Raw genomic sequence first — 72,089 nt, 5'->3', positions numbered from 1 at the left:
CCAGGAGCAGTTGGGTTCGACTGGATAAAGTGGGAACAGAGAGAGATGGGTTTGGGACACAGGATTTTGAGGCAAACAAAGAGTTGAGGCATTCGGCTTTGTCACGTGCAGTGTCAACTGTGTAACCATTTGAGGTGAGGGAGGGGATGGAGGGGGAACAAACACCAGAAACGGATTTGACCAGACGCCACCAGGATTTGGAGGAAGAAGACAGGTTTGAGAGTTCATTCTTGAGTGTGGAGAGATAATTCTTTCTGGCACTCCTGAGGGTAGACACACACTTGTTCCGAGCTTGGTGGAAGGAACTGAGATTACCTTCAGTTGGATTTGCCTTCCAAGAGGCAAAGGCAAGTTGTTTCAGGGCAACTGCCTCACCACAAGATTCAGTGTACCATGGATGGGAGGAAGGGTAAGACAACTGAAGACGAGATGGGATAAATCTGTGCATGAGAGAGAGCAGTTTGCTTTGGAAGCATTCCCAGGAAATATTGATGTCAGAGGCAGTCGAGATGGGAGACCAGTCCAGATGATTAATGGCTGCTTGCAGCCCGTGCCAGTCGGCCTGAGTGAAATGCCAGACTCATCGACGCTGAGGAGGCTCTCTGAGAATGGCCAGAGAAACGTCCACTTCAACAAGCACATGATCAGAAGAACCGATTGGAGCAGAATAATAATAATAATAATAATAATTCATTTATTTTGTATAGCGCTTTTCCAGAAGCCCAAAGGCGCTTTGGCAGAGTGGAAAACATCATGCATAACAATACATGAAAACAACAATTGCAAAAAGACAAGAATCAATAGGGAAATATTTAAAGCAAAAGGAGGGAGAAGGAGAAGAGATAGTCAGGGGTTAAAGGCTGTGGGTTGAATGTTGAATGCAGTGTTGAACAGGTGGGTCTTTAGTGATGTTTTGAATGTGGTGAGTGAGGAGGAGTCTCTGATGGTGTGAGGTAGTGAGTTCCAGAGGGTGGGAGCAGCGATGGAGAAGGCCCTGTCCCCCCAGGATCTGAATTTGGTCCGGATGGAGGGGGTCAGGAGGTTGGTACCAGCAGAGCGGAGGTTGCGGAGGTTGTGGAGGTTGCGTCCCGCCACGGTTAAGCAGAAGAAGAGCAGCAGACATTTGCAGGGAAGTTTGTCATAACCAAGTCTAGAAGAGAAGATACTCCACTGACTGAGATCCGGGTCGGTAAATTGACCAATTGTGTCAGTCCCAATGAGTCACAGAAGAACATTGCTGAGGTGCCATGGCTGGTGAGAGAGGAACCCACACCCAGCCAGCTGGCATGATGACAGTTGAAGTCACCACATATGAGGAAGAGAGAGTTGGGATGAGTTGATAGAAGTTGGTCCATGTTGTCTGACAGCGAAATGTAAATGGAGTCATCACTGTTTGGAGGACGGTACAGAACACATATGAACAAAAGGTGGGAGTGGAGAGGAAGCCATATCCAGAGGTACTCCTGGGGGTGGGGTGGAGAGAGGGCAGTGCAAGGAGAGTGAGGAAGAGAGTCTTTGATAAAGATAGCAACCCCACCACCAGGACGAGGCTCAGGTCTATCATGCCGGAGGAGGGAGTAACCAGGAAGAGATATTAAGGAATCATAGACATATTGAAGGAGGAAAGTTTCTGTTAAGCAGATCAAGTCTGGATTGTCAGAAGCAACCTGAATGGAAAGATCAATCAGGTTTGCGTGAAGGCCCCGGATGTTTGAGGTCCATATCGTTAATGAGGAGAGAGGGGGAGCATCGGGTGCAGCAGAGGGGAGGGGTGGGCTTGGGGCAGATGAAGGATGGGTGGGGGAGGTAGGAAGAGCAGTTAATGGTATGTCAGAGATTACAGAAGAGTTACAAGAAAGCGAAGGATGAGGACGAAAGGTTTGATGGTGATGGGATGAGGCACAGTGAGGGGTTCTTTGAGGGGTGGCAGAGGAAAGTAGAAGGTTGGGGGAGGTGGAGGTAAGAGATAGAAGGGAGATGAAGTCGGGAGGAGGCAGCTTTGAGAAGGGGGCTGGAGGGGGGAGAATTGGAGAGGGATGGTTGGGGGGGGGGGGGAGATTTGAAGGGGAGGGGTTGGGGGGAAGTTTTGAAGGGGAGGGGTTAGGGGAGAGTTTAGGAGGGGAGGGGCAAGGGGGGAGTTTAGGTGGGGAGGGGCCTGCAGGAAGATTTGGAGGGCAGAGGCAAGGGGGGAGTTTAGGAGGGGAGGGGGTAAGGGGGGAGATTTGGAGGGGAGGGGCAAGGGGGGAGTTCAGAAAGTGGATGATTAATGAAAGACGAACATTTATAACAATTTGAGTTTATTGTGATTTTCAAGTTAGCGATCCGTTTAAGAACGATGGAGGGGTGGAATGAATATGAATTTGGAGCACGTAGTGATTTAGAATAATAAGAGATTTAATTTTTTTTTGAAGTGGAATGAGTTGGAGAGTAAATTGAAAAGAGCCTTTTAAATAGGAAGAAAAACAGTGTGTTGTAATATACCACTGAATAAAACACTGCAGGGGAAAGTTTAAGCATATTTAAACAGAACCGTGAAGAACAATCTGATATTCACAAAAATACCAACGGGGAGAGGGAGCCGAGAGGGACAACCACGAGTCACATGAAAATGGCAAAAGATGTCAGCAAAAATAACAGGGCAAAACAGATCTGGGGAATGGCATGAAAATGGGGGTGGAACACCTGGTCGAAGAACAAACTAACGAAAAGAACAAAGGAGGATATGTTGTTGTTGTTTTGGGGGGGGGGGGGGGGGGGGGGTTTGAGTTAGGATTTTAAACAAGGAAGTATGGGGTGAAAAGACTGGGAAAAAACTGAAAGAACGAGAGTAGATGGACCCCAATCGACCGCTGAGAGAAATCAAAGCCTCCAGGTAGGAAGCTTAAAGAACAACAGCAAGGCCGCAATATATCGCGGCACTAATACTCGACCACTCTGTACAGGTATGAAAGATTAACACCGATAATTTTCCAAGGGACGCACTGTAGGTACACACACGTAAGATAAATACAGTTTCGACAAAAATACAATTGTGAACAATTACTTAACTTTGAGCGTGCGTAAAGGTCGGGACAGCTTCGGAAAACCGTGACTTCCCCCGCAAGATCTCGCGAGATCTCCCAACTGCAATGGAAACTCTGTAATGGACTCTGTAATGTCAACTCTGTAATGGAAATGATCCTGGTATAAAGTTATTTTGATAATGAAATCAGAGTTCATGGTTATTTTCTCTTCATTTATTGCAAACTTGATGTGTGGAGTATCGTTGAGAGAGAGGAAGACAAATGATGAATTGCGAAAGATGATGGGAATAGAGCCTGTGATGGATGCTGTGAAGAGAAACAGGTTGAGATGGTTTGGTCATGTGTTGAGGAAGGATGAAAGTGACTGGTTGAAAAGAGTGATGGAAATGAATGTAGAAGGAAGTAGAGGACGGGGAAGACCGAGAAAGACTTGGCTAAAGATGGTCGAAGAAAAAATGCGGGCAAGGGGGTTAACAAGGGGAGATGCAGAAAATAGGGCAAAATGGAGTACATTGTCATAGGGACTGCAAGGCTAACCCCCGCTCTTGCAGGGAAAATGGCCTTAAAATGCCTGTTGTTGTTGTTGTATTGCAAACTTAACCATAAGCCTTGACAAAATAAACGACAAATAATCCAAACAAAACCACAAACAAGTCTTCTCGTCTGCATTCGCAGGTTGTACTTGTACTCTCTCTTCCCAACGGTGGGTCTGCATCGTATCATTCTGTTAAGTTACAGTCTTGCTGTTCGGCTTCTGGTATTGAGCCATGGTATGAGTTCCCATCCTGTTACACAACTTCTCTTTTAGTTATTGTGAATTGGTTGTCATTATCTTCTGCTTCTCAAGAAGAACAATATCTCAGTTTCTCTTGTCGTGCTGCACTCACCTCTTGTCTCTCCATCTAATCTGCTGTGCAGTTCCATTGGTCTGTTGAGTGCGCCTACTCTTCGAAAGTTTGGACTGTGGGATTTTCATCCCAAGTATATGTCATATTCATCCGTTGTGGCTTTGAAGGAAGTTCTCCATTTGTTGGTCACCATTCACTTCTTATTCCATCTTCGACTTGTCCTTGCTGCAACCTCTTTATGTTTTCATAAGAGTTTAATTTTGCTCCACCAAAGTGATATTTTAAAGACAATGTTTTTGGAATAGCCACTCCCAAGTGTTTGCATTTGCATTATGCCCTTTCCTTCTCAACTGTGTGAATTTCTCCATGTCTGATGAGGAATTTGCCAAATCTCTTGTGCATAACTTATAGAACATTTATTTGTGAGGCCCCTCTCACCTCTCCAGGGTGTACTTTTTGATGTTTGTATAAACTTGATGAACAAGCATATGCGTTGCCACACACAGAACACTTGTACGGCTTCTCACCTGTGTGAATTCTATTATGGGTTTTTATTGCTGAGGAATTTTGAAAATCCTTACTGCAAACGGAGCACTTGTACGGTCTTCTTCCACTGTGTACTTTTTTATGTTCATACAAATATGAAGAATGACCAAAATTCTTGTTGCAAACCAAACACTTGTACGGCTTTTCTCCTGTGTGTATTCTTTGATGATTCTTCAAAACTTCCGAGAAAGTAAAGGCCTTAGGACACACAGAACATTTGAACGGCTTTTCCCCTGTGTGTATTTTTTGATGCCGATGTAAATATGATGAATTAGCAAAGTTCTTATTACAAACTGAACATTTGTTGGGGTTTTCACCTGTGTGTAATTTTTGATGCTGATGTAAATATGATGAATCAGTAAAGTCCTTTCTGCACACTGAACATTTGTAGGGTTTTTCACCTGTATGTGTTCTTTGATGCCGAGGCAAATGCTTTGAATCAGTAAATTCCTTGCTGCACACAGGACACTTGTACGGCTTCTCACCTGTGTGAATTCTTTCATGGCTTTTCATTGATGAGGAAGTTGTAAAATCCTTGCTGCACACAGAACACTTGTACGGCTTCTCACCTGTGTGTATTCCTTCATGTCTTTTCATTTTTGAGGCAGATATAAAATCCTTGTTGCAAACAGAGCACCTGTGCGGTCTTCTTCCACTGTGTATTTTTTTATGTTCACATAACTTTGAGTTTTGACCAAAAGCCTTGCCACAAAAAAAACACATGTACGGCTTCTCACCTGTGTGAATTCTCTCATGTATTTTCAATGATGAGGGAATTCTAAAATCCTTGCTGCACACAGAACACTTGTACGGCTTCTCACCTGTGTGTATTCTTTCATGTATTTTCAATGACGAAACATTTGGAAAATCCTTACTGCAAACAGAGCACTTGTGGAGTTTCTCACTTTGGTCATTTTCTCCACTTGGTGGTTTTAGGATATGGGAGGAAGTTCTCCCAGAACTCAAAATCTCCACCTCATTTTTTGGTGAAGGATCATTATTCAGGGGATTTTCACCTGTGTGAATTATTTCATGTATTTTCATTGATGAGGAAGTCATAAAATCCTTGTTGCACACAGAACACCTGTGCGGTCTTCTTTCATTGTGTATTTTGTTATGTTCATACAAATGTGATGATTGACTGAAGTCCATGTCGCACACAGAAGACTTGTACGGCTTCTCACCTGTGTGTATTCTTTCATGTATTTTCAATGACGAAGAATTTGGAAAATCCTTACTGCAGACAGAGCACTTTTGGAATTTCTCAAATTGGTCATTTTCTCCACTTGGTGGTTTTAGGATATGGGAGGAAGTTCTCCCAGAACTCAAAATCTCCACATCATTTTTCGGTGAAACATCATTATTTAGGGGACTTTCACCTGTGTGTATTTTTTGATGGAGATTTAAAGATGACAAAAGAGTAAATGATTCGTCGCACACAGAACACTTGTATGATCTTCCACTTCCTTGGATATTGTTGAACGTCTCTGCACAACTTTTGCAACTGTGATTGAAAGACACGATGCCAAACTTGTCATTTTCATCACAAATGGACCGAGTCATGTGTGGATTGAAAACTTCTGGGTTAAACAACTTGGAACAGTTGGGAGAAGAAACCAGCTTCATTTGTTTCTCTGAAAAGACAAATCACAAAAAGGATAAAAATTCAAACCTTCTTTGAAAAGTATTGGATTATTGAGAAATATTTCACACAAATTACATTTGAGGAAACACAAACGACCTTATCAGACGTTGTTCTGGAAAATGTATTCAATCAAAAGTGTGGCTCCATCCAACGAAGGGTTAACACTGGAAACGTCAGCTCGTTGCTTTTCATGACAGCTATCAAACTTCAATAAACAATCTGTGGAATTCAGAATGCTTCGTTCGACTTGTCCGCAAACAAGGAATGATTGTTAAAGCTCCAGCTTCTCCAATTTCCAGAGAAGAGGGGTGAAACAACTTAAGGGTACCAACTCTTGAGGGAGAATACGAATTCAGTGTTCTGAAAAGGATTTGTTGACGGCAAAGCTGTCGAGAACAGTGTTTGACAGTCCATATGTATGTACAGTTACGTGAAAAAGTAAGTACACACCATGTAAAGTTTTGACTTTTGCAACATATTTCAACATACAGCTATTTGATCTTCATTTAAACAATATTGATTGATAAAGGTGTAATAACATAACAAATATCATGAAACATTTACATTTTGTAGTCCATTGTATAATTTACATAAACATCAATGCAAATTTCACATGTGGAAAAAGTAAGTACACCCCGACATTTATCACTACTTCAAATACCTAAAATTAGAATCAGGTGCACCAGCTCAGGTGCAAATGATTATAACATCGTCAGAGAGGATCTTGGAGGAACCTGTCTTATTTAAACCTCAGACATTTCGTTTGGTTTGCTCTTTGTTGTAGAAGTGTGCGGCGTCACCATGCCTCGATCAAAAGAGCTCTCTGATGCCTTCAGAAAGAAGGTTATAGATGCCTACGAGTCTGGGAAGGGATTTAAAAAGATCTCCAAACAATTTGAAATCAATCACTTGACTGTCCGGAAGATCATCTACAAGTGGAGAAGATTCCAAACAACTGCCAACTTGTTCAGGCCAGGCCGCCCCAGCAAGTTCAGCCCGAGAGCAGACCGCAAGATGCTGAAAGAAGTCTCGAAGAACCCCAGAATGTCATCACGGCTCCCGGCTCTGCTCCTGGCTTCACCTACCTGGCTGCTTCATTTCCTCGGGCCCGCTCCCGTGGGTTGGGACCATTGTTTCACCTCCTCAACCTTGGCCTCGTCTCGTCTCTCCGCTCCTGCCTGACATGGCTCTGCGGTACTCCGCCGCAAGGCTCCTTCTGCTCAATACCCGCTCCACCCCATCATGCATCTCTGCCATCAAATCAAATGGACTCCTCCGACGACCCAGGTACATTCACCGTGGCTCCGGTCGTAAGTTTGTATATTTGCAATCAGGTCATTCCATCCCCGTCCTCTGGTCGGCTCAGCGCACTCTCACTCTTCGTCCCAGCGCACCTAGTCACAGCAATGCACACGATCGCACCTCCTGCCTACGAACCCTGGCTAAATCACCTGAATTCATCCCTGCTGTTCAAAACAACATCAAGCTCACCCTGTTCAACACCCGGTCCCTCAACAACAAATGCCTCATCCTGAACGAATACATCCTGGATAACAAACTGGACTTCCTCTGTCTCACCGAAACCTGGCAACAACCTCTGGACTACTACACACTCAACCTCACCACACCCAATGGATATTCCTATGTCAATAAACCACGCTCGGGGGGCCAAGGTGGTGGAATTGCCGTTATCCACCGTCAAGACATCAGGACCAGCCTCATCCCCATCGCCTCATCCTCATCATTTGAACACCTGGCTTTTAAACTCTCTAGTCGCACGCAGTCAGTCATGGCTGTCGTCTACCGCCCTCCCAAACCACACCCATCATTCCTGTCTGACTTCTCCTACTTTCTGACCCAGCTATGTTCCCTCTCCCCCTCAATCCTCCTCCTTGGTGATTTCAATATCCACATGGACTCCACTGACTCCACAATAACTACTGACTTCACTGATTTACTCACCTGCTTTAACCTCACTCAACATGTCGACTTTCCTACCCATATCCGTGGTCACATTTTGGACCTTGTCTGCTCCACTGGATTAAATTTGCACCATCTCTCTGGCTCCGACCTCACCCTCTCTGACCACTTAGCTATCACTACGACCATCAACATCCCCACCCCAACACCAAGACATTATCGCACTATCAACTTCCGTAAGCTAAACGCTCTTTCACCTACCTCATTCTCATCCACCCTCTCTGAAAAAATGTCCACTTCTCCCTTCGTTGACCTCCACACCCCTTCCGACCTCACTGACTACTACAACCACACTCTCTCCTCCTGCCGTGACCAGCTTGCACCTGTAAAAACCAAAACAGTTTCTTTCACCCATTCTGCTCCCAGGTTTACCCCTGAACTCCGCCTGATGAAAACTCGTGCTCGCCAACTTGAAAGACTCCGCAATAAAACAGGTCTCACAGTTCACTCCCAAGCCTACAAGGACCACCTACAACACTACAAAGATGCCCTCTCCCGCGCCCGCTCCACCTACTACTCTCAAATTATCCACTCTGGCTCCGGAAACCCAAAAGCACTCTTCTCGACAATAAACAAACTCCTCCGCCCCCTGAACACCACCACCCAGTCATTCACAGTAGACAACTGCATCTCCTTCCTCTCTTTCTTCCAACGCAAAATTGACAACATCTACAACAGCTTGACCACCGCTGCACCCGCTCCCCCTCCAACCACCTGCCCCCCCTTGTCCTGCCATCCCCTGTCTCGGTTCTCCCCAATCTCCCCTACTGACCTCTCTGAACTCCTCATAGGAATGAAAACTGCCACCTGCACTCTTGACCCCATCCCCTCCAGCTTTGTCAAGGCCTCCCTTCCTGCTCTCTCTCCACTTATCATTGCAACAATAAACTCCTCCCTGTCTACAGGCATCGTCCCACCTTCCCTCAAAATTGCTGCTTTTACCCCCATTCTAAAAAAACCTGGTCTAAACCCTGACACCCTAAACAACTTCAAACCCATCTCCAACCTACCCTTCCTGTCAAAAGTTTTGGAACGCGCTGTAGCCACTCAACTCAAACATCACCTCTCTGCCAATAACCTGTATGAAACATTCCAATCCGGATTCCGCTCCAACCACAGTACTGAAACTGCTCTCCTCAAAATCACCAACGACCTTCTCCTCTCCTCTGACGCTGGCAACCTCAACATTCTCGTCCTCCTCGACCTCAGCGCTGCCTTTGACACCATCGATCACACCATCCTCCTCAGCCGACTTGAATCCACCCTTAACGTTACCGGCACTGCCCTCTCTTGGATTAAATCATACCTCTCTGACAGACGCCAGTTCATCTCCATCAATAACTGCAAATCCCCCATTGCTCCCCTCCCCCAAGGTGTCCCCCAAGGTTCAGTTCTTGGCCCCCTCCTCTTCATCCTTTACCTGTCCCCCCTCGGTCACTTAATCCGCCGTCATGGTCTCCAATTCCACTGCTTCGCCGATGACATCCAGCTTTTCATCTCTACCAAGTCCGTCTCCACCGACACCCACTCTATCCTGACAAACTGCATCACTGAAATAAAATCCTGGCTTCAAATCAACTTCCTCAAGCTTAACTGTGATAAATCTGAAATAATCATCATTGGCCCAAAAACGCTCACAAAATCCACCCAAAACTTTGCCCTCAACATCGACGGTATCCCAGTATCCACCTCCCCTCTCATCCGGAATCTTGGCGTCATCTTTGACCAAACCCTCTCCTTCGACAAATACACTAAACAGATCACAAAGTCAGCCTTCTTTCACCTGAAAAACATTGCCCGTCTCCACAAACACAAACACAAACAAAAACATTGCTCATCCCTCTCCTCCACGGCTGCAGAAACCCTCATCCACGCCTTCATCACCTCCCATCTGGACTACTGCAATAGCCTCCTCTATGGTTCACCCTCAAAAATCACCAATAAACTCCAATACATTCAGAACTCCGCTGCCCGTCTACTCACCCATTCCCGGACCCGTGACCACATCACCCCCGTCCTTTACAAGCTTCACTGGCTCCCCATCCCCCAGAGAATCCAATACAAAATCCTCCTCTTGACATACAAAGCCCTCCATAACCTGGCCCCATCCTACCTGGTTGACCTCCTCTCCAGACACACTCCCACCCGCAACCTCCGCTCTGCTGGTACCAACCTCCTGACCCCCCCCCTCCCCCCCCATCCACACCAAATTCAGATCCTGGGGGGACAGGGCCTTCTCCATCGCTGCTCCCACCCTCTGGAACTCACTACCTCACAGCATCAGAGACTCCTCCTCACTCACCACATTCAAAACATCACTAAAGACCCACCTGTTCAACACTGCATTCAACATTCAACCCACAGCATTTAACCCCTGACTATCTCTTCTCCTTCTCCCTCCTTTTGCTTTAAATATTTCCCTATTGATTCTTGTCTTTTTGCAATTGTTGTTTTCATGTATTGTTATGCATTATGTTTTCCACTCTGTCAAAGCGCCTTTTGGGCTTCTTGAAAAGCGCTATACAAAATAAATGAATTATTATTATTATTATTATTATCACGGGACCTGCAGGTAGCTCTTGCCACTGTTGATGTCAAAGTGCACGAGTCTACCATTTGAAAGAGGCTGCACAAATTTGATCTACATGGGAGGTGTGCCAGGTGGAAACCTTTGCTGTCCAGAAAGAACATCAGGGCAAGACTAAAGTTTGCCAATGAACACCTCGGCAAAGACCAGCACTTCTGGAACAATGTGCTCTGGACAGATGAGTCAACGGTAGAGCTGTTTGGCCACAGTACCAGATGACATGTTTGGCGAAAACCAAAGACAGCATTTGACCACAAGAACCTGATACCAACTGTAAAGCATGGTGGTGGAAATATTATGGTTTGGGGCAGCTTTGCTGCATCAGGGCCGAGGCAGCTCACCATCATAGAATCCACTATGAATTCTTCCTTGTCCCAGAGGGTGGTTGAGGATAATGTGAGGCCAGCTGTCGGAAGTTGAAGCTCAACCAAAGGTGAACCTTGCAACATGACAATGACCCTAAACATACCAGTAAATCCACCAAGGAATGGCTGAAAAGAAAGAAATGGAGGGTTCTGGAATGGCCAAGTCAAAGCCCGGATATAAATCCCATCGAGATGTTGTGGGGGGATTTGAAACGAGCTGTGCATGCAAGAAACCCCTCAAACATCGCACAGCTGAAAGAATTCTGCATGGAGGAGTGGGCAAAAATTTCTCCCAGTTGATGTCAGAGACTGGTAGACAGTTATAAGAAACGCCGACTTGAGGTTGTTTCTGCCAAAGGGGGCAATACCACCTATTAGAGCCAAGGGTGTACTTACTTTTTCCACATGCAAAATTTGCATTTATGTTTATTTAAATTATATAATGGACTACAAAATGTACATGTTTCATGATATTTGTTGTATTATATCACCTTTAGCTGTCAATATTGTTGAAATGAAGATCAAATAGCTGTATGTCGAAATATGTTGAAAAAGTCAAAACTTTACATGGGGTGTACTTACTTTTTCACATGACTGTGTATGTCCCCTCAAACGTATACCAATCAGAGCTGAGGATCTGGTCACATGACAGGGTGATGTGATTATGTCCGATATCATTGCGGCGGTAGGGCGACTGATTCCACACACCGCCTTTTGATTCAAATTTTGTTCAGGCCGAACATATAGTCGAATCTGTCAAACACCTTGTCGTGTTTCATTCCGTGTGAAACACAAACAAACCGATTGTTAAAATGACCATCAAATATCGATAGTATCGGCGTTTTGGGTCTTCCAACGACCCAGTACTTATCGCCGTTGAGCTTCATGCCTTCATGGCTTACCTTCAGGCTGCTTCGGACAAATTAGCCCAGGTTTCTTACTACAGTAGTATTGCTTTTGTCATAATAATAAAAGCATTAATACCAATAATATAGTAAATATAATCTTAACAAGTCAGGAGACGACGATGGTTCACGAGCGAGCGGTATTCAATGACAAAGGATGGACGATAACCGAAACAGGCCCGGACTGGGGGGTCGGGGGCCCACGTGACAGGTGTCGGCCCCCGACATGCGGTGTACATGCCGATTTACAAAGGGCCCCAATGCGCTGCGTGCGCAGGCCTTTAAGAGCCAGCTGTATGTAATTGTGTGTGGTGCTGGCCTGGAAATGTCAAAAGGAAGGTTACTGACCTTGAAATGAGATAGAAAATAATGTATTGTTACCGATTTGGGAACCCCCCCACCCCACTTCACTTGTAAATATCCCCCTTTGTAATATAATCCCCTTTTATTAATCATTAAATATCGCACCCTAGGCCATCGCAACACACAGCCAATCTTAGAATCATCTTGCTAATTATTTCCTATTCTATGTTTAATTAAGGCTCTGTATCCACTAGATTGACACCACATTGCATTAACAAATAAGGATAGCTCCCCTTCAATAACGCCATACCCCAGCAAACTCTCTCTCTCTGCAAGCAGCTCAACAAGCGTGGGGTGCGCGCCCTCTCAACAGGCATTGGTGCTCTGTATTGGACAAGAAGGCGGGGTCGCCGAGAAGAGGCGTGACCATGGCTCGCCACAAGGGCAGAGCTGTTCAGCTCAGTTACCAAACAAGGCTGCAAACAGAGCACGTGGGCGGGACCCAAACGGCCGAGGGCGTGTCACGACCCGACTTCATATATGCGCTCGAGGATCGCGCAAAAGGAGATGGGAGGAGAGAAGGTTTGAGACCAGCAGAAGTGACGAGTGCACAGCACAAGAGGGTTGCCTGACGCGAGAGATCGTGCCTTGCCTGAGAGGGGAAATCCCATCATTACTGACAGAGAGAGGGTCGTGGAGTCGACGCGGCAATATCTGTTCCAGCGGTTGTCGGGTTCGCTCCAAACCAACGACGCGAGATCGGAACGGAACCTCGACGGCTGAACGAGCCCAACCGGCCGCCTTTGCCAGCTGAACGGACCTTCTCTGGCCATTCCTGTCATCATGCCCGTGTGAGTCTGTCTTTGTTTGTTCTGTCCTGGGTATAAGTAAGACTATAGATAAGGCTGCCCTGTGTCCTTTTTACATCCTTCTATCTTTGTACAGCTTTGATCTTTATTTTCCTCTGGTGTTTGTTATAATAAATGTGTGCTCTTTCTCCAAGCTTTGGTTTCGTCTTCCTCCAGTTGCTTTAGTCTTTTCTTTCCATTGGTCTACGTGGCACGATTAAAACCGCTATAATCGGGTTAGTAATTGTTAACAGCCTGGGTCGTGACCCGCTTCGCTCAACGTGCCCATTACCGTCGCGACTCGGGCGGGGCTGTCTCCTCGCTGGTTGGGAGGTCACGGTAAGCAGGTATTTGGGGGGTCTTTTTTTTGGGTCTGTGGCCCGATTACCCTGGTCGTGGCTGACCACCAGTGACATCACAGACCCCCAGGATCGGCGACGGCCAGTATAACGGACAAGGGGTTAACCCCCCTTGCTAACGGGAGAGCCGTCGTCCCAGATCTGTAACAAATGGTGTCAGGAGTGGGATTTGAGGTCCGAACCAAATTTTTTATAACATCAAAAAATTTGGTCAAAATTAAGAGCGCCCGAAATTTTAGAATATCCCAAATTTGAGTCGTGCCATGGAGAACCAAGTCAACTGGATGCCGGTGGGGTTAGAAGATAAGGTAGAGTTAATTACCCAGGACCCCAGGGAGGAGGTTGGAGAAGGTGTAACGCTAACAGTGGGGGTTGCAGGTGCACAAAATGGCGACGCTGCGCACGAGGTTGGAGGCGCACAAAATGGCGCCTCGCACATGGTGGCGACGAGGGTCGAGCCCGCGGTCCCAACGGAATGGGACCGTTTAATGGGACAGTTGTTGACATTTTTGACCCAGTGGGATGAAGAAAACAAAATGTATGCCCAGGGGCTCATATCCACCAGGGAAATTAACAACATGGGTGTTCAAATAACTAAGGAACTAAAAGAAATGAATACAGGGTCAAAAAGGGAGGAATCCAGGTGTGATATGGAAAAGATGGGGACGAATTTGGCAGTAGGGGAGAACCTTGGGAGCAAATCGGGCGAGCAGGTCCCAAGGGTGCACGACAAGGTAACGCGGATTGAGAAGCGCCGGTTGAGCGAGTTTGAGAAAAGCACAGGTAACTGGACCGGGGTAGACATCGCGACCCGGGGTATGGAAAAGCCGGCGTCCGCCGAGGTAGAAAAGGAAATTTTATTCGGACCAGCGGTCGCCGAGGGAAAGAAAATAGAAATTAAGTCCGAATCATTCGGAGCAGTAGTGGAAATTGAAATTGGAGCGACCGGGGACTTAGAAAAGCACTCGCGGGAGGAAAAGATGGAATATGTGCAAAGTCCGTGCTCACACCACGATGCTGTGCTTAACCCAAATGAAAGTTTGCAGGTGTTGGAGCGAAGAAGAAGAAGCGCCCAGGTGTGTCATGCTGTGTATTGTGCAGGGAGATTTTGTAGAAGGATGTTTGGCGACAAAATAAATTTTGCGCGCTTTAGATCGAGGAAGCATCCGGGCGTTGGTGAAGGGTCCCCTGTGAGTGGAAATGGCGCGCTTGTGGAAAAAAAGTGTGCATCGGGGAATGAGCGTGTTATGGAGCGCGAGTGTGAAACCGAGTGCGAACGGGAATGCATGTCGGAGTGTACGGAGTGTGACACGGAGTGAGTTGGTGGTGGAGCGGGTGCGAGAGAGCACATCGGAGCGCGAGTGTGAAACCGAGTGCGAGCGGGAATGCACGTCGGAGTGTACGGAGTGTGACACGGAGAGTGAGTTGGTGGTGGAGCGGGTGCGAGAGAGCACATCGGAGCGCGAGTGTGAAAACGAGTGCGAGCGGGAATGCACGTCGGAGTGTACGGAGTGTGACACGGAGAGTGAGTTGGTGGTGGAGCAGGTGCGAGAGAGCACATCGGAGCACGAGTGTGAAACCGAGTGCGAGCGGGAATGCACGTCGGAGTGTACGGAGTGTGACACGGAGAGTGAGTTGGTGGTGGAGCGGGTGCGAGAGAGCACATCGGAGCGCGAGTGTGAAACCGAGTGCGAGCGGGAATGCACGTCGGAGGGTCTGTGTGAAACAGAGTGTACGGAGTGTGACACGGAGAGTAAGGTGGTGGTGGAACGTGTGCGAGAGTGTACACCTGAGTTGGTTGTGGCGCGAGTGCGAGAGGACACATCGGAGCGCGAGTGTGAGCGAGAATGCACATCAGGGTGTACGGAGTGTGACACAGAGAGTGAGAGCGATACAGAGTGTACATGCGAGGGTGAGAGTGACCCAGAGAGTGAGTTGGTGGTGGAGCGGGTGCGAGAATGCACGCTTGGAATGGTTGAGAGTGTGCGAGAACGCACACCTGAGTTGGTTGTGACACGTGTGTGGCAGGGCACATCGGAGTGCGTGAGTGGGTGGATGCAAGAGTGCACGCCCATGGTGAGTGTTACGGAGGACGTAACGGAGGAGAGGTGTGGAACGAAGTGTGCGAACGGCGAGTGTGCGGGTGCGCGCGAGGTGTGGTGTGTAACAGGGAGTGCGGTGGTGGAATGAACGGAGTGTGTGGGATGCACTGGAGGCACCAAGACGCTGGGTTTTGTGAGTGTCAAAAGGGTCGCGTGTGCGTGTGGGCATGCGATTGAAGCATCGACGTTGACCGGGGCAGCGTTTAGGGCGACGGATAGCCGAGGCGAGCACTCGGGGCACGGTGCGCTTTGTTGGATGCTAGGCCCGGCGCGGGTCGGTGTTGCGTCGCTTCTCTTCGAAGCGTCGTTGCCGATTCGGGCTTGGCCCCGCCCTGCACGGTCGAGTCCGGGCCTTGTCGGGCGAGGCGACCGGTCCGGTTCAAGGGCGAGTGGTAGGAAGCGGCACGGTGCCCCCTAGCGGGGGCGGGGTTCCGACCGGGCAAGATCGAGCCATCGGGCCCGGGACCGCAAGGGTTCGCGCCGAGATGGTGCGTGGAATCTCGGCCCGACCAAACCGCCTCCCCTGAACCGACTGCCGGACGGATTCAACCTGCAGGCGACCAAACCACCCGAATTCATTGCTCGGCTTTGCGAAGCCGAGTTTTAATGATGTAACGACGCACCGAGGCTCAGATATAGTGGACTGTGATGATGATAGTGTTTTGATCCGAAATTTAGAATAGTGAATGGGATTGGCAGAAGTGAAAAGCAAAAATTTGATGATTGGCAGATTGATGATTGGTAGAATGATTGGCAGTGATTGAAAATTTTTTGATTTGCAGGAATTGGATGAGCAAAATTGGTAGTGAGAGATACCCGTTGTGGTGGGATGGCAACTCTGCCATCCCTCACAGAGGGGGCAAAGGAGCAGTAGGTTTATGGGGTTGGCAGTGAAAACTAGCCCGGGAGGGTTATGATATCGTGTGTAGGGATCTAGAGAAGATGACCATAGGTAACGGTAAGGTTAGGTAGCAACATTGAACCGGTAGTGGGGCCATAGAAAGGGTAGTTGGATGATAATGATGTGGGATGTGCTTAGTTTAAAGGGAAGACTGGGAAGCGCGAGTTTTAGCAGGGCACCAGGTAGATTAGATGATGCCGTATGTGTGAGAATCTTGATATTGAGCAAATGAGGCAATGCTCGTGAATGGTGCCGTGTGTGGTGCCGTGTGTGTGTGTGTTGAAAGTGTAGTCAGCAGCGTGTTGTGAGAAGTGTGAGATGAGTGACATTGTGTTGAGTGAATGAGCTTGCATGGGATGCAAGTGACGAACAGGTGTGTGGAACGCTCGGTGGGTACGTCCGAGGGGCAGCCGGGGGGTGTGTCCGTGGTGCAGCCCGTGCGCGTGTCCGTGGTGCCGCCCGTGCGCGTGTCCGTGGTGCAGCCGATGGGTGTGTCCATGGTGCCGCCGGTGCGTGTGTCCATGGTGCAGCCGGTGGGTGTGTCCGTGGTGCCGCCGGTGCGTGTGTCCATGGTGCAGCCCGTGGGTGCGTCCGTGGTGCAGCCGATGGGTGCATCCGTGGTGCAGCCGATGGGTGCCTCTCGGGCTTGGTGAAATGAGGAATTGCTAGGCAATGCTCGGGAGAGATGTTTGTGTGACCATGGGAGAATTTGGGTGCCTGAGGCAATGGTGTTTGAGGATCGAAAGTGTATTGAGCGTGGAAGTGTATGGAGCAGTGTATGAGTGAGTGATGGTGATGTGTGTTGTGTTGACCAAATGGTCCAGGGAGGAAGGAGGGTGCAGGTAGCACCAGGAGTGATTGCACAGGTGTGCAACTACAGGTGAATGGAGAATGGTTGTGTGGAATACATGGAGTATAGAATATATGGAGTGTGGAATGGATGGTTGTGGAGTGAGTATGGTGGAAACTGTGGAGTGGAGTGGATGGTGCGAAGGTGTGAATGGGGGAAGAGTGGACCCCTATCATGAATACCCGGGGAGGGTAGTGTAAGAGTTAGGTAGAGGGTACAGGTAAATTGTGGTTGGATATTGGCATCTGTGGTGCGTGGTGGAAGAATGATGGTTGAATGGGTGCATTCATGTCATGGAAATGGCTGGGCGTGTGGCCTGTTAGTGTGTGTAGTTGGTTGGGCACTCCGCCACTGTTAGGATGTCGGCCAGGTGAGGCCGCAGGTGGGCTCTGGGAGCCGGTAGAGTTGTTGTGGATGTGGCCCGAGGATCCGGAGGACAGACCCGGGTAGCCCAGTGCCAGAGAGGGCACCGAGTGGGGTAAGCGCCAAGGAGGGCCTTCCCCAGTTAGATAGGTTAGGTCAAGGAGCAGGTAAGCTCGGAGGCAACTGCAGTGGTGGAGGTGTGCAGGTGGGTAGACCTGCTGGGAGAGCTACACGACTCAGCCCGGAAATTGTGCAAGGGCACAGGGAGTTGGAATTGGGGGAGTGAGACCCCAAATTGATGAAGCACCACAGTTTGGTCAATGGGAATTTGGTTCTTAAAACCGCATAGAGTAAGTTGGCCAATGGATTGGCAGGGAATGACCCCGGGTAGTGTAAAGTGTGTTAATGTCATTTAGAAGATAGTTAGGATTGAAATCTCCTCGCACCATCCGCATCCACTCACCTGAGGTGACAAAGCTCCACACCATGCCATGGTTGGTTGGTTTTATTATTTTTGTGCAAATGTTTTGGATTGTGAGACACATCATGACGTGGGTGTGACATTGTGCGTAATTCCATCTCTTCCTCCTTTGGAGGGACTGATGATGAATTGGGTGATGGCAAATTTTGGATTAGTGGGAGTGACGACAAATTTGGTCAAGGGGAGATATGGGGAAGACGAGACAGATAGTGACGGATTTGTAAGGTGTAATGTCATGTGTAGGTTTTCGTAAATATGGGGAGGGGCAAGGGGGGCAGTGTAGGTCACATGTGGGGGGCGTACGTAGGGACGAACCTTTCTCAGCTCGCTCCCATGTGCCCCTCATTCTGCATTGCCTTGTTTTGATGTGTACCCTTGCGCCCTGACCCATTACTCACCTGTCTTCTGTCTCCCTGTCTCCCACCCGAGGACCGTGCGCTCTGGGCACTGGGGGGGAGGATGTGCCGGCACTGCATTTGTGTACCCGCACTTCCGCTGCCTGCTGCCTGGACCAGTACACCTATGGACCACACGATCTGTGTGGCCACCCACGTATTGACCACGGGTTTTGTGGCCAAGCACCACCCACTTATGGACCCCACGGGATGGGGCCTGGCATCTTTGCTGCCAGCATGCTGGCTTGCGGACCTTGGGAGGGGGCACCTAAGCCTAACAGGTGGACCACCCCGTAGTCGGCCCCTGTTGGCCATAAATAAAAAAGGTGGACACTTTTGTGCCCTTTCTGTGCTTTCCCCCCTTAGTCATAAATAGGCCGCACGCCAGGAAGTTCAGCCAAGTAAGAAGACAGAAGATCGCCATCGGCAGACCATCGGCCGTGCTGACACCACCAGTGACATTTGAACTTTGTTTGAAATAACTGCACTGGATGGTGCTAACTGCATGGCTGTATTTTGGGTGTGGTGCTTTATTGGTGCTTATGGTGCTTTTATCGGTGCTCTGAGGTTGCGCTGCATATCAATGCGTGCCTCAGAGTACCCATGGGTTAGTGTATCGGTGCAGTGCAATGCATGCCTTTCCTCTCCTTTTCAAAAACAACATCTGCATTTTGTTTCCCAAAAGAACAGGTCCTGGGTTAGTGTTGTAAATACCAAATAGTGTAGTCTCTTGTAGATAAGCTCCCCACCGTAAATGTGTAGTTTGAAATTAATTCTGCAATTCGGTTGGTTTGTGGGTGTAAGACTGTTAGACAGAATGCAACGTGGCAGGGGGACATATTTAATTCCCTGGTAAAACTGTCGCACTCAGGGTCAGTGTAATATCAGAGGGTTTTACATCTAAGTGCCACACTGAAAGTAAAGTTGTCGGGCCAGGGACGGCCCTGGGAAAGAGAAGGGTGCAGTGTTACTGATTTGGGAACCCCCCCCCCCCCTCACTTGTAAATAACCCCCTTTGTAATATAATTCCCTTTTATTAATCATTAAATATCGCACCCTAGGCCATCGCAACACGCAGCCAATCTTAGAATCATCTTGCTAATTATTTCCTATTCTATGTTTAATTAAGGCTCTGTATCCACTAGATTGACACCACGTTGCATTAACAAATAAGGATAGCTCCCCTTCAATAATGCCACACCCCAGCAAACTCTCTCTCTCTGCAAGCAGCTCAACAAGCGTGGGGTGCGCGCCCTCTCAACAGGCCTTGGTGCTCTGTATTGGACAAGGAGGCGGGGTCGCCGAGAAGAGGCGTGACCGTGGCTCGCCACAAGGGCGGAGCTGTTCAGCTCCGTTACCAAACAAGGCTGCAAACAGAGCACGTGGGCGGGACCCAAACGGCCGAGGGCGTGTCACGACCCAACTTCATATATGCGCTCAAGGATCGCACAAAAGGAGATGGGAGGAGAGAAGGTTTGAGACCAGCAGAAGTGACGAGTGCACAGCACAAGAGGGTTGCCTGACGCGAGAGATCGTGCCTTGCCTGAGAGGGGAAATCCCATCATTACTGACAGAGAGAGGGTCGTGGAGTCGACACGGCAATATCTGTTCCAGCGGTTGTCTGGTTCGCTCCAAACCAACGACGCGAGGTCGGAACGGAACCTCGACGGCTGAACGAGCCCAACCGGCCGCCTTTGCCAGCTGAACGGACCTTCTCCGGCCATTCCTGTCATCATCCCCGTGTGAGTCTGTCTTTGTTTGTTCTGTCCTGGGTATAAGTAAGACTGTATAGATAAGGCTGCCCTGTGTCCTTTTTACATCCTTCTATCTTTGTACAGCTTTGATCTTTCTTTTCCTCTGGTGTTTGTTATAATAAATGTGTGCTCTTTCTCCAAGCTTTGGTTTCGTCTTCCTCCAGTTGCTTTAGTCTTTTCTTTCCATTGGTCTATGGGGCACGATTAAAACCGCTATAATCGGGTTAGTAATTGTTAACGGCCTGGGTCGTGACCCGCTTCGCTCGGCGTGTCCATTACCGTCGCGACTCGGGCGGGGCTGTCTCCTCGCTGGTTGGGAGGTCACGCTAAGCAGGTATTCGGGGGGTCTTTTTTTTGGGTCTGTGGCCCGATTACCCTGGTCGTGGCTGACCACCAGTGACATCACAGACCCCCAGGATCGGCGACGGCCAGTATAACGGACAAGGGGTTAACCCCCCTTGCTAACGGGAGAGCCGTCGTCCCAGATCTGTAACAGTATAATCAGTTATGAGGTTAGTGAGCTACACAATACCGAAAATTCGGTTTGATTCCAACAACTTTGAAAATTTGACCTTTGTGACCTTCAAAGGTCAAAGGTCGAAGATTCTGAAATTTGTTGGAAAACTTGTATTTCATGATGTATGTGATAATATAAGATCATGTATGACATTTCACCCTATCAGGAAGTGAACAATGTAATAAAACCATCAAAAATCGACTTTTCTAAATTTTGTGACCTTGTGACCTGGACCTTGGGGCGAAAATGAAAAATCGAGCTCCGTGGGGCTAGACACGACATTGGCCAAACCACATACCGAAACCCTTGTCAGATTCAACCTACTCCCTCGGAGAAGATGTAGCTTGAACTCGATTACCCCCGAAAAAGACATCTTTTTCGGGCGTCGCTCCGCCCACAATGGGCGCAACACGCCCACTCGAGGCAGGACACAACTAGATCATGATATCAACCTCCCACCCAAGTTTCATCAAGATCGGATGATATCATCGGGTCGTTATGCTGCGGACAGATAGAAAGACAGACAGACACACAGACAGACACACACACACCCATGACGAATATTGTGGTCACTCTGTTTGATAACTCATGAACCAACACTGCAATCCATTTGTCATTATTGCTAAGTTTTGAGATTCAAGCAGTGTATGGTTTGTTCATTGTTGACTTGAAACACAGAATAAACGAAGACGGTTGTATTGTTTTTGTGATAATAAAAACAGCGTTAATACTCCCACACTCTTCAATCCCACTTCTCCTCTCCTTGGTTTTGTCGGCAACGTTTTGGATCTGCCTTAGCATCACAGATGGGCACTCCCTTCCTGCCATGGCTGCCCTCCCTCTGCTCATGAGTTGATCTGCTCGCCATCGGGCCCACCACCAAGCTCGTTCATGCGCCCCTCCGCCCACTGCTTGGTCTACGTGTGGACCTTCGTGTTCTCTGCTGCGTGTGCATGGGACTTCTCCTTGTTTTTCTGCGCAAACGCCGTGGATATCGCCGGAGTTGTGCGATGGAGGTCGGGGAGAGGTTCAATGTCGCAGCCTCCATGGCTTCTTTGGTCTGGTTAAATTTAATGGGAAGGCTTGGTGCAGCTTTATTTATTTATTGTTTCTCACCACACTTCATGGTGCCTTTGTTGTGCACCATTCTGGGTCTACTCTATCACAATTAATTGTTTTGATCTACTTCCTCAACTTGAAATTTGAAATTGCAATACTTTGTATCACCTTTCATATTTTCCTTCTCACCTTTTTGTGTTCAAATAACTTCAAATTGGTTTATGCATTTTATAACTTGCATCTTGCTGCATCTTATTTTATTATTAGTCCTCTACCGGTGTACACCGGAGAGGACTATAGGTTTGCACTCTGTCCATCAGTCTGTCAGTCTGTCAATCTGTCAGTCCATCACACAAAGAACAGTTTTCCGGACTTTTTTTTCTAAACTCTTTATGCTAATGATTTCAAACTTGGTACATGGTTTCCTCATGATAAGGTACAGATCAAGTTCGAACTTCACGACGTTTCGATCATTTTTGACAAAGTTATGGCACTTTGAACTTTGGTAATTTCCCCAACAGTTTTCCGGACGTGCGCAATACTCAGAATGCTTGTTAGGTTTACTCTCCATGAAATGGAGAGTAACCTATTATTACTCCTAGAGTTTTTCTTATTAGGTTTACTCTCCATGAAATGGAGAGAAACCTATTATTACTGCTAGAGTTTTTCTTATTAGGTTTACTCTCCATGAAATGGAGAGTAACCTATTATATTACTGCTAGAGTTTTTCTTATTAGGTTTACTCTCCATGAAATGGAGAGTAACCTATTATTACTGCTAGAGTTTTTCTTATTATTATTATTATTATTACTAGGGCATGCCCGTACTATATCTATATCTAAAATTATATCCCCCCCCTCTATTTACATGAAATGGTTTGGTCCAAAGCGAACGGCTTGCGAGTACGGTGACAATCCCCCCCCTCTATTTACATGAAATGGTTTGGTCCAAAGCGAACGGCTTGCGAGTACGGTGTTTTTTATCGGACCCGTGGAATTATAGATAGTAGTTTTAATTAGTTTTAAAACATAGTTTAACGGCAACATAGTTTGCCGACGGGAAATAAATGAATACGCTCTCAAATGTGCCATCCGAGGCAGAGTCTGTTCGCCACGTTCGGCACACGTGATAGCTCGCTGCTCTCTGATTGGTTGAATCGTTTTTTGGACATAGCTCGGTAACTACTTCTGCGATTAATTTAAAACCTTGAAAAGGCACATCCTCGGGTCCCCAGCAATATACCTGGCAAGTTTCAAGTATATCGGACCGGTAGTTGTCGAGAAACAGCGGTCACAGACAAACATACAAACATACAAACAAACATACACACAGAGATTAGTGGAATTATAGATAGATTATTCTTCCACCCTATTTTGCACCTCCGAAAACTTCATAATTAAGTTTCTCAGCAACCGCTGGTCGGATTGACAGGAAATTTTCATCAAATGATCGGCTAGGCTCGTAGAATTTTATAATGCTAATGATGACGTCATAGGTTACGTGGTATGGGCGCCATCTTGTAAAACACCTTCAACTTTGCCCCTCTGTATCTCCGAAACGGCTCAATGGAAAAATTTGAGGAATGGCTCATTCTAAAGAACTCTGCAATGGGAACAAAAAACATGTGTATTGAGTATATCAAAAATGCTAACGTTAAGAGGTTAGAATTCGTCAAACACAGTTTTTCTCCCCCGAAAAAGAGATTTTTCCCCCAGATGCTTAGTTAAAAAAAACTCAGAATGCGAAAATTTTCGAAGTCATACGTCACATGGTTCGGCCGCCATCTTGTTTTCCGTGAAAAAACACAAAAAACCATTTTTCTCCGCAACGGCTGAACGGATCGAGCCCAAACTTGGCATGCGTATTCGGATACCCATGACAAACAAAAAAGTCAGCGAGCACGACGTCATCCGACACGTGGTTTCAGAGTTATGACGTTTTCAAATCTCAAACTAGAAATGGAATCACCTCCATAATTTGTGGAGGTATCGAGTGGAAACTTTACACAAATGTTCCTCATGGGGGGATGTTTAATCGTTACTTGAGACGTTTTTTTAAGTCACATGGTTTGGCCGCAATAAATAATGGAATTTAAATTTTAAAAAGCTTGTAACTCTTGAACCACTGCATGGATCGACTTGAATTTTTAATACAATGTAGCTCTCATCGGGTGGAACAAGTGTGCAAAATTTCAAGATGATTGGATGTACGGTCGCGAAGCTAAAGTCTTTATTGTTGAAAGAGGAACAAACACACCATTTTGTCCTGCCAGGCCACATCTCCCAGTGCTTTTGCCATTTTCAGTTTTAATTTCCTTTAAAAAACATTTTCTCTGCAATAATAGGGCCGATTGAGATAAAATTTACAAGCGTCCCCCAAATGGACCCACCATAACCGTTCATGGAACCGATGTTGATTGCCAATATGTGGTCCCATTCAATGCTTATTTACTGAAGAAGTACAGAGCACACATCAACATTGAGGTTTGCGCAAGCATAAAGAGTATAAAGAACTTATTTAAATATGTGTACAAGGGACATGACTGTGCCAGCATCGAAATTCGACAGCGCAGAAGAGTGGAGGTGGACGAAATAAAGACCTATTTGGACTGCAGATATGTCAGTGCCCCAGAGGCAGCATGGAGATTGATGGAATTTGAAATGCACAAACAGTCCCATTCCATCACCAGACTTGCGGTACACTTACCTGAATTGCAGACTGTTGTGTTCAGGGATGGTAACGAGGAAGAAACCATTGTACGACATAGGGGTACAACACTTACAGCTTGGTTTCAGTTAAACCAGAGAGTCCCTGAGGCACGAAGTTATCTGTACCATGACATTCCAAAATATTACGTATTTGAAGATGGACGAAAGACATGGAAACTTCGACGCCGGGGCGGCAACAAGGTTATCGGACGCATGGTTTTGGCAAGCCCTATGGACATTGAGCGCTTTCATCTTCGTGTACTCCTGCTGCACTGCCCTGGTAAAACATCATTTGAAGATCTCAGAACCGTAGATGGAGCAGTTTGTGAAACATACAAGGATGCAGCCAGGAAATTACATTTAACAGAAGATGATACAGAATGGGACAGGTCCTTAGCTGATGGAGTTATCTTTGCCATGCCACAACAATTGAGATCTCTTTTTGCAACCCTATGCATATTCTGCACACCAACAGACACGTCGGCACTGTGGGAAAAATATAAAAACGACCTTTGCGAAGATTTTGTGCACAGCGGCCATATCTTGGAACAGAGTATTTTCATGGCATTGCGAGAAATACAGTCCTTCCTCCTGAGACATGGACAGACCTTGGAAGCATTTCAGTTACCAGTACACCTCCAGACACTGTTGAAGATCTTTCGAGCGATGATTATCAGTATGTACCGGGAGATGAACATGAAAAATGTGAAAACAACAGACAACTACTAAATGATGACCAAATCAAAATTGTAGATGAGGTCCTACAGGCCGTTCATTGTAGGGGCCAGTACACAGGCAACCGGTTGTTTTTCGTTGATGGACCGAGCGGAAGTGCCAAGACCTTTCTCTATAATACGCTTCTGCACATCTTGCGAGGCCAGTGTCATTTGGTTCTTCCAATGGCGTACTCGGGCATTGCAGCAACATTGCTAGCAGGGGGCCGTACATCGCACCATCGATTTAAATTGCCAGTGCCCATTTTGGAAAACTCCACATGCAACAAATCACCTACGAGTGAAGATGCAGATGCTCTAAGGAAGGCCAACCTATTCATTTGGGATGAAGCACCTATGGCTCCAGCATATGCTTTAGCGGCTGTTGATCGATGTCTCCGGGATGTAACCAGCAACAACATTCCTTTTGGTGGAAAGGTCTTACTTCTTGGTGGGGACTTCAGGCAGGTTTTGCCCGTTGTACCTCGCGTGCACCTGCAGCAATCATCGCCACATGCATCAAGCGTAGCAAGTTGTGGCCAAAGTTCAAACAGCTGAACTTAACATCAAACATGAGAGCTAATGATGACGAAGAATTCTCAAAATGGTTACTGTCGGTTGGAAATGGGACTGTGGAAACAATTCCTGACTCAGATTTAATACGACTGCCTGATCGTATCTGTGTAAAAGACAACATTTCTTTAGCAGAGGCTGTTTTCGGTAATTTGAACGAAATCCATTCAAACTATGATGCGCTGGCACAACGAGCCGTGTTGTGTCCAAAGAATGAATCCACATTTGTGATCAACGATGAGATACTGGATGCATTTCCTGGGGAAGAAAAGACGTACTTCAGCGCTGATTCCATTGTCTGTGATGACCCTGAAGAGGCACTAAATTATCCTATGGAATTCCTAAATCAATTAACTCCTTCTGGAATGCCATTGCACAAACTTCGTCTCAAAGATGGTGCTGTCATCATGTTACTCCGTAACTTTGATCCGAAACAGGGACTGTGCAATGGTGCAAGATTGGTTGTTAAAATATTGTTGCCAAACATAATAGATGGAGAAATAATTTCTGGCAGTCACAAAGGAACACGCACATTTATACCCAGGATTAGTATTGCACCTTCCGATACAACACTACCATTCGTACTCAAACGCCATCAATTTCCAGTTCGTGTGGCATTCTCTTTCTCAATAAACAAGAGTCAAGGTCAAACATTACACAAAGTTGGGATTTACTTACCAGAACCCGTCTTCAGCCATGGCCAATTATATGTTGCGTTGTCGCGTGCTAAACGATTTGAGGATGTCAAGGTAAAGGTAGTCAGTAATGGCCAACAGGGAAAAATTGATGGCCACAGTGGAATCTTCACCCGTAATGTTGTTTACCCGGAGGTCCTGCAGTGACACCATTCAGGCAACAAAAAGAGGGCACGAAGGAAAATAGTTAATTACTCCGACACATTTAGTTGCGGTGATTGAAAAATCACCGGACCATTGTTGCTGTTTTGATGCTTTTTACTGCTGTTTTGATGCTTTTTCACTGCTGTTTTGATGCTTTTTCACTGCTGTTTTTTCACTGCTGTTCTGACGCGTTCCACTGTTGTTTTGATGGTGTTTTGATGCTTTTTCACTGCTGTTTTGATGCTTTTTCACTGCTGTTTTGATGCTGTTTCACTGCTGTTTTGATGCTTTTTTGCCGTTTTTTTAAATATAAAAATCCCATTTCAAAAAAAAAATTCCAAAAAAATCTCACAATGACATATAATTCACCGAAAACGTTGAAGCAACCGCATAATATTACGGTGATGTTTAACTCTGAGTGAGAATAGTTCTAAATTTTAAAAACTTTCTTTTGATATTTGTGATTTATTTCAAACAAACTGTATTTCCCATCTACACGGGCATGTATTCCTATTAACGTTATGTAAAGTACATAAATTGTGTGGATTACATCATTTGTGGATGTGATCAATTGCCAGTAACTATTTTATATAACTGAATGTGCAGGTGCAGCATCTAACTCAATATGTCGAAATGTCACACACATCCATGCCCGTGGGATTCCCACGGGTGACCCCGCTCGTAAATTATAATACAGTACTGTACAGAACGGATTATGAATTCGAAACCGCACATCATTTATGCCACTACACCGACTTCTTTTTTCCACCAGCTGCACCGGCTTCAGTTTTCCGCCAGCTACCCTGACTTCATTTAAGCCAGGTACACCGATTTCAGTATGTACCTGCCAGTCGGACCTACGTACCTGGTCCAGTCGACTAGAAGTCGAGACTATATAGCCTACAGTAGGTAAGTCCTGCATTCTATCCCAATCTATCCATTCAATAAAATTAATTTGAATTTTAATTCTAAGCCCAAGATCAAACAACCTAGCCCAGCTAGGCCTAGGCCTACAGATGTTTGCGAAGTCTGCAGACTCGATCGACTGACTATTGTCGACGAAGCTCTCACTCTGCGCAATGCGTATTCATATTATATATATATATATATTGATTTTAATCACCAGGTTTATCGGTCGCGCCAGACCAAAGCAAGATCACGTGAGCAAGATGGCGGATCATGGAAGGGACAAGATGGGGGATCATGGAAGGGACAAGATGGCAGATCATGGAAGCGACATTTCCAATGACAACATGAAATTTTGTTCCCAAGGGAATGGGGAAAAATTTGAAATTTTTTTTTGTGAAATTTGAAATGAAAATGAAATTTTTAATGGATTTACATGTACATGCAATTGGCATAGAGGTTCGCTTACGAAGCTCTCAACAACAGCGCGCGCCGTCTATATAATATAGAGCACATCATAAATTATAGAGCACATTAAACACAAACAATGCCGCGCCGCCTCAAGTATTCGGGTATACTTGAGGCGGCGCCGAGACGAGATAATTTTAATTAAGTGAGCCGTGATGTCACGTTCTCGCCGAAAACGCGTTTTCGAGCGTGAGGAGCCATATAATGTATGCATGTTGCCGGGCCGGCGCGCTATGTCGGGAAAATATGGGTCTGTGTGGGTCGCCATCGGTATCGACGTTCGCGCACGGTTCTCCCCGACAAAAGTACGTTTAGTTTGTCCAAATGCAATCAGCCGTTCCAAAGATATGAGTAGTTTAGTGTGCCGTGCCGTCATTAATCCAATTGGCTGGATATTGTCATTTCGGCTGGTTAAAAAAGATTTCCTGTTTATCATCACTTTTTTCAAAAAAGTGGGTAGGGAGGGAGGTTTTTTTTTTTTTTTTTCAGAGTGAAATTTTAATGGATTATTCAACGCACAATATGTTTTTTTCTGAAATATACTTGATCGGACATGCATGATGAATCATGTTATGATTTCTAAACTAGTAACCCTTCGTGTGTACGCACTGATACGATTCAAATAAATAAAATAAAGAAACCTATGTCACATTGAGTTCTGTTTACTTTTAATATTTGCTGATACATATAACAATGGTGGACCAAAACTTCGGCTTTTAAGAATTATGTCCGGTTGCCATACATGTATCTATCAGCAGCTATTGCCATAGCATTCATACATATTTGACTAGAATTCCTCACCATGAAATATCACTTCATGGTACCGGTACATGCATATTGAACAGTTTGGTAGACATGGAAGAGGACATAAACCACATCAAAAGGATGTCTGGTTCGCGTCTATACATCTATCTTTCAGCAGCTACTGCAATTATAGCACTCATAGATGTATCTATCTATCAGCAGCTACTGCTATTATAGCACTCATAGATGAATCTATCTATCAGCAGCTACTGCTATTATAGCACTCATAGATGTCTCTATCTATCAGCAGCTACTGCTATTATAGCACTCATAGATGTATCTATCTATCAGCAGCTACTGCTATTATAGCACTCATAGATGTATTTATCTATCAGCAGCAACTGCTATTATAGCACTCATAGATCACTTGATCGTGATCACGTTGTTAAAAATGTTTAAACTTTCCCCTGAAGAACTGTATTCTGTCGTATATTATAACACCTTTTTCTTCTTCTTCTATAAAAGGATGCTTTTGACTTGTTCATCAAATCTATTCATTCCAAAAAAAAATTCCATCTCTTATAGTTCCTCTTTTCTACATTCCTGAAACTCTCCTGCACTCCACCCCTCCTTCAGCGTCCTCAAACGTATTTTTGACTCGGTCTCAAGAAACTCATTTTGCAATAAATGTTAATTTCCCATTAATCGTACACTTTTCAAAATCCAATCTCACCCCTCCCCTCCAAATCTTCCCCATCACCCTTTCCCTCCAAAACTTCCCCATCACCAGTCCCCTCCAAAACTTCCCCATCACCCCTCCCTTCCAAATCTACCCCCTTGCCCCTCCCCTCCAAATCTTCCCCATCACCCATCTCTTTCAAATATTCCCCCTTGCCCCTCCCCTCCAAATCTTCCCCATCACCCATCCCTTTCAAATCTTCCCCCTTGCCCCTCCCCTCCAAATCTTCCCCATCACCCCTTCCCTCCAAAACTGCCCCATCACCCCTCCCTTCCAAATCTACCCCCTTGCCCCTCCCCTGCAAATCTTCCCCATCACCCATCTCTTTCAAATATTCCCCCTTGCCCCTCCCCTCCAAATCTTCCCCATCACCCATCCCTTTCAAATCTTCCCCCTTGCCCCTCCCCTCCAAATCTTCCCCATCACCCCTTCCCTCCAAAACTTCCCCATCACCCCTCCCCCCCAAAACTTCCCCATCACCCCTCCCCTCCAAATCTACCCCCTTGCCCCTCCCCTCCAAATCTTCCCCATCACCCATCCCTTTCAAATCTCCCCCCTTGCCCCTTCCCTCCTAAACTCCCCCCACAACCCTCCCCTCCGAGACTCTCCCTCGCTCCTCCCCTCCTAGACTCCCCTCTCACCCCTCCTCCTCAAAGCGTCCTCCCCGCTTCTTCCCCCTTCCAACTTTCACCTTCATCTCCCCCAACCTTCCCCCTCCTCAAATAACACCTCACTGTGCCTCACCCAATCACCATCAAACCTTTTGTCTGCCCCATTCTTCCCTTTCTCCAAGCTATTCTGAAATCTCTGACACACCTTCAACAGCTCTCCCTACCTCTTCCTCCTCTTCCACATCTTACTCTACCCCCCCCCCCCCCTGTTCTGTATCCGATGCTCCCCCTTCCTCTTCATTAACGGTATGGACCTCAAACATCCGGGGCCTTCGCTCAAACTTGACCGATATCTCCATACAGGTTGCTTCTGACAAACCAGACGTGATCTGCTCAACAGAAACTTTCATCCTTCATGATGTCTCTGATTCCTTGGTATCTCTCCCAGGATACTTCCTCCTTCGGTATGATAGACCTGAGCCTCGTCCTGGAGGTGGGGTGGCTATCTTTATAAAAAAAACTCTCTTCCTCACTCGCCCTGCACTGCCCTCTCTCCACCTCACCCCAAGGAATACCTTTGGCTACGGCTGCCCCTTCGCTCCCACCTTTTGTTCATATGTGTGTTGTACCGTCCACCAAACAGTGATGACTCCATCTACATCTCGCTGTCTGATAATATGGACCAACTTCTATCTACCCATCCCAACTCTCTCTTCCTCATATGTGGTGATTTCAATTGTCACCATGCCAGTTGGCTGGGTGTGGTTACCTCTCTCACCAGCCATGGCTCTTCAGCAATGGACTTCTGCGACTCACTGGGACTGACACAATCTGTCAATTTCCCAACCCGGATCTCAGTCAACGGAGCATCTTCTCTTCTGGACTTGGTTATGACTAACTTCCCTGAAAATGTCTGCTGCTCTTCTTCTGCTCCAATCGGCTCACCTGATCATGTACTTGTTAAAGTGGACATCTCTCTGACCATTCTCAGAGAGCCTCCTCAGCGTCGACGAGTCTGGCATTTCACTCAGGCCAACTGGCACGGTCTTCAAGCAGCCATCAATCATCTGGACTGGTCTCCCATCTCTACCGCCTCTGACATCAACTCATCCTGCTAATTCTTCCAAAGTAAATTGCTCTCTCTCATGCACAGATGTATCTCATGCCTAAATTGTCTGAGGCTTTTGACCACGATATATTTGGTCGTTCCTTCACCAATCTCAACCAAACTTGACAGGAGCACGAAGGTTCACACAATGAAGGTAGAAGGTTTGTTTTTATGTGATTAATGGATGCTCTTACACGAGCCTCAAACTTGTATGCAAAAAAATAAATCCGATTGACTTGAAATTTGAACAGGATTTTAATATCAGGTCACTCGATCCAACCACAAATTATTCTTGCAGCCAACATAGGCCAAAGGTCAGCAACTTCGGTGAAATTTCTAAAATCCTCAATTTTCATCCGATTGACTTGAAATTTGAACAGGATTTTTTATATAAAGGTCTCTCAGTCCAATCACCAATTACTTTTGAGGTCAACAAAAGCCAAAGGTCAGCAACTTAGGTCAAATTTATAAAATCCTCAATTTTCATCAGATTGACTTGAAATTTGAACAGGATTTGCATATCAGGTCTCTCAATTCAACCACCAATTATTTTAGCACTTTTAAGGTGTGAAATAATATTGCTACATTTGTTGGGGGTCGGCAATGATTACCTCAGAGCCAGGTAGAATGTATAGATCAGTGCGGTCCGACTGTCGTGAAGACGAAGAACCATCTCGATGTACCATAAGTAGGGAATCTGTATAAGACCATATTTCGGGTTAAGCTTCTATATTCGTCCCCATCACGAGGGGTGTGGCTTGTTAATTATCTTCGATATTATGGGTAAATTAATCCCCTGTGTGTCGTTGCCTCTGTAATCTATTCCTTTGTAGTCTGGTCTGTTAGGGGGATTTTAAGGGGGGATTGTGCAAATTTGTCTACAAGCATGAAACTTGGCACACTTTTAGTTTGTGACCTGCTGAATTCAAATCTGCCGGGAGCCAAAGCCAATTCTCAATGGGAGCGCCATATTTGACACTTCAAAATGGCCGCCACTCAAAAACTGACTTTTCCGTTACTAGCCAACCAAAAGTCACATAATTACAATTAAAAGTACTTTTCTAGGGTTTTGGACCTCACTGATTCTAAATCTGATGCCTGTTTGACAGTAGCCTTGACAGGAAATTTAACTTTTTTTTTTTTAATGTTTGACAATTCTTTTTAAAAAAATTTATTTTATTTTTTATTTATTTCATGAACATGGGATTGTGAGTTCTGGACCTTTGAGCCCAGATCTCTAGAGACTCAGGTGGTCCCTCAACACCAGAGCAGTAAGTGGAGTATGACTTCTGTCTGAGGAGATACACACCCATGACAGAGACCTGGTGAGCATAGCGAGTGCGCTTTATATGATGCTCATGAAGCACAGACTGGGCATGGCCAGATGTGAGGACCTGGACCTGAGTAAGAATGTTGCTCCACCCAGAGTCCCGCAGCAACTTACCAATCATCTGGTGCATTTTGTCCTCTATGTGTAGAGCGCCCATCATCAGGACCAGCTTATCTTCCCCCATTGTGTCAGGAAATGACCACTGCAGCTGCTTAGCGATGGCATACAGAGGCTGGTCACCACCAAGCACAGGAGTTTGACCAGGGTTGAGGGCCTCTGTGCCTTGCATTGTGAGATGCATTGCATGTTTCATCATAGAAGGTGTGGCTGCTTTGTCAGGGAACAGAGGTAGAACCCCTATCAATGCCTTAGGCTTCACAGAGTCATCACTCATGAGTCGGGAGTTGTAGCCTGACCAGGTGATGACTTCACCTTCTGGCAATGTGTCCTGTTTCAGCACTGTGGACACATGTGCCATCCAGAACTCATCCTTGAATTTGGCTCCATGTAGCAGATTATGAGATGGCCGAGAATTGAGATCTGGAGTACATGGTACATGCAAATCATTGCTTGAGAATTCAGCTGGCTGAACCACTGTGTAGGATTCAGGAAGTTGTGGTACAGTAGTGTCTGTAGGATCCAGCTCGATAGAGGGTCGCTGTACTCCTTGGTTGTCCCAAGACAGGTGGTTTGTCACGCTGATTGCTGTCCCATGGAACTCATCATGGGAGAAGTTACCTTGGTTGCTGCTATCCAAGTTGTCTACATCAAAGGTCACGAAGACCCCACTACGGATGTTTGTGGGCAGCACAACTCCATCCTGGACAAACTGTTTGACGTGTGCTCGTGCCATGGATCGCCTGATCTCCAAGACACGACTGTAAGACACAGAAACCCCAAAGGCATTGGCATTATTGATCTCTTTCTTCCGCCTACCCTCACCATGCAGCTTGAGGCCCTGGTACAAAGGGAAAGGGGTCTCATGTTCTTTGTTGTGACGGATGTTGCTGGACTTTGTGGCATGATGTGAACCACTGCAGGTATTATAAATAATCTGCTGGGCAATGGCGCTTGCAACTCTTGCCCTGCCTTGTACCTGCGCCTGCAACTCCTCATTGCTCTGTTCACGCAAGATTGAGGAGCCCTGGAGCAGGATGTTGAGGAAGCTTCTCAGCTGTCCAGGGATGGGAGATGTCAGGGAATCAGAGGCAAAAGAACCAGTAAATGGTTCTTGCCTCTGGAGACAGCATTTCCTAAGTATTACTGCTGCTCGCATCAACAACAAAGCATCATCCTGACCTATCTGGGACTTATGGGCTTCAGCTATTAGATCTCCAACGTTCTGGTTGCTGGAGATATAGACTTCCTTGCCCTGGGAGAACTCTGTCGACTCAGGAAGCAGCTTCAGAAGATACTCCTTGAACCGTGTGGCATGTGGTTCCCTGGTATCAGAACAGGGAATTCCCTGTTGCTCCACAAGTGTTCTATATAACTGTCGCAAAGCAGACAGTTTGAAGACTGAGTCAGAGTCCTCGACTAAAGCAACAATTTGCGCAATGGCAACTGAATTGAAGTGAGGGGCAGGAGGACCTGCAGATGATCTGCGATCCTCAGCACGAGCTGAGTCTCTCAGGTGCAAGTAACACTGTACATGATAGGAAGTGTCACCAGCGTGGGCATCAGCTGTGTGGGCAATCAGTTTGCCCAGAAGATTGAAATTGTTGGTGCTCTGAGCCCAGGTCTTTAAGTTTGTGTCTACATTAAATGTTTCAACTTTACGTAGATTCTGTTGGTCCTGTCCCTCACATATTATGCAACAAGGAGACTTCTGAGGAGCAGAAGACACTGCAAAACTGGCCCGTAGTTTCTTAGGTGAGTTTTGGTCACGAGAATCCTCTTTTTCAGTGAACCTTCTCAGGCGAGAGTTACTGCAGTAGGTTCTGCAAACTTTGTGAGATTTGGCATTGTGTGTCTGAAGCGTCTTAGCAATGCCCTGGCCCTCATCAAGCTGAGCCCATGACACTTTCAAACAAGAAGGCATGACACCAATGGCTTTAAAACCATTCAGATCTTTCTCAATTGAAGCAAGGCCCTCTTCTGTTGGCGTCTGCAACCGTTCATCCTTTTCTTCTTGGCAAACACAGCAAAGCTCCCAGTTGATGGCATCCATCCTTGCCATCCACCACCAGTACAGCTAGGACTTCTATTATCTATTCTTCTATTCTATTCTTCTATTCCCACAGCAGAACGACAGGCACCTGAAATAAAATAAAATAAAAAAAATTTAAATAAAAAAATTTAAATTTAAAAAAATTGTCAAACAGTAAAAAAAAAAAATGTTAAATTTCCTGTCAAGGCTACTGTCAAACAGACATCAGATTTAGAATCAGTGAGGTCCAAAACCCTAGGAAAGTGGTTTTAATTGTAATTATGTGACTTGGTTGGCTAGTAACGGAAAAGTCAGTTTTTGAGTGGCGGCCATTTTGAAGTGTCAAATATGGCGCTCCCATTGAGAATTGGCTTTGGCTCCCGGCAGATTTGAATTCAGCATGTCAAAAACTACAAGTGTGCCAAATGTCATGCTTGTAGACAAATCTGCACAATTTTTCCCCGAACAGACCAGACTATTTTTTTGTTTGTTTGATTTTTTTGTATACTGAATCGAGGCTCGTGAAAGAGCTAACATTTATTTCACAAACAAATCAACCAAACAAACAAAATATACAAAAAGAGGGAGCGGAAGACAAGATGGGGAGAGAAGGGGAAGCACACAACCACAACATTTGAGAGCAGGGAGGAGTGTGGGAGGGAGAGGGCTTGGGGGCAGGAGGCGTGGGAAGGGGAGGGGGGGGGGGGGGGGAGGTATAAAACACAAGGGGACCGAAATTAGCGGGGGTAGAAAAGTTCAAGGTTTTGGATGGGGGAGGATAAGAGATGGTGGTGAACAGCTGTTTTAAAGACCTGGAGGGTGGAGTGGAATTGAAGAGAGTGAGGGAGTTTGTTCCAGAGACGGGATAAAAGAGGAATGAAGGAGTGAAGGTGAGCAGAAAGTCTTGATTTTGGCAGTTTTACCATAAGAGGGTTGCAGGCAGATCTTGTGCGACCTGTAGGAATATTTGGGGGACAGAGCCCAGAGAGGGCAAATATTTGGTCCTTGACCAAATATTGATATTGTCCCAGATATTGGTCCTTGACACTGCACTAGACACCTCGCCAAAATCACCCATGAACCGCACTAATTAATATGAAAACCACCGGAAGCCAGGCATGAAGCACTACCGCTGATTACCCCAACTTGGAAATCACACAGGACAGGCAGCTCTGTGGAGACAGCCCAAAGAGCGGTGATTGGGTGGGGAATTGGATTGAGACAAAGACGAGTAAGAAGGGACTCGCTGATTGATCGCGTGCAGTCGGAATTTTACTCTCTCGATTCTGACTGCGATTGTGGATAGTCGTGTGTCGACGTTCCTTCTTGCTCTTGCGCCTTCTCGTTCTGGAAGCCATAGTGGATGTTTGGGTGCCGACATCTTCTCACCCCTTTCCGGCGTTGGACCCGATTGTGAACGACCGTGCGCCGTATTGCTGGTGGTCGTGAGGAGGAAGAGCCACGGACTGAGAACCGCGGGTTTCCTAGCAGGAACGGCGAGTGGACAGGTGCGGCCCATTTGATTCATGCGCGAGGCCCGAAGTGAAAAGACTCACAGTGAGGCCTGGCTTCCCGCCCACACGCTGCGCGCCAATGAATGTGCGTTTCCCCGCCAAAGCCTCGGATGATCACCGACGAGATTTCGGAGACGCTCTGAGCGAATTCCCCCACTAAAATTACACATTTATTTTCGTTCTTTTATATTTCTCTTTGTCTGTGAGCAGGTCTGTGTGAAGGGTCCCTCAATTTAGGATTTTAGTTTTATCGTGTTCTTTGTTACCGGCATTTTCAGAAACACCTGTTTATTTTTTTACATTTTAATTACGTGTTGTTTGTGTTACTTTATCCAGGTGTGAAGACGTCGGATGGAAGCCGTTCAGGTGAGCGCTCCGGTCCCCTCTTCCCCCCCACCCCCTCACTGACCCCAATGCGTATCCTCTGCTATAATTTTTGACTGAACGCCTGAGTTGAAGCTTGATCGGCAATCCGTTTCCTCAAACGATATTAATCACGAGGAACATGACAATATATCTGGTTATTTGACAATGTACGTTTGGCCTTAATGCTGCTGTCTGTTTGAGGGGACATGCGTAATAAAGAGCACGAGCTTTTTCACATGTCCTTTATTACCCTCTTCTGAGGAGAGGGTATTGCATTTGAGTCCGTTTGTTACTTGCCGGAGTAGATTCCTGCAAGTATGTTGGTTGGTTGGTTGGTTTGTCTGTCTGTCTGTTTGTTTGTTTGTGTGCAGTACTACATTTACATCGTTGCACAAAGCATCGCCATACTTTACACACATATTTGCCTTGCCCTGGAATAGACTGTGCCAAATTTTTAACTTTCTAGGCCCAAGGTCAAGCTCAAGCTCACCCAAAACGTGAAAACTGCGAGATTTTAATCTTACAGCCACCATGTTAGTGCTCGCCGTCACAACGATGCGAAGCGAAACACTTCGAGCTGTCACATAACCAATCACTGCCGATAGGCGTTACGGCCTTGGCAAGACTGACAGCGATCTGTTGGCTTATACACCGCCCAAATAGCTATGCTGGCTATACAACAACAGGCATTTTAAGGCCATTTTCCCTGCAAGAGCGGGGGTTGGCCTTGCGATCCCCATGACCATCTTCTCCGATTTGCCCCCTATTTTCTGCATCTCCCCTTGTTGACCCCCTTGCCCGCATTTCTTCTTTGACCATCTTTAGCCAGGTCTTTCTTGGTCTTCCCCATCCTCTACTTCCTTCTACATTCATTTCCATCACTCTTCTCAACCAGTCACTTTCATCCTTCCTCCACACATGACCAAACCATCTCAACCTGTTTCTCTTCACAGCATCCATCACAGGCTCTATTCCCATCATCTTTCGCAATTCATCATTTGTCTTCCTCTCTCTCAACGACACTCCTCACATCCACCGAACCATTCGCATTTCCACCCTTTCCAGCCTTTGTTGCTGTTCTACGTTCATTACCCCATGTCTCGCTCCCATAAATCATAACACTTCTCACACATGAAGCATACACCTTTCCCTTCAAGTTCAACAACATTCCCCTCCTCGTCAGCACGCCACTCAGTTCCCGAAACTTCTTCCATGCACATCTCGCTCCAGCAACCGTTGCCGAGTCCAATCCACCTTCTCCATTCAGCATGTCTCCGAGGTAAAAAAATGTTTTCACACCATCCAGCTTCACGCCGTCTCCAAGATCCAACTCAACATTTCCTCCATCTGCAGCTCCCTCTGTGCACACCTTCCACTTGAATGTAGCTGCCACACTGGTTCATGACCCTCTCAAACCACTACATTTTTGATGAACCCACTCAGCGCACATTGTACATTGAATGGAATTCACTCCGACACCGTTCCTGCACGCAGCACACGTCCACTTCCCAATTCTTTCCACCTCATTACATGCTTTACCACTTGCCATCACCGTCGTTTTCCGATATTCACCTTCAGACCTTTTGTCTCCATACATTCCTTCCACTTGTACATCTTCTCCTACAGTCCATCCATACTTTCTGCAATCACCACCAGATCATCTGCATCCAACAACTCCCACGGTAAGCCCTCCTTTACGTTCCGAGCCAGCACCTCCATCACAGCTACACATAGTAGTGGACTTCGTACCGACCCCTGATGCACTCCCACCTTCACCTCAAACTCACCACTATTCCCGTCCTTCGACCTTACAGCTGTGCGCGCTCTTTTGTACATTGCCATCACTACTCTGATCAACCATTCCTCCACTCCGAACTTCCTCAATGCCCATGTCATTACTTCGCGTGGAACCCCATCGAATGCTTTCTCCAGATCAACAAACCCAAGAAACAACTTCTTCCTCTTCTCCATGTACTTCTCCTGCAACAGCCTCACAATAAAAAGCATGTCTGTCCTTCCTCTTCCTGGCATAAATCCAAACTGCATTTCGTCAATCTTCAATTTCTTCCTTATCCTCCTCTCCAACATCCTTTCAATACCTTCATTCCATGCTCCAATAACTTTATTGCCCGATACGACTCACAGTCCAGAGGGTCACCTTTCCCCTTGTATAGAGGGACGAGGGTACTCAGTTCCCAATCCACTGGAATGCGGCCTTCTTTCACCACCAGATTGCAGATCTCTGTCATTCTCTTCACACCCCAACTTCCTGCTGCCTTCAACATATCTCCCACAACTCCCGTCGGCCATCCCGCTTTTCTACTCTTCATTGCTTTTGTCGCTTCCTCAACTTCCTTCTCGGTTATCTTCTCTGCCATTCCAAAAAGTGGGTTACTCTCTATGTTGCCATCCCATTCATTCTCTGCATTCAACAGTTTTTCCATATATCTCTTCCATCTTCCTTTAATTCCATCTGGGTCCATAACGATTTGTCCCACTTCATCCTTAAAGCAACTCACCCCCATCACATCACACCTCTCTTTCGCTATCTGCTTTGCAATTCTGAATACCGCTCTCTGACCCTCTTCCAAATCAAAGCGTTCTCCGAACATTTTCCTTCATGCCTCCTGCGCCTTTGCTACCTCTTTCTTTGCAGCCTTCTTGGCTGCCTTATAACTTTCATGCTCTGCCTTTTCTGCCCCCGTACCCTTCGCCTTCTGCCACTCCTTGAACTTCTTCCTCTTCTTGTCAATCCTCTTTCCAACTTCATCATCCCACCACCATGTTTCCGAGTGCCTCGGTGGTCCTTTTGTCCATCAACATACCTAACCAACGGCTCCCAACAGACTATCTTTCATTGAAGTCCAACCACTTTCAAGCTCAACCACATCACCCTCTGCCATACTCAGCCTCTCTTTTAATGCCTCCCTCACTGTCACCTCTTTCAACCTCCACACCTTCATTCTCGGTTGGTACTTCACCCGCCGAGCTCTCCTTGAGGGTATGCTGGCTATGCTGCGAGTTATACACCACAGGAAAGAGTATGCATGTGTAGATTTCTAGAGTAAACTTGTATAGACATAGATTTCCCGCCATTTTGATCCAAAATGGCCGATAAAAAAAAAGTACATTCCGGCAAGTCCTCGGTCTCTGACCGATTTTTCATTTGTTTGTCTGTCTGTATGTTTGTTTGTTTGTCTGCACAGAATAAATATGATTTTCTCTGCAACCGTTGGTTCTTATGACAGGAAATTGTCACGTGTGCAACTCCACCTGCATAATATTTTTAAATGATAATTATGGCGTCATAAGTCACGTCATAGGTCACGTGGTTCGGCCGCCATCTCGGAAAAACCGAAAAACTTTGCACCTCGATATCTCCGAAAGCACTGAACAGAAAAAATTGAGACATGGCTCATTGGAAAGAACGCTCCAAGTGGAATAACATCTGTTAATCATGATGTCATAGGTGCCTCCATTTTGACGTCATAATTTGACAAGTACAAAACTTCATTCGATCAAGATGAAATTTCTTGAGCATAATCTCGGAATAAATTGGTGGAGAAAAAAATTAATGATGACGTCATCGGTCATGTGTTCGGCCGCCATCTTTGGAAAACCGAAAAAATTTCTACCTCAATATCTCCGAAAGCGCTGCATAGAAAAAATTGAGACATGGCTCATTCTAAAGAACTGTCCATTGGGAATAACATATCTTAATGATGTCATTGGTGCATCCATTGTGATGTCATAATTCGGCAAGTTCAAAACTTCATTCGAGGAAGATGAAATTTCTTGAGCATCATCTGGGGATAAATTAGTGGAGAAAAAAATAATGATGACGTCATCGGTGACGTGGTTCCGCCGCCATATTTGTTTTAATACAAAAGCTTTAAAAACCACTCAAAACACGTTCTGGGGAGGGTTTGCAATCTCTGATTGGTCTTTGCAGTTGTAACTTGAGTGATCATGACTAAAATGTCCATACAGCGCACTCCTTGAAATACTTCTGTCTTTTTAATACATGGTGAAATGGACAGAACACAGATGCTCGTTGGAGAAGAAAGATTGGATCATCAGTCATTGCATTGTGAGGATAGGGCTGTCCAAAAAGTTTGGATTGCCCACAGATGTTACGAGAGATACCGTGGAACCATGGGATGAGCCTTCCGTGATGCCAAACCAGTTAAATGAAACTGGTCAAGGGAACTTTCTAAAATTGCCTTTTTTTTTTCCTTTTTTTTTTGTATACAAGATCGCGGCTCGTGAAAGAGCGAACATTAATCACAGAAAAAGTCAAACCAATACATGAAACACAAAATAAGGGGAGCGGTAGACAATAATAATAATAATAATAACAAGCGTTATGCCTAGGTCCCCCGTCGGTGAAGTGATGCGAGTTGACAAAGTGAAAGACGCAGAAAACATACGATGATATGATATTTCGCTCACAAGGGTCAGACATACATGGAGGCGGCCATCTTGGATTTTGACGTGGCGACGCAATTTTCAATAGCCTTCTTCCTTGTGCCGAGATACACCCAAACACCAGATTAGAAGTTGGTACTTTGCTTATTTTTCAAGATATTCCGCTCACAAGGTTCAGACATACATGGCGGCGGCCATCTTGGATTTTGACGTGGCTACGCAATTTTCAATAGCCTTCTTCCTTGTGCAGAGATACACCCAAACACCAGATTAGAAATTGGTACTTTGCTTATTTTTCAAGATATTTCACTCACAAAGTTCAGACATATATATGGTGGCGGCCATCTTGGATTTTGACGTGGCGACCCAATTTTCAAAAGCGTTCTTCCTTATGCCGAGATACACCCACACACCAAATTAGAAGTTGGTACTTCGCTTATTTTTCAAGATATTCATCTCACAAGGTTCAGACATACATGGCATCAGACATACATGGCGGCGGCCATCTTGGATTTTGACGTGGGTTGCACCCACACATCAAATTCGAATGCGGTCCTTCGCTTACGCACACACGCCTGCACGCAAACACGCACGCCCGCACGGACACACGGATGGACAGACACACGGACAGAGGGGAAAACCATAGTCCGCCTTTCGCTCCGCTGTGCGACGGGGGACAATAAAGGAGTCTTATATAGCCCCATCAAGCAGAGTAAACTACCCTCATGGCGCTTTACATTATCATGCGAACGCACACACACCACACACACATACACAAACATACACACACACAGACACACCTTCACTCTTGCCCTATTCCTCTCCCTCCCCATTCAAAACCCAGAGATGTGTACTCCCCCTCCTCCTCCCCTCCCTCCCCCGCACATGTACACAGACATACTCTCGATCTCTGTCCCACCTCAAACCAAAGGGAAAACAGGACTTAGACTTTGAAAGACTTGTGAAACAGATAGATTTTGAGGGAGGTTTTAAAGGCAGGAAGAGAGTCAACATGTCGAACAGAGGAAGGCAAGTCATTCCAGAGCAGAGGTGCAGAAAAGGAAAAGGATTTTTCGCCAAACGACTTGGTGCTGGTGCGCGGCGGCTCTAAGGTCATAGAGTCGTCGCTTGAACGAAGCCGTCGCCGAGGTTCATAGAGAGTGAGCAAATCGGAGAGATAGTGAGGTCCCGCTCCACACAATTATTTATAACATAGTGTGCAAATTTTATATTGCACACGAGCAGAGACAGCCAGGCAGCCAGTGTAAAGATTCAAGAGGCGGAGTAACATGGTCAGACTTCTTCACCTTACAGACAAGATGTGGAGAGAGGGGGAAGGATACAAACACAACATTTGAGAGCAGGGACATTGAGAGAACTGTGGGAGGGAGAGGGATTGGGGGGAGGTGGGAGACTCAAGGACTTCCAGGAAAGAAGTTGGAATTTCCAAAAAGGGTATCTGGGGTGAATTAGCGGGGGTAGAAAAGATCAAGGTTTTGGATGGGGGAAGATGAGAGATGGTGGTGAACAGCTGTTTTAAAGACCTGGAGGGAGGAATGGGATTGAAGGGAGTGGGGGAGTTTGTTCCAGAGGCCGGAGAAAAGGGGCATGAAAGAGTGAAGGAGAGCAGAGAGCCCAGATTTTTGCAGTTTAACCATAAAATGGTTGCTGGCAGATCTTGTGCGACCAACAGGAATATTTGGGGGACAGAGCACAGATCCCGGTGTGTACCCTGGTCTCCCGGTGTGTACCCTGGTTAGAATAGGTACACCGTATCCCTGCGTGTCGTAAGAGGCGACGAAGAGGGTTGGCGTCAGGAAGGGCATCCGGCCATAAAAACATTGCCTCAAAAAGAGAACCATGACAATTACAACTACATATGGGCAGGGTACAGCCCGAAGTGGAGATCGGTTTCTGAGGTTTGGAACATGGAATGTAGGGACAATGACCGGGAGATCAGGAGAAGTGGTGGAAGTATTGATCAGAAGAAGAGTGGACATATGTTGTGTGCAAGAGACTAGATGGAAGGGAAGTGGTGTGAGAATGGTGAAGGGTAGGCATGGACAGAAATACAAGTTTGTGTGGCATGGGTGCTCGGAGGGCGTGAATGGTGTTGGTGTCCTGTTTTCTGTGGAGTTTGTAGACAGTGTTGTGAGTGTGACGAGAGTGAGTGATAGGTTGATGATGATGAAAATGATGATTGGAAAGCTCTTGGTGAACGTCATCTCGGGATATGCTCCACAGGTTGGTCGGAGCGATGAAGAGAAGGACAAGTTCTGGTGTGCGATAGAGAAGCTGATGGAAAACGTGACAGATGAGGAAGTTGTTGTGCTAGGAGGAGACCTAAATGGACATGTGGGAAGGAGTATGGACGGTTTTGAGGGAGTTCATGGGGGTTACGGATATGGTGTGAGAAATGGAGAAGGTGAAAGGATTTTGGAGTTTGCTGATGGAGCTGATTTGTTGATTTGTAATACTCAGTTCCAGAAAGAGGATAATAAGCTTGTTACATCCATGTCAGGTGGGTCGACGACAACTGTTGACTACCTAATGGTGCAAGGCGAGATAGGGGGCACCTCCGGGACACAAAGATGATCCCGGGGGAGGAGGCTGTTTCACAGCACCCCTTGGTTGTCTGCGACATAAGGGTGAAAGGTGCGAGGCGAGCTCAGCGGGTGAAGTACCAACCGAGGATGAAGGTGTGGAGGTTGAAAGAGGTGACAGTAAGGGAGGCATTAAAAGAGAGGCTGAGTAGGGTAGAGGATGATGTGGTTGAGCTTGAAAGTGGTTGGATGTCAATGAAAGCTAGTCTGTTGGGAGCCATTGGTGAGGTATGTGGATGGACAAAAGGACCACCGAGGCACTCGGAAACATGGTGGTGGGATGAGGAAGTTGGAAAGAGGATTGACGAGAAGAGGAAAAAGTTCAAGGAGTGGCTGAAGGCGAAGGGTACGGGAGCAGAAAAAGCAGAGCATGAAAGTTATAAGGCAGCCAAGAAGGCTGCAAAGAAAGAGGTAGCAAAGGCGCAGGAGGCATGTAGGAAAATTTTCGGAGAAAGCTTGGATTTGGAAGAGGGTCAGAGAGCGGTATTCAGGATTGCAAAGCAGATAGCGAAAGAGAGGTGTGACGTGATGGGGGTGAGTTGCTTGAAGGATGAAGTGGGACAAATCGTTATGGACCCAGATGGAATTAAAGGAAGATGGAAGAGATATATGGAAATGCTGTTGAATACAGAGAATGAATGGGATGGCAACATAGAGAGTAACCCAGTTTTAGGACCGGCAGAGAAGATAACTGAGAAGGAAGTTGAGGAAGCGATAAAAGCAATGAAGAGTAGAAAAGCGGGATGGCCGACGGGAGTTGTGGGAGATATGTTGAAGGCAGCAGGAAGTTGGGGTGTGAAGAGAATGACAGAGATCTGTAATCTGGTGGTGAAAGAAGGCCGCATTCCAGTGGATTGGGAACTGAGTACCCTCGTCGCTCTATACAAGGGGAAAGGTGACCATCTGGAGTGTGGCTCGTACCGAGCGACAAAGTTATTGGAGCATGGAATGAAGGTATTGGAAAGGGTGTTGGAGAGGAGGAAAGGGGAAGAAGGTAAAGATCGACGAAATGCAGTTTAGATTTTATGCCAGGAAGAGGAACGACAGACGCGCTCTTTATTGTGAGGCAGTTGCAGGAGAAGTACATGGAGAAGAGGAAGAAGTTGTTTCTTGGGTTTGTTGATGTGGAGAAAGCATTCGATAGGGTTCCACGCGAAGTATTGACATGGGCATTGAGGAAGTTAGGAGTGGAGGAATGGTTGATAAGAGTGGTGATGGCAATGTACAAAAGAGCACGCACAGCTGTAAGGATGAAGGACGGGAACAGTGTTGAGTTTGAGGTGAAGGTGGGAGTGCATCAGGGGTCTGTACTAAGTCCACCACTATTTGTAGCTGTGATGGAGGTGCTGGCTCAGAACGTAAAGGAGGGTTTACCGTGGGAGTTGTTGTATGCAGATGATCTGGTGTTTATTGCGGAAAGTATTGATGGACGGAAGGAAAAGATGAACAAGTGGAAGGAATGTATGGAGACAAAAGGTCTGAAGGTGAATATATGAAAGACGAAGGTGATGGCAAGTGGTAAAGCATGTGGTGAGGTGGAAAGAACTGGGAAGTGGCTATGTGCTGTGTGCAGGAAGGGTGTCGGAGTGAACTCCATTCAATGCACAATGTGTGCTGAGTGGGTTCATCAAAATGTAGTGGTCTGAGAGGGTCATTAACCAGTGTGGCAGCTACATTCAAATGTAAGGTGTGCACAGAGGGTGCTGCAGATGGAGGAAAGGTTGAGTTGGATCTTGGAGATGGCGTGAAGCTGGAAGGTGTGAAAACATTTTGTTACCTTGGAGACATGCTGAATGGAGAAGGTGGATCAGACTCGGCAACGGTTGCTTGAGTGAGATGTGCATGGAAGAAGTTTTGGGAACTGAGTGGCATGCTGACGAGGAGGGGAGTGTCATTGAAGCTGAAGGGAAAGGTGTGTGCTGCATGTGTGAGAAGTGTTATGATTTATGGGAGCGAGACATGGGTAATGAACGTAGAGCAGCAACGAAGGCTGGAAAGGGTGGAAATGCGAATGGTTCGGTGGATGTGTGGAGTATCGTTGAGAGAGAGGAAGACAAATGATGAATTGCGAAAGATGATGGGAATAGAGCCTGTGATGGATGCTGTGAAGAGAAACAGGTTGAGATGGTTTGGTCATGTGTTGAGGAAGGATGAAAGTGCCTGGTTGAAAAGAGTGATGGAAATGAATGTAGAAGGTAGTAGAGGACGGGGAAGACCGAGAAAGACTTGGCTAAAGATGGTCGAAGAAGAAATACGGGCAAGAGGGTTAACAAGGGGAGATGCAGAAAATAGGGCAAAATGGAGAACATCGTCATGGGGACCGCAAGGCTCACCCCCGCTCTTGCAGGGAAAATGGCCTTAAAATGCCTGTTGTTGTTGTTATTGTTGAGTATTGCGCTGCAATAAATGTCCCCTACCGGCAGTGTGAATTATATAATTACCAACTCACGGTCTGAGGTAACTCGGCTAAAAATTATCCGATTTGCACCAAATGAAGTTGATGAATGGTTTCACAGACCCATACTACTCACTAAAAGTGGAAACAGAATGTAAATCGGAGTTAAAACAAGGAATATTAACAGCTTTGACTTACCGCACTCCAAATTATAGAATTATAGTCCGGAAAACTGTTGGGGAAATTACCAAAGTTCAAAGTGCCATAACTTTGTCAAAAATGATCGAAACGTGGTTAAGTTCGAACTTGATCTGTATCTTATCATGCGGAAACCATGTGCCAAGTTTGAAATCATGAGCATTAAGCGTTTAGAAAAAAAGTCCGGAAAGCTGTTCTTTGCGTGACGGACTGACGGACGGACAGACGGCGTGTAAACCCAAAGTCCCCTCCGGTGTACACCAGTAGGGGACTAATAAAAACAGCAATCAGGAATGAGGTCACAGCGCAAACTGGTGTCCAATAGGAGAGACAGTGAGATGAGATTGAACATGAATGGTGTGATGCACAACTCAAGCTCTGCTGGGAGAGGCTACCATTGAATCAAAATATGTTCCAGGTTTATTGTTCCAGGAAATGTTCCAGGTTTAACACATTGTGGAGAAGGAAACATCAGAAAGTAGATATTTTAAGATTGTTATGGAACCGATTTGGAGAACGTACTTCCACAGCAAGTCATCCAAACACGGTGCATTCATCTCACTTGATTTGCTATTAGTCCCCTACCGGTGTACACTGGAGGGGACTATAGGTTTGCACACCGTCCCTCCGTCTGTCAGCCCGTCAGTCCGTCATTCCGTCATTCCGTCACGCAAAGAACAGCTTTCCAGACTTTTTTTCTAAACTCTTAATGCTAATAATTTCAAACTTGGTAATGGTTTCCTCATGATCAGTTACAGATCAAGTTCGAACTTCACGACGTTTCGATCATTTTTGACAAAGTTATGGCACTTTGAACTTTGGGAATTCTGATAATTCTGATGAGCCTTAACAAAGTGCCATTCTAAGTTTTAATTTCCTTTTAAAAAGATTTTCTCTGCAATAATAGGACCGATTGAGATCAAATTTTCACCGTAGGGGGGACTCGGTCTGTAGAATATTTTAATGGTAATTATGACGTCACAGATCACATGGTTATGCCGCCATCTTGTTTTTCATGAAACCACGAAAACCCCTTTTTCTCTGCAACGGCTGAATAGATCGAAGCCAAACTTTGCAGGCGGAATCGCATACCCATGACGATCAAAAAAGTCAGCGAGCATGACGTCATGCGTCACATGGTTTCAGAGTTATGACGTTTTTAAGCATGAACCTTTAAAACCGAGCTCCTCCCTCATTTTTGATCCAATCGAGGGGAAACTTCACAGATCTGTTCAGCATGTCAGTCTACTTAAACGTCCTTTTGGAATTTGCGATAGGGCACGTGGTTTGGCAGATATCGTTAATTAAACGAAAAAAAAAATTTTTCAATGGATATCTCTTGAATCACCAGTACCTCAGACCGTGAGTTGGTAATTATATAATTCACACAGTGCAATACGAATCCCTGGTGTTGGGCTAGCAGCTAGGGTGCCAGCTTAGGATCCTAGGATCCTGGGTTCGAATCCCGGTCGATCGCTGAATTAACGCCGGGGGGGTTGACTCAGCCTGTCATCCTTCCGAGGTCGGCAAATTGAGTACCAGTTCACTGGTAATTCCCTGTGTGTCGTAAAAAGGCGACAAACAGGGTTGGCGGCAGGGAGGGCATCCGGCCGTAAAACATTGCTTCAAAAAGGGGACCAAAAAACAACAACAACCACGGTCCCCGAAAAAGGCCAACCCCCGCTTGCGGGGAAAAATGGCCTCTAAAGGTGTTTTTTACACAGTGCAATACGTGCAGGCTGCTCAACGGAGCGACCTTGCGGGCTTATCAATGAGGCGAGGCGTGACACACTTGTGTCTCAGCATACCTCAGATCAAGTTTGAAAACAAGCATCAACCATGCATAAATTTGCATATTCGATCATTTTTGACAAAGTTATGGCACTTTCAACTTTGGTAGGGGACATGTATTGCAGCGCAATACTCAGAATGCTTGTTTCCAATGCTATTTCCAAGGTGTATATTAATAAAGCAGGTGTGTACCCCGGTTTAGAATAGGTACACCGTATCCCTGCGTCAGGAAGGGCATCCGGCCGTAAAAACATTGCCTCAAAAAGAGAACCATGACAATTACAACTACATATGGGCAGGATACAGCCCGAAGTACCCCGTGGGGTCCCCACTCCCTCTCGTCAAAACTCAAGGTGGGGAACCCAATCGAAGCAAGGGTGGAAATCACTCCATTTATGACGACGAAACGTCTGATGCCCCACGTGGAGTTCGGTTTCTGAGGTTTGGGACATGGAATGTAGGGACAATGACAGGGAGATCAGGAGAAGTGGTGGAAGTATTGGTCAGAAGAAGAGTGGACATATGTTGTGTGCAGGAGACGAGATGGAAGGGAAGTGGTGTGAGAATGGTGAAGGGTAGGCAGGGACAGAAATACAAGTTTGTGTGGCAAAGGTGCCCAGAAGGCGTGAATGGTGTTGTTGCCCTGTTTTCTGAGGAGTTTGTCGAGAGTGTGGTTAGTGTGACTAGAGTGAGTGAAAGGTTGATGATGGTGAAAATGATGATTGGAAAGCTCTTGGTGAACGTCATCTCGGGATATGCTCCGCAGGTTGGTCGGAGCGATGAAGAGAAGGACAAGTTCTGGTGTGCGAGAGAGAAGCTGACGGAAAACATGAAAGATGAAGAAGTTGTTGTGGTAGGAGGAGACCTACAGGGTGTCTCAAAATACATGGAACCCATGTCACTGCTAATAATTCTGCCAATATTAATGTTCTTGTTCTTTTTTTTTTCAGATTTGAAGAGAGGAGACCATAACAACTAATAATTATCAATCAAAATGCCTTGGACAAAGGAGGAAAATATATTTTGTGTCACTACTTATTTGGAGACGAAATCATTCAAAACGGTGCAAGCAAAATTTCGCAGGAAGTTCAACTTCAACAACTATCCCCAGAAAAACCAAATTTATCATTGGGCACACAAATTTCAAGCCACTGGATCAGTAAACAACCTCAACAAGAAGGCAGAAACACCCAGTTCTGGCAGGAAGCTGACTGCAAGATCTCCTGACAATGTGAATGCGGTGAGTCTTTCTGTCGGAAGGAGCCCGAAAAAGTCCATCCGAAGACGTAGCCAAGAGCTGGGTCTTTCACGTGTGTCAGTGCAAAGAATCTTGATCAAGGATCTTCAGCTGTACCCATACAAGATCCAGATCAAGCATAAACTCACACCAGCTGACATAGCAAAACGTGTTGTGATGTGCAGGTGGTTCGAGAACAAGATCGAAGAGGATCCTGACTTTCTTGATGATGTTTGGTTCAGCGACGAAGCACACTTCTTGCTCTGTGGGCATGTCAATAGCAAGAACAATGTGTTCTGGGGCACACAAGCCCCAGACGAGGTGCTTCAGAGGCCCTTGCACTCTGTGAAATACACGGCCTGGGTGGCCATCTCAAAACATGGCATAATCGGCCTGTTTTGGTTTGAAGACGCAGACGAGGAGGCAGTCACTGTCACAAAGGAGCGTTACATTGTGGTGCTCAACAAGTTCTGGAGGGGACTTGGGAGACGTCGTGGCGTGAATCGAGATGTGCAATGGTTCCAACAAGATGGGGCAACTCCACATACAGCCAACATCACGATGGAGTGGCTGGACCACCGATTCCCTGATCGGCTGATCAGCAGGGCCGCGAACCCGAGTGGTCTCCGCATTCACTCGATCTGAACCCCCCAGATTTTTTATCTCTGGGGGTTATTGAAGGACCACGTGTATGAGAATCGTCCTCAATCCATTTCTGAACTGAAAGTGGCCATCACCCAGAAGATTCGTGCCATCAGGAAGGAAGAGTGTGTCAGGGTGATTGACAACTTCGCTCGTCGGCTTCAAGTGTGTCTAAGGCGCAAATGCGGTCATTTGGAACATGTGCACTAATAAATGTATCCTTTGAGCTAGAGACCTCAAATCTTCAGTTTTTTTAATTGTTATCATATCAGCTTCCAGGAAATGTAATCTTTTTTGGAGTTTCTTGTCTGAGTAATAAATTATTATCATGTTAATGGGTTCCATCTATTTTGAGACACCCTGTAAATGGACATGTGGGAAGGAGTATGGACGGTTTTGAGGGAGTTCATGGGGGTTACGGATATGGTGTGAGAAATGGAGAAGGTGAAAGGATTTTGGAGTTTGCTGATGGAGCTGATTTGTTGATTTGTAATACTCAGTTCCAGAAAGAGGATAATAAGCTTGTTACATGCACGTCAGGTGGGTCGACGACAACCGTTGAATACCTGCTGGTGTGCAGGCGAGATAGGGGGTACCTCCGGGACACAAAGGTGATCCCGGGGGAGGAGGCTGTTCCACAGCACCACTTGGTTGTCTGTGACATAAGGGTGAAAGGTGCGAGGAGAGCTCGGCGGGTGAAGTACCAACCGAGAATGAAGGTGTGGAGGTTGAAAGAGGTGACAGTGAGGGAGGCATTAAAAGAGAAGCTGAGTGGGGTAGCGGATGATGTGGTTGAGCTTGAAAGTAGTTGGATGTCAATGAAAGATAGTCTGTTGGGAGCCGTTGGTGAGGTGTGGATGGACAAAAGGACCACTGAGACACTCGGAAACATGGTGGTGGGATGATGAAGTTGAAAGAAGATTGACAAGAAGAGGAAGAATTCCAAAGAGTGGCAGAAGGCGAAGGGTATGGGGGCAGAAAAGGCAGAGCATGAAAGTTATAAGGCAGCCAGAAGGCTGCAAAGAAAGAGGTGGCAAAGGTGCAGGAGGCATGTAGGAAAATGTTCGGAGAACGCTTCGATTTGGAGGAGGGTCAGAGAGCGGTATTCAGGATTGCAAAGCAGATAGCGAAAGAGAGGTGTGATGTGATGGGGGTGAGTTGCTTGAAGGATGAAGTGGGACAAATCATTGTGGACCCAGATGGAATTAAAGGAAGATGGAAAAGATAAATGGAAATACCGTTGAATGCAGAGAATGAATGGGATGGAAACATAGAGAGTAACCCAGTTTTAGGACCGGCAGAGAAGATAACTGAGAAGGAAGTTGAGGAAGCGATAAAAGCAATAAAGAGGAGAAAAGCGGGAGGGCCGACGGGAGTTGTGGGAGATATGCTGAAGGCAGCGGGAAATTGGGGTGTGAAGAGAATGACAGAGATCTGCAATCTGGTGGTGAAAGAAGGCCGCATGCCAGTGGATTGGGAACTGAGTACCCTCGTCCCTCCACACAAGGGGAAAGGTGACCCTCTGGACTGTGGCTCGTATCGAGTGATAAAGTTATTGGAGCATGGAATGAAGGTATTGGAAAGTATGTTGGAGAGGAGGATAAGGAAGAAAGTGAAGGTTGACGAAATGCAGTTTGGATTTATGCCAGGAAGAGGAACGACAGACTCGCTTTTTATTGTGAGGCAGTTGCAGGAGAAGTACATGGAGAAGAGGAAGAAGTTGTTTCTTGGGTTTGTTGATCTGGAGAAAGCATTCGATAGGGTTCCACGTGAAGTAGTGACATGGGCATTGAGGAAGTTAGGAATGGAGGAATGGTTGATCAGAGTGGTGATGTCAATGTACAAAAGAGCGCGCACAGCTGTAAGGACGAAGGACGGGAACAGTGGTGAGTTTGAGGTGAAGGTGGGAGTGCATCAGGGGTCGGAACTAAGTCCACTACTATTTGTAGCTGTGATGGAGGTGCTGGCTCGGAACGTAAAGGAGGGCTTACCGTGGGAGTTGTTGTATGCAGATAATCTGGTGTTGATTGCAGAAAGTATGGATGGACTGAAGGAGGAGATGAACAAGTGGAAGGAATGGACGGAGACAAAATGTCTGAAGGTGAATATCGGCAAAACGAAGGTGATGGCAAGACGTAAAGCATGTGGTGAGGTGGAAAGAACTGGGAAGTGGCCGTGTGCTGTGTGCAGGAAGGGTGTCGGAGTGAATTGCATTCAATGTACAATGTACCAAAAATGTGCGCCGAGTGGGTTCATCAAAAATGTAGTGGTTTGAGAGGGTCATTAACCAGTGTGGCAGCTACATTCAAGTGTAAGGTGTTCACAGAGGGAGCTGCAGATGGAGGAAATGTTGAGTTGGATCTTGGAAACGGCGTGAAGCTGGAAGGTGTGAAAACATTTTGTTACCTCGGAGACATGCTGAATGGAGAAGGTGGATCAGACTCGGCACCGGTTGCTCGATTGAGATGTGCATGGAAGAAGTTTCGGGAACTGAGTGGCGTGCTGACGAGGAGGGGAGTGTCGTTGAAGCTGAAGGGAAAGGTGTATGCTGCATGTGTGAGAAGCGTTATGATTTATGGGAGCGAGACATCGGTAATGAACGTAGAGCAGCAACGAAGGCTGGAAAGGGTGGAAATGCGAATGGTTCGGTGGATGTGTAGAGTATCGTTGAGAGAGAGGTAGACAAATGATGAATTGCGAAAGATGATGGGAATAGAGCCTGTGATGGATGCTGTGAAGAGGAACAGGTTGAGATGGTTTGGTCATGTGTTGAAGAAGGATGAAAGTGACTGGTTGAGAAGAGTGATGGAAATGAATGTAGAAGGAAGTAGAGGACGGGGAAGACCGAGAAAGACTTGGCTAAAGATGGTCGAAGAAGAAATGCGGGCAAGGGGGTTAACAAGGGGAGATGCAGAAAATAGGGCAAAATGGAGAAGATTGTCATGGGGACCGCAAGGCTAACCCCCGCTCTTGCAGGGAAAATGGCCTTAAAATGCCTGTTGTTTGTTGTTGTATATTAATAAAGCAGAGACTTTTCCAACTTGGCTTTATTTGTTCATTCAATCCTGAGCAAAGGCCAGAAATGCAAATTGCATAAAAATTTCTCTATTTTACACAACTAATATTCCTGTATAAATCTGGGTATTTTATAAGCAACTAATATCCATTTCCAGTGAATATAAACAAGCTCACTTGGTTGACCACAATTTAATGGATCTGTTATTCCAGAGTTTGGAACAAAATGGTTTCATCATTGAAAAAGAACAAACAAACAAGTAAAAACCATGTGATGTGATCATTATGACGTTTGGCTTACCCTCAAGTAGCTGAACAGCTTTGCTGGACTCCATGGGAAGAGACTCACGTGGTTCCTGCTTTACATGTTCATTGCTCAAAGCATCTTGGGAAGTCTCAAAATAACTTTGGAAAGTTTCCGTCGACCCCAGATGAGCTTCATCTGAAAACCATTTGACAATTTATTGCTTTCCCAGGAAGGCATGCGTGACAACCATGACTGAAGATTATTATTTTTGTTATTATTGTTGTTCTCCAACCTTTGACAAGCGAGGGGTAATCGTCAATGAACTCGGACTCCACCTTTACTTCCATAATAAAATCTGAAAATAAAAACACCCCATTCAAACTGTACATTAAATGGTACTTCCAAATTCACTAAATTTCCCAATGCAGCTCTGGACAGCATGTGTTCAGTTTTTGGGGAAATGGACAGAATTCAGGAAATCGGTGACTGGAAACGGAAAACTAAATCTGACACAGAAAAAATAAAAAATCAGCATGTGGCAACTCAGAAAAAAGGCAAAAATAATATGTGCACGATATTGTCTGATATATTAGTTATATATATTGTTATAGTTATATATTGTTGCGGATATGGGATTTGCATCCATCCATATCCGCTTGTAAATATTCCCCTATTTCCTCAATACTTCCCAACTCTCCCCAATCCCCCATTCCCTAGTCCCATTTTCTGTAAACAACACTCTGTAGACCCGACCTCCCCCTATTTCCCCCATTAAATGTCGCATCCAGGTTCACCGCATCTCATGTAAGACAACTATAGGACATCTTGCTAGTTATTCTTAGTCTATGTCAGTTAAGGATTCGTTTCCATTAATTCTGACCCTTCGTTGCACCAGAATGTGATTGTATGGCACCGTTAGGAAGTTTAGGACCTCCCAATACCTCCCCGCAGCTCTTCCTCACAGTTCAGCAACAACAACAACAACGAGCGCAGGGAGTGCGCGTCCTCACTCCGGCTTGGTTGGTAGGGGTGGTGGGAGGGCACCAGGCCTTCCCAACGAGCCGCCATCGGACATGTGCTCGACGGGGTTACCAAACAGGGGCTCCCTGTCGGCTCTTCGTCAAGGGCGGAGCCCGGTAACCCCCGCACCCAATGGAAGCGGCGGACCGGCCCCAGTGGGGCAGAACCAACCAGCCGAGGGCGTGTCACTCCCCGCTGAGCATGCGCAGTGAGAGGGAGGTGACGTCAGATGCGCGTCGAGCTGAGAGAAAGCAAGACGTCCCCTCCGAGCGCTGTGACACCTCCCTGCATCTTTGAACCGTGCTTTATCCTGTCCCCGAGCCAAGGTGCACCTTGTGCCATCGACCGACCTGTCCATTCCTGCCATCAATCCCTGTGTAAGTCTACCTTGTCCGTTTGTCCGTGGTCTGTCGGGGAATAAGATAAGACTGCATTTAAGTGCCCATCTCTTCTGTGTCTTTACCTCACTCTGACTTGTAATCTACCCCCTTTTCTCCACCACTGTAATTATACCCTCCTCCGGAGGTCTTGAGAACTGTACCCCTTGCGTCGTTTCATCTATCCCAGTCGTCGTGTCCTTTCCATCATTGATTTAGCATAGCGCGATTTGGCCAACGTCTGTGTGAATCGGGTGAGTGTAAGGGAAGAAACGGGGAGCAACTGTTCGGCCGCGGTTACCTCCGCTCGGTAAATAACATCCAATCCGCGGTCCGTAACAATATATTGATTATAAACACGACATTAAATCGAAAAAGTCCCATGTGGAATAGAAAGAATCCCACACGGGAAAGAGACAAGCCCGACGCAGCAAAGATAAGTCCCACGCGGCAAAGAGACAAGTCCCACATGGAAAAGATACAAGTCCAACCCGGCAAAGATGCAAGTCCTACGCGGCAAAGATACAAATCCCACGAAGCAAAGATACAAGTCCCATGCGGCAAAGATACAAGTTCCACGTGGCAAAGATACAAGTCCCACGCGGAAAAGACAAAAGTCCCACGTGGAAAAGACAAAAGTCCCACGTGGAAAAGACAAAAGTCCCACGTGGAAAAGACAAAAGTCCCACGTGGAAAAGACAAAAGTCCCACGTGGAAAAGACAAAAGTCCCACGCGGCAAAGAGACAGGTCCCTTGTGGAAAAGAGACAAGTCTCACATGGCAGAGACAAGTCCCACGTGGCAAAGTGACAAGTTCCATGTGGAAAAGAGAAAACGATGTCCATGACAATAATTTCACCCTCATTTAATCAAATGGGATGTTTTTGTGATTTTATTTTTGACAAACGTCAGCAATTTTTCAAGATATCAGAATGAAACTTGCAAATCTTATTTGTTCGTATGTGTAGTATTTATGGATGAGATCTTGTCAATGTTCGTCAAAGGTCAGGGTAATTGCCATCCAAAACATGTAAAACACCTATTAGGCATCAAAGTGAAAATTTATCATCCAAATTTGTGAAGACAATTTATCATGTAAAGACTTGATAGGCAAAATTTTCCAAATGACCAAATTGCTGTTTCCATGGCAACTCATGTTTATTTGCATTTTGAAAATATTGTGCTGTGCAAAACATCTTGTTTGGCTGTCTGTATAACAGGATATCTCAATGTTGTGGACAGATTCGGGTAAAATTTGATGGACAGGTTGAGTTTGTGACACAGACAAACTGATTCGATGTTGGTGAAGATCTGGATCCGCATCGGATTTTAAATTTTTCAAAAGAGATCGGGCCACAAACTATATACAACATGATGTTTCAAAAAGTTGTGGATGGATTATGGTAACACTTGGTGGATGAGTTAGGTTGGTGACAAGAACAAGCTGATACGATTTTAGTTCAGGTCTGGATCCAGATCTGACCTATCGGTGGATACAAAATGTCAACTTTGACCTTGGTGGAGGTATGCTCTCCACCTGGTGCTGTTGTAGTTTACAAATAAAATGTACTAGGATCGATTTCTTTCCAACACAAGTAGAACAGAAGGACCATTCAAAGGTCCACAGCCACGGAATCTCACTCAAAATGCATTTGATGTCATCCAAATGAGTCTTTTTGTGGTGAATTCAAATATGGCATTGTTTTTTTTGTTATATTCACTCTGAAACATTAAAAATGAAAGAAAACCGAAGCACTTGGGAACGCCCCTAAAAATTCTGCCCCACACCTCAAAGCCTATGACGTAATCCATGTGACGTCACCTCCAGAACGCAGCTCGCTCGCAAGCATGCTCCAGTGCTCCACGTGCATTTGCTTGATACAAATCAAACACTTGTTTTAACTCCAATTTACATTCTGTTTCCACTTTTAGTGAGAAGTACGGGTCTGTGCAACCATTCATAAACTTTATTTGGTGCAAATCGGATAATTTTTAGCCGAGTTACCTCAGACCGTGAGTTGTTAATTATATAATTCACACATAGTTGAATACGTGCAGGCCGCTCCACGGAGCGACCTTGCGGACTTATCAACGAGGCGAGGCGTGACACGTGTCTCAGCATACCTCAGATCAAGATCAAGCAAATCAAAAGTAGAGTACGTACAAATTACAAGGAACGGATCGCGGGCAGAACACAGCGAATGGACTTCGTTCTGGAGGTGACGTCATACGTCATGTGATCTGGTAGCAGTGAAATTCGGGGTTTTTTATGGCGGGGCTTAGCAGGGTGCAAGAGCGCTAAAAAGGAAAGGAAAAAAATATATATAAATTTTTTTAGCTATTACTTATTACAAGAAATCGATTTCTATTTTTAAAAAACTGATACTTATACAAATAAGTCAAAAATGTTCTGCAATTTCTGTGCACCTTTAACCTTCAAACCAGTCACATCCACTCACCGCACGATATACATCCCTTCTGAAACTAGTGTGTATGTGTATCAAAGTGTCCAAGCCACGTGGTTGCAGCAAATGAAGCTTCATTACGTCATACTGTTTAGAAACGTTTCGAAGTTTTGGTGGTTCGACGGCACCAGTCACACAAGCACTCCCATCAGAATGTCCTATTGCGTCCACGACTTTCATACACAAACGAAGGTATAACCACATGAAGGCCTACTTTATATTTGAAGACTACATAATCTATATAAATCCAGGTCTGTTTATTTCAGGATATTGTAGACGACTCATAAATGAAAATACATTCAAGTAACTTCCAAATCGTTGAATCATTTTGGTGTTTTTTTCGGTCTTCCCTTTGTATTTACACACATTTTACCACAGACGGAGTTTTGAGCGTTTAGAAACAAACAATTGGTACAAAAAGCCTCGTTTCTCCCATCACGATCTGAAACTCCCACCTTCTTCACCTTTCACCGTTCCAACTTTCACCTTCCTCACCTGCATCGAAAAACATCTTCCACCATCACCCTTTTGCCATTTTGTGTTTCTGACGTAACAAACACGAAATAAATAAACTCAGCACCAAAACTGATAAAGAGTTCCGAAGATGTACAGGTTATTGTAACAAAGGTAAAGGAGAGAGTAGTTTTGTAGAATCCGAGGGAAGAAGAGGAAACGATCGAACTTCTCTCACACGTCGTCCATTCGCATTAACGAATCTGCTCTCGGGAATCAAAATCTCCGTTCGACCTTCGATAACGACGAGCGGAATCGATTCACCGGGTCAGGACATCGACACAATCTTGTGCGAGGGAAACCCGATCAGGAGATCGACACGATCTTGTACGAGGGAACCCGATCAGGAGATCGACACGATCTTGTACGAGGGAACCCAATCAGGAGATCGACACGATCTTGTAGTTGTACGAGGGAACCCGATTAGGAGATCGACACAATCTTGTACGAGGGAACCCGATCAGGAGATCGACACAATCTTGTACGCGGGAACCCGATCAGGAGATCGACACAATCTTGTACGAGGGAACCCGATCAGGAGATCGACACGATCTTGTACGAGGGAACCCGATCAGGAGATCGACACGATCTTGTACGAGGGAACCCGATGAGGACATCGACACGATCATATACAAGGGAACCCGAACAGGACTTCGACACGATATTGTACGAGGTAACCCGATCAGAACTTCGACACGATCTTGTACGAGGGAACCCGATACGTACCGTGTCCGGACTTGTTCTCCTCAGGTCGAGCGATCCTGAACCTGCGGTCTGAGTGAGAATCTTCGGGACCGACCAGGTTCCTTCCATCGGAGAAACTCGAGGATCCCGGAGGGTTCAACCTGTTATTCTCACCGGAGAGATCTCCATTCATGGCGAACAGTACAGTCCCGTACAGTACAGTGCAGACAACGTGAGCAAAGACGATCAGTTCACTCAAGCAATCCCTGGAAATAGTTAATTCACAAATTCCAATCCGCAGATTCGCCGTCGATCGAGGATTTCGTCATAAACATTCGGATATTGTTTAATTCCAACCGACAGATTCGCCACAGATTCGCGGATTTCGTTGTAAATATTCGGGTTTTGTTTAAAAACGAACAAGAATTCCTGATCGAACCCCAATCGAGGAACCACGGCTCGTATTTGAACCTTGAACTCTAAAATGGGACAATAAGAGATTTCCGTGTGTTCTCCATTCAAATATCAATTTGTTCTATTTTGTATAAAATGTTGAGGATCCTGAACCAGAAGATATTTATTATCCTCGCCAATGGAGAGGGTCTGCGCCACTATGTGTGTTACACCCGTGGGTTGGGGCTAAAACGGGGTTACCGTGCAGGGGTTTGGAGTGGATCGGCCATGGTTTTGCCTCGTGCGGCATCATTTCTGTTGGTGTGAAAAACATGATTTTTCACCTCAGCAAGACAGGTGTTTGGTCCTGGTGTCGAGTTTGGAGATTCCTTTTTCACCAAAATGGCGCCGTTTGTCTGTTTGTTTGGCCGAGAAAAATATATTTCCGGTCTCTGGTCAGCGCGCGCTTCGATTTCGACCCTGCGCGTCAACAATTATATATATTTTTAAATTTCCTACGGAAGTACGGAACCTAATATGAATCCGCATTGCGTACAGTGAGAGCTTCATCGACAATAGTCAGTCAATCGAGTACGCAGCCCTCGCAAACATCTGTAGGCCTAGGCCTAGCTAGGCTAGGTTGTTTGATCTTGGGCTTAGAATTAGAATTCAAATTAATTTTATTCAATGGATAGATTGGGATAGAATGCAGGACTTACCTACTTACCTACTGTCTAGACTTCTAGTCGACTGGACCAGGTACGTACAGAAATCGGTGTACCTGGCTTAAATGAAGTTGGTGTAGCTGGTGGAAAAAAGAAGTCGGTGTAGCTGGTGGAAAAAAGAAGTCGGTGTAGCGGCATAAATGATGAGCGGTTTCGAATTCAAAATCCGTTCTGTACAGTACTGTATTTACTTAGGCAGTTAAGACCGAAAAATAGGGCGTATCGTTCATTTTTTCAGGAAAGCACCAAATTTGGCACAGATGTAGTATGGACCTATACAATTGTTTTCCTGAGGGGCGCCCAAAAATTCAGAACCCCTGGTGGCCGCCATATTGAATTTCAACATGACCGCCCTCTGTGACCTATTTCCCTCAATAACTTCTATACTATGAGCGATAACACCACAGTTCCAGTGTCTTACCCCATGTTTTCATGGTCTCTGAATCCAATGGGATCAATTGCATAAAGATTGGCATCCATCATCTTTAATTTCAAGATGGCCGCCATGGTGTTTCCATTTTCCTTGAATCTCTCATAGTATTTTAGGTAAAATTTCAATTCCAAGTAATACACATTGTTTTATTGGTCTCTAATAACAATGGAATGGTATTAATTAATCAAAGTTACACACAGTTGCAGTTTTAACTTAAAATATTGTGGGCACTTGGAAGGTGGAGGCTCTCGCACAGACGCGTAGTACTACAAGCACTGTCCATCGCAGTCACACAGTGATGTGCAGGGCAGATTTGCCCTGGAGCATTTACAGTTGCCTTTACAGGCCGACTTACAATGGCAGCTTGTAAGCTCTGAACATGCCTCCTGTATCAGTGGTATTGTGGTCCAAATTCGTGTCCAAGAAGTCCCTGTTTTCATCCAGTCCAAATTGGTGTCCAAGAAGTCCCTGTTTTCATCCAGCCCCAATCAGCTGGTGATGGAAGTTCTGGGTAGGGCACAAGTGCCTGACTCCATACGTGTCCAGCCTGAAAACATGCACGTTTTAGGTGTTGTTCAAGGCGTCTGCTGTTGGGGGAATGTGATCAATTGTTCTTGCCTTCTTCGTGAACAAGTGTCGGTGCATGTCATTCACTGTCTTTATCTCGGTAGTCCGGTCATAGAGGATGGCAACATATCTTTCTAGACTCGGACTTCCTGCGGCCAAGGCCGGTGGCAATTTTATGGATGGCAAGGTAGCGGTAGCTTTTACCAGTGCCAATGGCAATCCAGAGTTCCTCCACACCGTGTGACTGGTAGGTAAAGTAGTGTGCTATTGCCAAGACCAAAATATCAGAATCTACAGTTCGAATCAATACCCGTTTTCTCCCCCTTTTCACGGCATCCAGGACATTTTTTTGGATTTTAAAAAATTTTCTGAATTTTGGGGCGCCCCTCAGGAAAACAATTGTATAGGTCCATACTACATCTGTGCCAAATTTCGTGCTTTCCTGAAAAAATGAACGATGCTTCCTCTTAACTGCCTAACTAATTATAATTTATTGATTTTAATCACCAGGTGAAAATAATTTTAATCAACAGGTGAAAATAATTTATCGGTCGCGCCAGATCAAAGCAAGATCACGTGAGCAAGATGCTTTTATGAAAAAGCAAACAATGAACAATAAATGAATTCATTTATAGAGAGCTTCGCAAGCGAACCTCTATGCCAATTGCATGTATATGTAAATCCATTCAAAATTTCATTTTCATTTCAAATTTCACAAATTTTTTTTTTTCAAATTTCACGAAAAAAAAAATTTCAAATTTTTCCCCATTCCCTTGGGAACAAAATTTCATGTTGTCATTTGAAATGTCCCTTCCATGATCCGCCATCTTGTCCCTTCCATGATCCGCCATCTTGCTCACGTGATCTTGCTTTGGTCTGGTGCGACCGATAAATTATTTTCACCTGTTGATTAAAATTATTTTCACTCTGGTGATGAAAATCAATCTATATTATAATAGCCGTAGATGATTCTGTCTGTCTGTTGGGCGTCTGTCCGGGGTGTAGCTTACTCAGTTTGCAGAGTAGCTCCACCCATAGCTCCACCCATTCTGGGAGAGGCTTCATATAATTATAAACAAATATCCACCATTTTATTAACTCGCATAGCTTTGAGGCCTGTTTTGTAGGCCCGTGGTGTCTTGCTCTCTCCCAGTTTTATTTCAAATCAAATTCGATATATCATTTCATTTTTCACAGTCGCTAACATAGTTTTAGACTCGGTTGAAAAAAAACGGGAAGAAAATCCGATGAAAGTTGCCGTTTATAGAACGAAATGAATTCTCAAACGCCTGTAACTTCAAGGCTATTGAGTCTCTCTCACGCCTTTATCTCCAATCTAACTCACCATCTGATTTCATTTTTATCGATGGTTTTAGACTCGGTGTCAGCAATAATTGAGAACATTCCACACACGCGGGAAAATGCAGAGATATATTTTTAAAAATCGCGTCATGGTGTATCATACACCGCCCAACATGACACCGACGGCAACGTGTCGATATATATTAAAAATTCGAAATATCATTTCATTTTTCACAGTCGCTAACATAGTTTTAGACTCGGTTAAAAAAAAAAGGGAAGAAAATCTGATGAAAGTTGCCGTTTATAGAACGAAATGAATTCTCAAAGGCCTGTAACTTCAAGGCCATTGAGTCTCTCTCACGCCTTTATCTCCAATCTAACTCACCATCTGATTTCATTTTTATTCATGGTTTTAGACTCAGTGTCAGCAACGCAGGAAAACGCAGAGATATATTTTTAAAAATACACCATATCACCACCCAACAGCCAACAAGTATCATACACCGCCCAACATGACACAGACGGCAACATTTCGACATTATCGCTTTTTCTTTAAACCGAGTGAACCGAGCCGAATCGAATAAACCGAGTGAATTCACCGTTTACTTTTGATGACAGTCGTCACAAAACGACATATATTTCTTCGTTTTTATTTCATTCAACATTATTAGCCGGAAGTAAAATATGGTTCAGGAAATTACCGAGAGATATTTCTTCGTTTTTTTATTTATTAGTTATTTGCGCATACACTTTAAATAGGTTTATTTGAAATGTTTAATTTTCACAATGTAATTTATTTGTCATTTGATGATACACTTCCTCTTGATACACTTGATACACTTTCGAGACACTTCCTCTTGACTCGTGACAATTCATGCGTTGCGTGGAAACTTCCATTTCCAAAATGAATGACACAGTCGATGAAGAACGCAGACTTGAACAGGATGCAGCAAGAAAACGAATGAGAAGGGCGAACGAGTCTGTCGTCGAACGTCAATGCAGACTTGAACAGGATGCAGCAAGAAAACGAATGAGACGGGAGAACGAGTCCGTCGACGAACGTCAATGCAGACTTGAACAGGTTGCAGCAAGAAAACGAATGAGACAGGAGAACGAGACAGTTGAGGAACGTGGACACAGACTCGCACAGGATGCTGCTGCAACAACGATGAGGAGGGAGAACGAGACAGTCGAGGAACGTGAACACAGACTCGCACAGGATGCTGCTGCAACAACGATGAGGAGGGAGAACGAGACCCTCGACGAACGTGAACACAGACTCGCACAGGATGCTGCTGCAACAACGATGAGGAGGGAGAACGAGACCCTCGACGAACGTGAACACAGACTCGCACAGGGTGCTGCTGCAACAACGATGAGGAGGGAGAACGAGACCCCCGACGAACGTGAACACAGACTCGCACAGGATGCTGCTGCAACAACGATGAGGTGCGAGAACGAGACCGTCGATGAACGCCAACACAGACTCGCACGGCATGCTGAGCAACAAAGACGTTGGAGTGCTCAGAAAACATATACAACCGCAGCCATAATGAATCCGGCCGAAGTATCCGATAATATTGTTCAAGAGCATAATTGCGATCCAATGACGTCACCATGTTTGTGCTGTTCTGCACACCATTTCACAAATGAATCAACAGGACAAGGGGATGGATTTACACTGTGTTGTTCCAAGGGAAAAGTTAAATTGCCTCCACTATTTGCCGTACCTGCTCGACTGCAACAACTTTATCAGGGTGACGATGGAAAATGTCGCAACTTCCGAGACAATATCCGGAATTACAATTCGGCATTAGCTTTTGCATCAATGGGTGCTCAGATCTCATCTCCTCCAGGAAATGGACCGTACTGTTTCAAAATCCACGGTCAAATTTACCATCGCTGTGGTCCATTACATCCATCACATGTACATGAACAAGCACAATTTGCACAATTATTTATTTTGGATACAGCTCAAGCTACAAAGGAACGTATGAATCGACCTGAGAATCACAGATGTTTGCAAGAATTGATGGCAGAACTGCACAACATACTATCTGACGTTAATCCTTATGTCACATGTTACAAGACTATGTTCGAGCGTGAACAGGAAGAAATCAGGAAAGCTGTCCTTGAAGATCGCCTCCCTTCTACCTTGGAAATGCATTTTCGTCGACTGTGTGCAGACGACCAAAGACGTTACAACATACCAACTGCTGATGAAATTGCTGCTGTCTTCGTTAGTGGACAAGATGGTGAACCACCTGCAAACAGGGATTTCCAAGTTCATTTGCATGACCAGGGCTTACACAATCTCTCTCCACTTTCCTCTCACATTGATCCCATGACATATCCCATTCTCTTTCCACATGGCGAGCCTGGATGGATGATAAACATGCCTCACCAGCGACAGACTGCGGTTTGAAACAAGGTAACTCATCGTGAATTCTATGCCTACCGACTGGCTATTCGAAATGAATTCAGCACTATCCATTCTTCGGGGAAATTGTTCCAGCAGTATGTTGTCGACGGATATTGCAAGGCAGAAGCAAATCGACTGCAATACTTCAAACAAAATCAGGAAACCCTTCGAGCCATGGAATACAGAGGACTACTGGACCACGTCTAGAACGTTGCTGCTGATAACCAACGTCCTGTCGGTCGTATCGTCATTTTGCCGTCGAGTTTTGCAGGGAGTCCAAGAGCTATGCAGCAGAACTACCAAGATGCTATGGCCATTGTTCGCAAATTCGGAAAACCAGATCTTTTCCTCACGTTCACGTGTAATCCAAAATGGACAGAGATACAATAAAACATCGGACAACACCAACGAGCTGAAGGCAGACCAGATTTAGTGGCATGCGTGTTTCATCTGAAATTTAAAGAGTTAATCGACGATATAACGAAGAAGCACGTGTTGGGCAAAGTACGTGCATTTCTCTACGTCGTCGAGTATCAGAAGCGTGGCCTACCGCATGCCCACATATTACTCATGCTGTGCCAAGAAGATAAAATTTGTACCGCTGAAGACATTGACAGAATTGTTTCCGCACAAATTCCTAATTCAAATGAGTCACCAGAGATCCATTCCTTGGTGAAGTCTCACATGATACATGGTCCGTGTGGCACTTTAAATCGCCATTCGATTTGTGTGAAAGATGGAGTGTGCAGTAAAGGCTTTCCAAAAGCGTATGCTGCAGAGACACTTGCGAGCATAGATGGCTATGCCCTTTACAAGCGTCCCCCAAATGGACCCACCATAACCGTTCATGGAACCGATGTTGATTGCCAATATGTGGTCCCATTCAATGCTTATTTACTGAAGAAGTACAGAGCACACATCAACATTGAGGTTTGCGCAAGCATAAAGAGTATAAAGAACTTATTTAAATATGTGTACAAGGGACATGACTGTGCCAGCATCGAAATTCGAGAGCGCGGGAGAGTGGAGGTGGACGAAATAAAGACCTATTTGGACTGCAGATATGTCAGTGCCCCAGAGGCAGCATGGAGATTGATGGAATTTGAAATGCACAAACAGTCCCATTCCATCACCAGACTTGCGGTACACTTACCTGAATTGCAGACTGTTGTGTTCAGGGATGGTAACGAGGAAGAAGCCATTGTACGACATAGGGGTACAACACTTACAGCTTGGTTTCAGTTAAACCAGAGAGTCCCTGAGGCACGAAGTTATCTGTACCATGACATTCCAAAATATTACGTATTTGAAGATGGACGAAAGACATGGAAACTTCGACGCCGGGGCGGCAACAAGGTTATCGGACGCATGGTTTTGGCAAGCCCTATGGACATTGAGCGCTTTCATCTTCGTGTACTCCTGCTGCACTGCCCTGGTAAAACATCATTTGAAGATCTCAGAACCGTAGATGGAGCAGTTTGTGAAACATACAAGGATGCAGCCAGGAAATTACATTTAACAGAAGATGATACAGAATGGGACAGGTCCTTAGCTGATGGAGTTATCTTTGCCATGCCACAACAATTGAGATCTCTTTTTGCAACCCTATGCATATTCTGCACACCAACAGACACGTCGGCACTGTGGGAAAAATATAAAAACGACCTTTGCGAAGATTTTGTGCACAGCGGCCATATCTTGGAACAGAGTATTTTCATGGCATTGCGAGAAATACAGTCCTTCCTCCTGAGACATGGACAGACCTTGGAAGCATTTCAGTTACCAGTACCTCCAGACACTGTTGAAGATCTTTCGAGCGATGATTATCAGTATGTACCGGGAGATGAACATGAAAAAGGTGAAAACAACAGACAACTACTAAATGATGACCAAATCAAAATTGTAGATGAGGTCCTACAGGCCGTTCATTGTAGGGACCAGTACACAGGCAACCGGTTGTTTTTCGTTGATGGACCAAGCGGAAGTGCCAAGACCGTTCTCTATAATACGCTTCTGCACATCTTGCAAGGCCAGTGTCATTTGGTTCTTCCAATGGCGTACTCGGGCATTGCAGCAACATTGCTAGCAGGGGGCCGTACATCGCACCATCGATTTAAATTGCCAGTGCCCATTTTGGAAAACTCCACATGCAACATATCACCTACGAGTGAAGATGCAGATGCTCTAAGGAAGGCCAACCTATTCATTTGGGATGAAGCACCTATGGCTCCAGCATATGCTTTAGCGGCTGTTGATCGATGTCTCCGGGATGTAACCAGCAACAACATTCCTTTTGGTGGAAAGGTCTTACTTCTTGGTGGGGACTTCAGGCAGGTTTTGCCCGTTGTACCTCGCGCTGCACCTGCAGCAATCATCGCCACATGCATCAAGCGTAGCAAGTTGTGACCAAAGTTCAAACAGCTGAACTTAACATCAAACATGAGAGCTAATGATGATGAAGAATTCTCAAAATGGTTACTGTCGGTTGGAAATGGGACTGTGGAAACAATTCCTGACTCAGATTTAATACGACTGCCTGATCGTATCTGTGTAAAAGACAACATTTCTTTAGCAGAGGCTGTTTTCGGTAATTTGAACGAAATCCATTCAAACTATGATGCGCTGGCACAACGAGCCGTGTTGTGTCCAAAGAATGAATCCACATTTGTGATCAACGATGAGATACTGGATGCATTTCCTGGGGAAGAAAAGACGTACTTCAGCGCTGATTCCATTGTCTGTGATGACCCTGAAGAGGCACTAAATTATCCTATGGAATTCCTAAATCAATTAACTCCTTCTGGAATGCCATTGCACAAACTTCGTCTCAAAGATGGTGCTGTCATCATGTTACTCCGTAACTTTGATCCGAAACAGGGACTGTGCAATGGTGCAAGATTGGTTGTTAAAAGATTGTTGCCAAACATAATAGATGGAGAAATAATTTCTGGCAGTCACAAAGGAACACGCACATTTATACCCAGGATTAGTATTGCACCTTCCGATACAACACTACCATTCGTACTCAAACGCCATCAATTTCCAGTTCGTGTGGCATTCTCTTTCTCAATAAACAAGAGTCAAGGTCAAACATTACACAAAGTTGGGATTTACTTACCAGAACCCGTCTTCAGCCATGGCCAATTATATGTTGCGTTGTCGCGTGCTAAACGATTTGAGGATGTCAAGGTAAAGGTAGTCAGTAATGGCCAACAGGGAAAAATTGATGGCCACAGTGGAATCTTCACCCGTAATGTTGTTTACCCGGAGGTCCTGCAGTGACACCATTCAGGCAACAAAAAGAGGGCACGAAGGAAAATAGTTAATTACTCCGACACATTTAGTTGCGGTGATTGAAAAATCACCGGACCATTGTTGCTGTTTTGATGCTTTTTACTGCTGTTTTGATGCTTTTTCACTGCTGTGTTGATGCTTTTTCACTGCTGTTTTTTCACTGCTGTTCTGATGCTTTTTCACTGCTGTTTTGATGCTTTTTCACTGCTGTTTTGACGCTTTCCACTGTTGTTTTGATGGTGTTTTGATGCTTTTTCACTGCTGTTTTGATGCTGTTTCACAACTGTTCTGATGCTTTTTTGCCGTTTTTTTAAATATAAAAATCCCATTTCAAAAAAAAAAATTCCAAAAAAATCTCACAATGATGACATATAATTCACCGAAAACGTTGAAGCAACCGCATAATATTACGGTGATGTTTAACTCTGAGTGAGAATAGTTCTAAATTTTAAAAACTTTCTTCTGATATTTGTGATTTATTTCAAACAAACTGTATTTCCCATCTACACGGGCATGTATTCCTATTAACGTTATGTAAAGTACATAAATTGTGTGGATTACATCATTTGTGGATGTGATCAATTGCCAGTAACCATTTTATATAACTGAATGTGCAGGTGCAGCATCTAACTCAATATGTCGAAATGTCACACACATCCATGCCCGTGGGATTCCCATGGGTGACCCCGCTAGTGAATTATAATACAGTACTGTACAGAACGGATTATGAATTCGAAACCGCACATCATTTATGCCACTACACCGACTTCTTTTTTCCACCAGCTGCACCGGCTTCAGTTTTCCGCCAGCTACCCTGACTTCATTTAAGCCAGGTACACCGATTTCAGTATGTACCTGCCAGTCGGACCTACGTACCTGGTCCAGTCGACTAGAAGTCGAGACTATATAGCCTACAGTAGGTAAGTCCTGCATTCTATCCCAATCTATCCATTCAATAAAATTAATTTGAATTTTAATTCTAAGCCCAAGATCAAACAACCCAGCCCAGCTAGGCCTAGGCCTACAGATGTTTGCGAAGTCTGCGGACTCGATCGACTGACTATTGTCGACGAAGCTCTCACTCTGCGCAATGCGTATTCATATTATATATATATATATATATTGATTTTAATCACCAGGTGAAAATAATTTATCGGTCGCGCCAGACCAAAGCAAGATCACGTGAGCAAGATGGCGGATCATGGAAGGGACAAGATGGGGGATCATGGAAGGGACAAGATGGCAGATCATGGAAGCGACATTTCCAATGACAACATGAAAATTTGTTCCCAAGGGAATGGGGAAAAATTTGAAATTTTTTTTTGTGAAATTAAAAAAAAAATTTTTTAATGAAATTTGAAATGAAAATGAAATTTTTAATGGATTTACATATACATGCAATTGGCATAGAGGTTCGCTTACGAAGCTCTCGACAACAGCGCGCGCCGTCTATATAATATAGAGCACATCATAAATTTATAGAGCACATTAAACACAAACAATGCCGCGCCGCCTCAAGTATTCGGGTATACTTGAGGCGGCGCCGAGACGAGATAATTGTAATTAGGTGAGCCGTGACGTCACGTTCTCGCCGAAAACGCGTTTTCGAGCGTGAGGAGCCATATAATATATGCATGTTGCCGGGCCGGCGCGCTATGTCGGGAAAATATGGGTCTGTGTGGGTCGCCATCGGTATCGACGTTCGCGCACGGTTCTCCCCGACAAAAGTACGTTTAGTTTGTCCAAATGCAATCAGCCGTTCCAAAGATATGAGTAGTTTAGTGTGCCGTGCCGTCATTAATCCAATTGGCTGGATATTGTCATTTCGGCTGGTTAAAAAAGATTTCCTGTTTATCATCACTTTTTTCAAAAAAGTGGGTAGGGAGGGAGGTTTTTTTTTTTTGTTTACAGAGTGAAATTTTAATGGATTATTCAACGCACAATATGTTTTTTTCTTAAATATACTTGATCGGACATGCATGATGAATCATGTTATGATTTCTAAACTAGTAAACCTTCGTGTGTACGCACTGATACGATTCAAATAAATAAAATAAAGAAACCTATGTCACATTGAGTTCTGTTTACTTTTAATATTTGCTGATACATATAACAATGGTAGACCAAAACTTCGGCTTTTAAGAATTATGTCCGGTTGCCATACATGTATCTATCAGCAGCTATTGCCATAGCATTCATACATATTTGACTAGAATTCCTCGCCATGAAATATCACTTCATGGTACCGGTACATGCATATTGAACAGTTTGGTAGACATGGAAGAGGACATAAACCACATCAAAAGGATGTCTGGTTCGCGTTTATACATCTATCTTTCAGCAGCTACTGCAATTATAGCACTCATAGATGTATCTATCTATCAGCAGCTACTGCTATTATAGCACTCATAGATGAATCTATCTATCAGCAGCTACTGCTATTATAGCACTCATAGATGTATCTATCTATCAGCAGCTACTGCTATTATAGCACTCATAGATGTATCTATATATCAGCAGCTACTGCTATTATAGCACTCATAGATGTATCTATCTATCAGCAGCTACTGCTATTATAGCACTCATAGATGTATCTATCTATCAGCAGCTACTGCTATTATAGCACTCATAGATGTATTTATCTATCAGCAGCAACTGCTATTATAGCACTCATAGATCACTTGATCGTGATCACGTGATCACGTTGTTAAAAATGTTTAAACTTTCCCCTGAAGAACTGTATTCTGTCGTATATTATAACACCTTTTTCTTCTTCTTCTATAAAAGGATGCTTTCGACTTGCTCACCAAATCTATTCATTCCAAAAAAAAATTCCATCTCTTACAGTTCCTCTTTTCTACATTCCCGAAACTCTCCTGCACTCCACCCCTCCTTCAGCGTCCTCAAACGTATTTTTGACTCGGTCTCAAGAAACTCATTTTGCAATAAATGTTAATTTCCCATTAATCGTACACTTTTCAAAATCCAATCTCACCCCTCCCCTCCAAATCTTCCCCATCACCCACCCCTTTCAAATCTTCCCCCTTGCCCCTCCCCTCCAAACCTTCCCCATCACCCCTTCCCTCCAAAACTTCCCCATCACCCCTCCCCTCCAAAACTTCCCCATCACCCCTCCCCTCCAAATCTACCCCCTTGCCCCTCCCCTCCAAATCTTCCCCATCACCCATCCCTTTCAAATCTCCCCCCTTGCCCCTTCCCTCCTAAACTCCCCCCACACCCCTCCCCTCCGAGACTCTCCCTCGCTCCTCCCCTCCTAGACTCCCCTCTCACCCCTCCTCCTCAAAGCGTCCTCCCCGCTTCTTCCCCCTTCCAACTTTCACCTTCATCTCCCCCAACCTTCCCCCTCCTCAAATAACACCTCACTGTGCCTCACCCAATCACCATCAAACCTTTTGTCTGCCCCATTCTTCCCTTTCTCCAAGCTATTCTGAAATCTCTGACACACCTTCAACAGCTCTCCCTACCTCTTCCTCCTCTTCCACATCTTACTCTACCCCCCCCCCCCCCTGTTCTGTATCCGATGCTCCCCCTTCCTCTTCATTAACGGTATGGACCTCAAACATCCGGGGCCCTCGCTCAAACTTGACTGATCTCTCCATACAGGTTGCTTCTGACAAACCAGACGTGATCTGCTCAACAGAAACTTTCCTCCTTCATGATGTCTCTGATTCCTTGGTATCTCTCCCAGGATACTCCCTCCTCCGGTATGATAGACCTGAGCCTCGTCCTGGAGGTGGGGTGGCTATCTTTATAAAAAAAACTCTCTTCCTCACTCGCCCTGCACTGCCCTCTCTCCACCTCACCCCAAGGCATACCTTTGGCTACAGCTGCCCCTTCGCTCCCACCTTTTGTTCATATGTGTGTTGTACCGTCCACCAAACAGTGATGACTCCATCTACATCTCGCTGTCTGATAATATGGACCAACTTCTATCTACCCATCCCAACTCTCTCTTCCTCATATGTGGTGATTTCAATTGTCACCATGCCAGTTGGCTGGGTGTGGGTACCTCTCTCACCAGCCATGGCTCTTCAGCAATGGACTTCTGCGACTCACCGGGACTGACACAATCTGTCAATTTCCCAACCCGGATCTCAGTCAACGGAGCATCTTCTCTTCTAGACTTGGTTATGACTAACTTCCCTGAAAATGTCTGCTGCTCTTCTTCTGCTCCAATCGGCTCATCTGATCATGTACTTGTTAAAGTGGACATCTCTCTGACCATTCTCAGAGAGCCTCCTCAGCGTCGACGAGTCTGGCATTTCACTCAGGCCAACTGGCACGGTCTTCAAGCATCCATCAATCATCTGGACTGGTCTCCCATCTCTACCGCCTCTGACATCAACTCATCCTGCTAATTCTTCCAAAGTAAATTGCTCTCTCTCATGCACAGATGTATCCCATCTCGTCTTCAGTTGTCATACCCTTCCTCCCGTCCATGGTACACGGAATCTTGTGGTGAGGCTGTTGCCCAGAAACAACTTGCTTTCGTCTCCTGGAAAGCAAATCCAACGGAAGGAAATCTCATTTCCTTTCACAAAGCCCGAAACAAGTGTGTGTCCACCCTCAGGAGAGCCAGGAAACAATATCTCTCCGTTCTCAAGACCGAACTCTCTTATCTGTCTCCCTCTTCCAAATCCTGGTGGCATCTGGTCAAATCTGTTTCTGGTGTTTGTTCCCGGTCCATCCCCTCCCTCACCTCAAACAGCTACACGGCTG

At 45.6% G+C, this 72,089-nt stretch overlaps 1 protein-coding gene and 1 long non-coding RNA gene across 2 annotated transcripts; both read right to left on the bottom strand.

Annotated features, from left to right (window-relative positions):
- Positions 1 to 4,261: 4,261 nt before the first annotated feature.
- Positions 4,262 to 5,151, bottom strand: LOC137428499 (uncharacterized). The gene has a single exon (XM_068118419.2). The coding sequence runs from the start codon at positions 5,138 to 5,140 to the stop codon at positions 4,277 to 4,279; it is 864 nt and encodes a 287-aa protein (XP_067974520.2). The 5' UTR covers positions 5,141 to 5,151; the 3' UTR covers positions 4,262 to 4,276.
- Positions 5,152 to 26,636: 21,485 nt separating this feature from the next.
- LOC137428339 (uncharacterized) lies at positions 26,637 to 53,670 on the bottom strand. Its single transcript, XR_013623361.1, has 3 exons — positions 53,448 to 53,670; positions 53,210 to 53,350; positions 26,637 to 26,658 (listed from the first exon to the last, which is right to left on the bottom strand). It is a non-coding gene; the product is annotated as an uncharacterized LOC137428339 (long non-coding RNA).
- Between the last annotated feature and the right edge of the window lie 18,419 nt (positions 53,671 to 72,089).

The sequence above is a fragment of the Myxine glutinosa genome, chromosome 5 (assembly GCF_964187855.1).
Source record: "Myxine glutinosa chromosome 5, kmMyxGlut1.1, whole genome shotgun sequence".
NCBI classification, from domain to species: domain Eukaryota; kingdom Metazoa; phylum Chordata; class Myxini; order Myxiniformes; family Myxinidae; genus Myxine; species Myxine glutinosa.
Note: the sequence above shows the minus strand (reverse complement) of the source record. Positions and strands in the feature narration are given on the sequence as shown.

Excerpts from the sequence above, each read along its gene's own strand:
- LOC137428499 (XM_068118419.2), bottom strand. The coding sequence starts at position 5,140 with ATGTGTTTTTTTTGTGGCAAGGCTTTTGGTCAAAACTCAAAGTTATGT.